This window comes from Scomber japonicus, chromosome 22, assembly GCF_027409825.1.
Source record: "Scomber japonicus isolate fScoJap1 chromosome 22, fScoJap1.pri, whole genome shotgun sequence".
Taxonomy (NCBI): Eukaryota; Metazoa; Chordata; class Actinopteri; order Scombriformes; family Scombridae; genus Scomber; species Scomber japonicus.
The window spans coordinates 9,472,318-9,544,406 of record NC_070599.1 but is presented as its reverse complement, the minus strand read 5'-3'; the positions used below and the strand labels follow the sequence as shown (position 1 = coordinate 9,544,406).

General features: G+C 39.4%; 3 protein-coding genes across 3 annotated transcripts in view; 2 read left to right on the top strand and 1 right to left on the bottom strand.

The window, feature by feature from the left end:
• Nucleotides 1–4,668, top strand: part of syt4 (synaptotagmin IV) — a 7,185-nt gene extending 2,517 nt beyond the window's left edge. Inside the window, exons 2-5 of the mRNA XM_053343447.1 lie at nucleotides 1–381; nucleotides 471–794; nucleotides 3,716–3,836; nucleotides 4,349–4,668. The exon at nucleotides 1–381 is cut by the window's left edge and continues 239 nt beyond it. Of these exons, the coding sequence (XP_053199422.1) occupies nucleotides 1–381; nucleotides 471–794; nucleotides 3,716–3,836; nucleotides 4,349–4,668 (1,146 nt within the window). The remainder of the gene's footprint in view (nucleotides 382–470; nucleotides 795–3,715; nucleotides 3,837–4,348) is intronic.
• A 27,368-nt stretch (nucleotides 4,669–32,036) lies between these two features.
• Nucleotides 32,037–50,402, top strand: si:dkey-183c6.7 (urea transporter 2). The gene is made up of 8 exons (XM_053343070.1): nucleotides 32,037–32,163; nucleotides 33,065–33,254; nucleotides 33,767–33,895; nucleotides 34,850–35,039; nucleotides 38,641–38,788; nucleotides 47,666–47,800; nucleotides 49,722–49,771; nucleotides 50,220–50,402. Exons 1-8 carry the CDS (start codon nucleotides 32,037–32,039, stop codon nucleotides 50,400–50,402), a joined length of 1,152 nt encoding a protein of 383 aa, XP_053199045.1.
• Nucleotides 50,403–54,228: 3,826 nt separating this feature from the next.
• si:dkey-183c6.8 (protein O-GlcNAcase) lies at nucleotides 54,229–70,782 on the bottom strand. The gene is made up of 17 exons (XM_053343433.1): nucleotides 70,740–70,782; nucleotides 68,280–68,331; nucleotides 64,004–64,101; nucleotides 63,453–63,583; nucleotides 61,992–62,163; nucleotides 61,798–61,896; nucleotides 60,400–60,669; nucleotides 59,105–59,191; nucleotides 58,384–58,859; nucleotides 58,039–58,213; nucleotides 57,485–57,541; nucleotides 56,976–57,061; nucleotides 56,774–56,878; nucleotides 56,106–56,197; nucleotides 55,799–55,988; nucleotides 54,559–54,718; nucleotides 54,229–54,365 (listed from the first exon to the last, which is right to left on the bottom strand). Exons 1-17 carry the CDS (start codon nucleotides 70,780–70,782, stop codon nucleotides 54,229–54,231), a joined length of 2,430 nt encoding a protein of 809 aa, XP_053199408.1.
• Between the last annotated feature and the right edge of the window lie 1,307 nt (nucleotides 70,783–72,089).

The following is a 72,089-nucleotide window of genomic DNA, read 5'->3' as shown; positions in this document are numbered from 1 at the left end:
AACTGCCACACTGTGGCGCCAATGAGTCCTAGCAGCGCAGGTAAACTGGCATCAAGTCCAAACGGTTCCAGACAGACTCTGCATCTGGACCTGGAGAAACGGGATCTGAATGGCAACTTCACCACCAAACCATTTCACCACCACCACCAGAAGGTGCGGAGCTCCCCGGACCTTGAGCTGCCCTCTCCCCATGCAGGGTTTACCCAACCTGGGGTGATAGACCGCCGTGACCTCCCTTCACCGTCCAGCACCCTCTCCAGCCAGGCGCCCACCCCAGCTGTGGACAAGCCCCAGGCAGATGAGAGAGAGGCCGGGCTAGGGACCCTCCACTTCTCCCTCGAGTACCAGCCAGAGAAGAAAGCTTTCATTGTCCATATTAAGGTACTAAATGTGTTTGGTCTGCTGTTTATATGTGTGTGTGTCCAAAAAACACATTTCACACAGTTTTGACTGATTCACTTTTATTCCAGGAAGCCCATGGCCTGACCCCAACTGACGAGCAGTCGCTGACCTCTGACCCCTACATCAAGCTGACCCTGCTGCCAGAGAAAAAGCACCGGGTGAAGACCAGAGTCCTGAGGAAGACTCTTGACCCTGCCTTCGATGAGACGTTCAGCTTCTACGGGATCCCACTGGCCAGAGTATCAGAGTTGGCCCTTCACTTCATGGTGCTGAGCTTTGATAGGTTCTCCCGTGATGAGGTCATTGGAGAGACCCTTGTCCCCTTGTCCGGAATCGACTTGTCAGAAGGGCGTGTCCTGATGAGCCGAGAGATCATTAAGAAGAACATCAAGGTAAGATTAGTACAAATCCACGAGTTTGACCCCTTTGAATTAATATTTGCTGTTTTATTATTAGACTTCCTTTGAGTTGAATAATTTGGGTTTAATATATGTGCATTAAGTTGAAAGTGAATTCACCACAGGCAATAACAACAATTCCCGTAACACTCAAGCTGACCACGAAATCACTTGAAATTCCTAAATTGCTCCAATAATGACTCATCATTTCCCTTCATTATAAAAGCATTGCAACAGCACAGTTTAGACTAATGTAAAGCTTCCCATTACAATATAAATCAGTGCCTAATAAACCTCAAAGCCATATACTAATAAAAACATAATGTTTAAAACATACAGCATTCTAAAACTCATCTAAATGCAAATTTGTCACATTGTATTACTTGAAACCACACTGAAATATTTCATTAAGTGTTAATTTGACAAATGCATCACATAAATTCACTTTCCTCATATATTTACGTCTACTTAGGATAGCAAAGTGTTAATGCCAAATACTTTCAAAGTCAATGAGGAAATCAGATAGAAAGTGTATCGCTCTGTGTAGACAAAGAGACGGGATCTGTTGCCCCAGTATGGATTTGCAAGCTGATACTGAGGTGTGGTGTTGGGCTTAAATGGATTGCTGTGAGTTAGGTGAATTTTCTCTATTACTCGTTTCAGCAGTTTTTGCTTTTATTTCATTGTCCTTCTTTGCCAAATTCCTCAAAAGCTGACTCTTCTGAAATCCTGCAGCATGAGTAGAAATACCACGTTCTTTATTTCATTAATGCTTTGAAACAGCTGTAATTGAAAAGATAGGACGCCTGAATTATAGCAACTTTCTAATGAAGATCATTCCAGATCTTAAGCAGTATCTGTAAACTAAACAATAATGCTGGAACTGCCACTGTGAGGCTGTCACGTGGACATGTACATTCCCAGGGGTGTATTAAATAGACGAAGTGATATCAACACCATTATGGATCTGTGGGCTGATGATCAATAGACTTCAGCTCCAGACTGCCTGTTCCTGGCATCTGCGAGGACCACAAATTTACTGTAGTTCATTTCCAGTTTTTCCTTTTGGAGAATGATCTTTGCTGTACTGATACTGATAGGAAATACCCACATGTATATCTATATGTGTGTATATATGCAGTCAAGCATAAGCAGTGCTGTATAGATTGGTACTAGAAAGTTCAGCTGTACATTTGCAGGTGGAATTTGAGATGATATTGATGTAATTTGAGATTCGTTGGATGATCTTGTACTCTGCTAAAATGAAAGAAGCTGTGCCTACCAGATGGGAACAGATATATTCATGCACATTTATACATTCCTAGGAGGAAATGTGAGCTATCTGTAATATCTTGAAAGATCTCTGATACATATATAGTACTCCAGAGAAATGCTGTGAAAGTGCAAGCCAGATTCTGAGAAATATAAAAGGTTCATTCCCTCTGAGCAGAGCTCTTCCTTTATTTTCATCATCAAGAGGATAATATTTCTTAAACTATGTTCTGCTGGCAATTCCATTTCTCATTTGTGTCCCAGGAGAGACAAATCTTATAAACCTCTGCTGCATGGAGGGGTTGTGCTGTCTGAACCTGTTTTGTGCGATCAATTGAAAATTAGTTTAAGACTCTGTGATAGTGCTTTGCAGTGGGTTATTTCTGGATGATTCTTTTGTAAGATTAGATGTTTGCAAGCGAAAAGAGAAAAAAACTATTGGTGCTGTTTCCACTGCAGCAAAATGGGAATAGACTTGTGTGCAAATAAAAGTGCACAGAATTTGTCCTGATGGTGTAACAGGAATCATATTTACACACTTTATTGACTTTTTAGGATGCATGAAGAGGTTTTGCTGAATTCTTTGAATATGGGATGTCTAGTCTGTGTTTTCTAATAAGATGCAGCCCCTTGCTAAAAAGGGTGGTGGCTCCCTTTGTCTGCGTGGCATAGATTTAGTCTCAGTGCTTAGTGCTGGTGTGTGTGTGCCTGTGCCTGTGAGCACATAGCAGTTCATGGAATCAATAGACCATGTTTCAGGCATCAGGGCCATCCACTTTTTTTATATTCTAATTGAATCCACCCCAAAGACAACAACAGAACAGACTCATTTTTTGATTTTTTTTTTTTTTTGTCGAGTCACTTCTCATCTGAAATAGTGTTTGTGTACTATGTCTCCTGAGGAGTGATATAAAAAAACACAGATGTGTGTGCAGCACACACACATCTGTATTTTCAGAGACCTGAACATCAGGTCAGGGGTAGAACTTGTGTCTCCGTGTGCCACTTTTCATTGCCATGGCAACTATGAGCAGAGGCGTAAGATCCTGTTAGGCGTGATCACAGCATCCCAGGCATCGACCCTCTTGGGTGTAGACACAGACGTGGATGTGTTTGTGGAACGGTAACACAGTGGAAGCACGAATGCGGAGCAGATTAAGGCACTTTTCAGTGACACACTGGTGCTATTTATGCTGTGAGAACACACCCTGTAAGCAGGTGATGATTATCTGTTTGACAGCAATGTAATCATCAGCACTGATACTATTTACAGTACAAATAGCTGCGGTTTTCACTACAACATTGTGGATAGTACCTTATTAAATACATTTTCCAAGTTACTGAATATATACAATATTTTATGTATTTGATCTTCTAAAAATTAATTCTTACTTAACAATATATTACCAAAAACATTTTTTGAATGCAGCATCTGTGGTAAATAAGCAGGGTTCAGACAAAAGGCAGGTTTAAAAGTGAAAAACACCTTTTGGCAGGTTTTGTCTGCTATATATCTTAGTGTCTCTTCCTCTCTGCCATTTCACACCTGCCATCTTTTTGCTTCACCTATTTTGCTTTATCTATTTCACACCCATTCTGTCTCCCACCTCTCACACATTTACCCCTCCCCTGTCTCTCCACAGAAGTCCTCCGGGCGAGGCGAGTTATTGCTCTCCCTGTGTTACCAGTCCACCACCAACACTCTGACTGTGGTCGTTCTCAAGGCTCGCCACCTGCCCAAGATTGAAAACAACGGACCCACAGGTAGATAACTTCAATCTACTGGATCGCTATGTGGTGCTTGTGTGCACCATCTGACTTCACATAACAATAAACAGATAGGACCAAAGTCATGTTGCTCTTCCTGCCAAGCAGCCTAGAGTACTTTGGATGCTGTGATAGTTGCCATAATGACACCGCCACCGCACCGAAGTAATCTGATCAGGATGTGATAGAGAGCACTTTAGTGACAAGCATACACACCCATCCACACACACACACACACACACACACACACACACACACACACACACACACACACACACACACACACACACACACACACACACACACACACACACACCAAGTGTTTACACAGCCAGCCTCTTTTGTCCTCATCACTAACATCCATCATTTCCGCTCTATCGATTGTCGTATTGATCTGGCTTAGGAATAATATGCCACTCTGCAACCGCAGCAGGGATGGATAGTTACCATGCTTTTTCTTGCTTCCTTCCTTACTTTCTTCATCCACTCTTGTCATCCTTCTCCTCTAGATCCATACGTCAAGGTGAACCTATATCATGGAAAGAAGCGTGTCTGCAAGAAGAAGACCCACGTGAAGAAATGCTCCCCCAACCCGGTCTTCAACGAGCTCTTTGTCTTTGATCTGCCCTCTGATGAGGGCCTGAGGGACACCAGCGTGGAGCTGCTGCTGATGGACTCAGACACAGGCAACTCACGCTGCCCGAACACCGTCCTCGGCCGCCTGGTAATGGGCACATCAGTGGTGGGCACCCCTGGCGAGCACTGGCGAGAGATCTGTGACCACCCGCGTCGCCAGATCGCCAAGTGGCACGCCATGTCTGAGGATTAAAACGCTGGGGTGTTGCTGGATTCTGTCATCCCTATCCAATCTGGTCTAACCGCAAGAGGGATGGAATGAAGATTGGCAGGATTTAACGTCCTACTAGCCAGTACCCATTGGACTTTCAGTAAGGGCGGGCGGGAAATAAGGGGGAGGGGACTTTGATGTTGTGGGGAGGGTCATTTGAAGTGATGTCATCATTCAATCAATCATTCAATCACTTATCTTTGAAGTTATTGGGGTTCAGCTGGGGGAGGGCGGGGCATGAAAAAGGAAACCCCATAGCTTTACACGATCCCAAAGACTGTCACTGAAAATCACTAGGTAACATGCATCATCATCTACATGGCAACAACCGATTGTCACGGTAACCGTGTGCAGTGCAGAATGTCTTTAATGTCGCTATTACTCTTCTTTTCTTCTTTCTCTTCTTCTTCTTCTTCTTCTTCTTCTCTTTCTTCAGCTCTTCCTCCTATAAATAGTAACCTAGTCCATCGTACAAAAACCAGAAACAACCACATCTGACAATGCTGTAAAAAATGTGGATTATTAAAGTTTATTTTATAACAACAATGTTTTATTCATAAAAATGTAGATTGTTTTTATTTATGTTTTTGTTTTGTACTCTTCTGGTTGATTTGTTGAACATGTTTTGTAAGTATAAGTGGTATTTCATATATCATTACTTAAGTACAAGAAAGCCTAAATTAGGTGGTTTGAGAAAAGACTGGAACAGACGGAGTGCACTGGGGACAGTAGCTGTGGATGAATTTGTGTATGCGTCTGAGTGTGCATGTGTGTGTGTGTGTGTGTGCGTGTGTGTGGGTTTCAATATGAGAGTGCTTGTGCTGATGCGCCTGTGCAAGTGTGTCTCTGAGTGCATGTGTGTTATATTGTTTACTGTAGGTGTTTTGTCCCCCTTACTGTGAGCACAAAGACAGCTGAAATGTAAATGTATGTACCTTACTATAAAATATGGCAAGTTCTGAGGAAAAAAAAAAGTGACTTTGTAGTCTTTATTTCACAAGTATCTGTAAAGTGCATGTGCATGTGTGCATGTAAATGGAATAAGTTGAGGTTTTGGTGGTTTCCCATAAAAAAAAAAACACTCAGTGGATCGTTGTATTCCAGGTAAGAGCCCCTTTTAAAATCCTAATAATACTACAATACATAGTCTAGGATGTAGAGTGCATGCATAGTGCAGTATGAATATGTTGTTTTTTTTGCATAAAAACATAAGTAAGTAATGTTTCAAAACTTTTTAGAATCAAGACAGAAACTCACATATCATATTGACACTAATATTAAAAACAAAATCAAATGATACCCAGCCCTATAATGAAGAAAGAATATGACAGTATACCAAATTAGGGACAAGTAAAACACAAGCGGGAGAATATAAAAATAAATAATATGACACTGATATTGAAATCAGTTCCAGTTCCAAGTGTGACATTTAATCAATGGGGGCAAATATACAGTACACACAATACTGTTTACAAATGATGTGTGTACTACACAGCTTCACAAACTGCTCTGATACAGTATCTATACAATACCTATCACACAGTCACTGTTTTATTTGAACAATGTCTGCGTGCATCTTCATCTCCAGCACCCAAGGGATGACATCATTGTGTCCCTTTCCAAGGCTGATGATGTAATAACTGCTGAGTAGTTAAGTGCTCTAGGATGAAGTCATCATGTCTGAATTTAATATCAGCTAAGTGGTTTGGTGAGGGAAGGAAGCTGGCTCAGCACGCTTACCTCACTCCTTTACTTCTTTCTTTCTTCTTTTATTTCATAAAAACACAGATTAAACTGAAAAATATATAACTTTATAACCTCTCTCTCTGTATCCTCCCTTGTCTCCTCCCTATTCCAGTGTCTAGTCTTACACTGAGTTACATCATGTGTTTTGGACATTGAGCCTCCGGGAAAGCAGGATGTTCTGTCACTCTGTTGTTTCTTAGTGGATCTGACCTGTGAGGTCGTTCTGAGTCTAGCGTCTATTTAAAGTTTGGCTGTCATTCTTCGAAGCAATAAAATAGACCTGTGCAACGTGCAGCATCCCTTCCATCCCATACTCCTCGCCTCCTCTGCCTAACCAATTACAGTCAAGCCATTTCGCTGATGCTCTTATGTTACGACTCATTGTCCTGAACAAGGTCAGTGTCCTCTAAAAGGACATTTTGGTAATTGTGGCAATGATTGCAAGGCTTTATAATTAACAGACTGGAAAGGTACTGAAACATTTCTCATCCCTGGAAGAAGATACAATCTGGCTGGATTAAAACATGAGTAGAATAAATAACTACTGTTACAATTAAGTGATAACAGCATTAAATGGTGTTAAAACTTCACTAATCTTCTTTTTTTGGTAATAACCGTGTAATGTGAACAGTATCACTCATGCTGATGAACCCATAGAGAACTGAAACCACACTCAGTTCTTCAGAGTTTTCTAGCATCTTTCATCTTATTATCATCACAGTTTGCAACCACCTGGTTTTCATTCAGTCTTACAGATCTCATTAATGTTGTCTCCAGGAGCAGCAGCAGGCAGCTGTTTTTGGCACACACAAAAAAATAAAGGGTTAGGCTATGTCCAGTGTTAACTATCCATCCTGTACAAACAGCAGAAAAATGTAGTTAGCTATGAACATTGTCGAGCATTTGGCTGCTAAAGACCCAGATATTTCCCTCAGGAGTTAGTGGAGGAGACCAAAAGCTTTATGGACACAAATATCTCATACTGAATGCTAATGTTGTTCTATGTCCCCTGGACCATTAAGTTTAAATAAGAAACTCTTTGCTGGCGTATTTGCTACATCAACTTTATATCTTAATAACATGTCAGATTTGTATTTACCACTTATTGCACTACTTCTAAGTGGGCAAAAAATAATTGAATGCAGGTCTACTTTCTTCCCCACTCTAATTTGCACCCCAGAATCAATTTTTGGTGACATTTTTGTAGAGTTAAAACCAGGCTGAATGATTTCTCTAATGAAAGCCTCCCACACCCCATCATCAAATCCCCCCTCTCTCTTGTGCAGGCATATTGATTGACTTCACTATCTTGTCAACAAGTCCTCCCCACCATTCCCCCAAACAGCCCACTAATTCTACTTTTATGCCTTTCTGTCTCCCTTTTTACTATGCCTATAATTATTGGTGTGTGCCCTTTTTTGATGAGAATACCGAGCAACAGAATACAATAAAAGATAAAATGTTGTTATGAAAAGAAGACAAAAATGTCTGAATCAATAATTATAAAAAGAAAAAAAAGAAAAAAGGAAGAATAATAAAAGCGAGGCAGAGACATTTTTATAAAGATGGTTTTGTTTTGACAGCAAATGTAGTTTCATTATGCTCATACAAGCTTTTTGAGTATTCGGGGAAGCATATTTTGATTTATTTTGAACTTTTCATATCACATTAATTTAAAAGCCATTTCATAGTTCATAAATATTATACCTCCCTATGAAGATAAACCATATATGTTAACATGCTTTGTCTTTGTGTGTGTGTGTGTGTGTGTGTGTGTGTGTGTGTGTGTGTGTGTGTGTGTGTGTGTGTGTGTGTGTGTGTGTGTGTGTGCTTAGGTGTATTGACAGTCAGCCCAGTAGAGCAGATAGCAGTTAGTCCCGCAGGATCTCATCAAAGAAGCTCCTTCTGTGATGCAGAACCAGACCCCTTGCTCTCCAGTTGTGGTCCTCCCACGTGCACCTCATGTACATCAACATGTAGTCTGTCTTCATCCTAACATCTGTCCCAGTGAGGTCAAGTCAGTTTGTGTCTCACAGGAGGTACAGAGAGCCAATCTCTATGAGCATGAGTGTGTGTCATCTGTCTAGTGTACAGAGAAGGCAGTGAGTGTGTTTGTGTTTGTGCATATGATTGTGTACAAGAAGGAGATTTGTCCTAATTAGAAGACTTCTGAGAGAGTGCAAAAACCAAATTAGAAATCGGCTCTTATTAATGCGTTTCATCACCATGGTTGAGCAGCATTCCTTTCATTCAACATCATCTTTCCCTTTTTACTCTGCAACAACAGACTACTGATGAAAAGAGAAACAGCCGCCATCATTAATTAATTACCACAACAACAACAACAACAACAAAAAAGCTGCATAAGCCTAGATTTCTGGTGAATCGGAGTATGCAAAGACAGTGATACTGCAAGAGTGGAGGAGGAAGTAGATAGATGGTTGGAAGGGAGGAGGAGGAGGAGGTGAGACAAGAGTCAGACAGCCTGACAGGGATGGAGGGAGGTGTGGAGAGGGATGACACAGCGCCTTGGTCAGATATGAAGGAGAGGCGAGCGAGGAAGGCGAGGGGATTGAAAAGAAATTGATGAGCATGGTAAAAGTTAGTTGAGGACACCGGTGAAATGAGTCTGTGAATAGCTGATGTGTGTGTGTGTATGCGTGGGTTTGCAGACAGCCATATAGGTGGATATCTGAGGGTCGTTTGCGGCTAATGAAAAGACAACAAAAGCCTGTAAAGACGAGTGAACCCGATGACTTCAGCAGAATACACAGGAGGACTATTCAAAGACTTGTGAGAGGTTGCTTAAAGGTGAAGCACAGATAGAGTGTTATTAAGCCCAACATCCTCTTTTGACCAGCTGATGAAAGATGAATCTAACATAATTGACAACTACAACAGTACACCATATTAAGCAAGTAATCCCTTCTTTAGTTCCTATAAATTACACTTTTGACTACATTTTCCAACATGTTTGCTAGTGTATGCATGGTTTTAAAAGTCTAACACTCACCAAAACATTAAATTCGACTCCAACACATTAGAGCTGTCTGCGAAGATTAAACATTAACTTCAACATGAGCATTAACAATCAGATTAATTAGAATATTAGTTCCCCATAATTAGCATGTCTTTAGCTGCACTGGAAAGTAATCAATCCTCTATGATTAAGACATTGTATTCATCATATCATACTTTTATTATATATTGATAATTTGTCACTGGCTGTACACTGCATTATAAATTCTTCATGTCAAGTGGTATTTTGTAAAGTGATATTTCTTTGTCAACCAAGCATCATAGTTATGCATATACAGTATTTGTAAGTGAAGTAATGCTTCACTTTAAATTTGCTCTGTTGTGATGCCAGCAGAGGAGAAAAGGGTCATATTTATATAACCTGTTATCCGTGTAGTATCTTTACCTGAGGCAAACTGTGCCAGTGTGCAGAGAGGCAGAGAGGACAAACAACAGAGAACGAGTGGGAGAGAGTGAGAGTGAGAGAAAGAAATCAGGGGAAGGGGAGAGAGAGCAGATGCGTGGTGACAAAACTTCAAAGGAGAGAATGAATTAATAATGGGGACAACATTCTTACATAATGATCCATGTTGCAAAGTGTTTGCTGCAGATTCTGATTCAGTAATGTTAATGTTATGCTGCTAGGGGCCTCTCAATCATCATTGTCAGTCAACTTCTGCAAATTAAGATTTCTTCAGTGATTTTGGTCACGTCATAAGTTTTTTACAAGAGCCCAAATTATACACAGGGGTCTCCTCCCCTCCAAAACAAATGCACGCAGGGATTAAGACTCATAAAAACATTGAATAAAGCAGTTTCATATTAAATATCAGTGTTTCTCTGAGACTGTTCGGCAGACACAAGGCATCCAGGAGGGGCTAATATTTGTTCAGCTTGTTTCTCTGATTACTTAAGATCCAGATGTTAAATGACTAAAATCCATTATCTGGTGAAATTATATGCTTAGCAACGAACAAAGTCTTAAAAGTTTATTGTATAAATGTGACTTAAAACTGAATAAAAATCAATTTACGTGTCACAATGCTGCCAGTTTAACTTGTATCCTTACATGCTTTACTAGATAGCCATGCATTCAAGATGATCACCATTTTTTATACATATACTATTTGGTATATGAGGGAGTATAGTGCCTCTGACAGGCAACCAAATGAAACAGGCTGATACCTTATTTTACAGTGAGTAATTATAAATATGCATGACATCATACTGTGTTGACTGACAGGTAATTCCTTCTGTTACATCAAATTGACCGTTAACAAATGAGTTTGGATAACTTTTGGAGAGCCTCTCCACAGGGTAGTCAGGGTAGTCTGTGTCTGACAATTCTGTAATTGTACAAATGAGTGCAACACTATCAATGCCCCCCAAGTGATATTGTGTTATTCTTTTTTTTTACACACACAATGCTGATGTCCCCATATGATCTGTCTGCCTGCGGTCCTCAGATGCTCTTCTTTGAACATCAGACTCTGGAGGCATCTTTCCTTTGTTGATAACCTCTATGCTATTCTCATACACTTCCAGTTAATCTCTCCTTATTGAAATCACCACAGGCCCAAAGTAGAGTTGTGGTACTAGTGTATAAAAGCTCCTTTTTGATCACATATGTATTGCACTATGCTCAGCTATCCCCACTGTACAATTCAACCCACTCTGAGTCACCACCATTCTTTTGTCCTCCGGAGACTTTCTAATCTTTCATGTGATCCTCTTTAAAACCGTCCGTATGTCTGTCTGTGTGGAGAAATCTGTCCCCAATGCCTTTTAGGATGAAGGGGATGAGTCATCATGGAAATGACCTTCACTCAGACAAACGATTAAACAAGTTTCACTGAGACCTTTACGTTTGGTGCACACACTGCATACCACTACACAGTCTAAACACACACATTATTACACACAATTTTAGTACATGTTAAAAGCACCCCAGATGATCGACTCACTGAAGTGACAATAACATTAACCATCTGTCTCATTTCTGACGTGTACACCACAGCACACATAAACACACACACGCTAATTACCTCATTTTAATGGTGACTGAGGGGTGCCTATTAGTCAGGTTGTGAGAGCACAGAGAAATAGATTAGTTAGGGGTTGAAATCATTAGGGGGAACGAGGCTGGCATTGGGTAATGAGAGAAAATAATAGCTTTTGGGGAGTTACAGAAGAGCAGAACATGTGGTAAACAGAATGTCAGCGTTCATTAAAAGGTTAGATTTAGACTCTTACTTTGACAAAAAAAGTAGCAAAAAGTTCTCTCAACCAAGCTGGTCTTGGCAGATGGCCGCCTGTCATTAAGTGCATGCTCATGGAGGAATGCTGGGTCTCTGTAAATTAAAGAGTATGGTGTAGCTCTATGTGAAAAGTGCCCTTACGTAACTGGATAGAACTGACTTGACAATATCTAATTAAGTAGTGCAATGATCTGAAATGTACGATTTTAATATGCCATTAATCTGAGATATGCAGCCCAGCACAGTGGCTCAAAGTCTGTAGGCTTTCTTTCTATTCAACATGCAGTTTCACTGATTACAGGCAAGCAACACCTAAATCAGCTGCTTTTGTGTTTGGTTGGAAAGATAATCTGCAGATTGTGGACCTTCCACGCCCCATTGACGGCTTTATTATATGCAGTGGTACATGCAGCAATCATCTGTCCATTCAAAATCAAAATTAGTTCCTGATTGCAACAGGTAACACAGAAAAGTCCATCAGAAAATACACAAAGCTTATAGAGGGATACAAAGTTGAACTGGGTCATTCTGGGTTGGTTAGCATTGAAAAACTATAGCTCCCATGAAAATGTAGAGTATGTGCATTCTTGTGTCATCTTAAGATGGTTTTGTCCATGTCCATAACATTCACAAAGACTCTCTTCTAATGTCATTTTTTAATCCTCTCTGCCCCGCTGTTTCTACAGACATGTTGAAACAAGTCTCGGCCCCTCGACTCGCCCACTCATTTCTTTTGTTGAGCCATGACATTTAACTCGCAGTGGTCTTGGTCTTACAGGATTTTTTTTTTCAGAACAACTTTAAAAACAGAAATATTGAATAAACAACAGTATTAGATTTTTTTTTTAAAGTAGCATTCTTATATAGACATGATCATCTTTGGACTAACAAGTCATGTTTTCCTGTTATAGCAGTTCTTCACAATACTTGAAGGTGAAAATGAATGTCTCTATCTAGCTTGAATTTCAAACAGAATATATTACTTTAGTACTGTTATAAATCTGAACAATATACTTTGTCTCTCACACTAAAAGAAATACTGTTTCTGATCTGATAATGAATTGCATCGTCTACTCAATCCAGCCAATCAAGTCACAACTTGGGGCTTTAAAACCATCGACAGATCGAGTAAAGGATCCATATGGGTTGCCATAGCAACGGCATGAAGGCCACAGGTGCCCATGATTGAGAGACGTAGCAAAAGAGATAGACAATAAGATCCTGTTGGGTTTACGAGACAGAGCAAAGCTACAAGCACCTGGGGACTTGCGTGTTTGTGTGTGTGTATGAATGTGTGTGTGATTTGGGTGCACACAAACACAAAAGGTTAAAAACAGGTTCCTCGATCTTTTGCCTCGACATCACCTTTGCTGTCATGGCAACAGAGGGCTTTAGTGGTTCCATGGTGGGAGGGGTGTGAGAGATACAGTGAGAGGATAACATATGGAGGATTAGAAGTTGGAAGTGAAGGAGGAAGCATGTCGGGCAGGGGGCAGGAGATTGATAGAGTGGGGAAACGGAGGTGAGAATGGAAGACTGAGGAGGCAAATAACTTGGTCAGCCATTGCGGTCTCGCTCTGTCAACCTAGCGGGGAGGCAGAAGAATTGGGAAGGAGGCTCAGTGAGATAATGGGCATGAAAGGAAAGGCTTGGCATGAATGCTCTGATAACTTTTTTCTTTCAGTGACAATCCCCAGTGTTGAAGGCTTATCTTTTGTTTTCACTGAACAATATAAAACATTGGGTTGTAGTTGTGGTTGTAAAAGTAATTTATAAAAATACATAGCCTATATAAATACAACAGAAAGAAAATTGAAAAAAAAATAAAAGAGAATAGATGTGAGGTGTAGAGTAAAGCTGAGGCAAACATAAAGGAAAAATTCACACAGAGGAAAGGAAGAGTGGAGGAGATTAACAGCACAATAGACGCTCAAAACAGTGAACAGTCTCTTGGGTTTACTTTATTTCTGTTGTCTGCAGGGACCATAGCTCATGAGACAGACAGAGGGAATGCACAAGGAGGCAAAATGTCAGCCTTGCCTCTCAATCTGGTCACCAACACAAAAGATCTGTGCACCACAGATGGCATAAATGGCCTTTGGAATATAAACACATTTGATAGATTGACTATTAAAGATGGTGCATGAAGGAGTTGCTATGTGAAACAGTTTAACATATGGGTTTATGCAGCTATGCAGTCCCTGTTGGACTAAATGCTGTGACTACACTTTTGAGGATTGTGTAGCATGACAATCATCTCATTTAGAGAACATCAATTTTGACACAAACCATTAGTATTTTTGAAATGTATGTTAGTCAAGCCTAGCCCATTTTTTCACATCTAGGGCATTAATTGGAAGTTGTGAGTTGCATTTTCCAAACAGCACAGACATTGGCATTAGACAAACACAAAACAACACAAAAGCTCCAATAATCAGCACTTTAAAAGAGAAAATGACTTTAAAAAAAAGTAGAAATACATAAACATTTGAATAAATAAGGTAGAACACAGGTGAACATAAATGAATAAACATTGATTCTACAGCATCTGTGCAATGTTGCTACGTCTTGATCATCTGTGTGACGGCTGCTGAAACTAAGCTATTCTTATCCTTGGGTCTATAAACCTCTGTCCAGTGAGGAGAAGCTTGAAATCACTATGCAAAGGGTGAGAGTCGTCATTTCAATTCAAGCTGGTTATCCAATGTAACTGTCTGCTGTACAGGAACACTGAGCTACGCTGTGACTCACTGATCAGCTTAGTAGACCATTTAACAATATGATTCGGAGAGTTTCTGTTCTTTAAAGATAGTTTCCTAACCATGACATTATAGGAAAAAAGGTAAATCAATTCTGTAAAAGCATGATAGAATAAGGTCATAAGGTCAAAATTGTCAGTTCAAAAGCAACCGGTCTGAGAAATATGTGTGCATTGAAACTGCTGAGGGAAAGCTAATATGTTTGCTCTGCAATGAGTGCAGCTCTATCGCAAAGGAAATATAACCTGCGGATGCACTTCAAAACAAAACACCCCAGCTTTGATGCTGTGTATCCGTCGGGTTCAGATGTTCACCAGCAAAAAATCCAAACTCTAACAGCGAACACGTTGTATCAAGTGTACATACATAATGAGAATAATAGCCCAGGGAAATGTCCCCGGGCCCTTAGCTTTTTGACAATGTGCCCCCCCCTGAACAATATAGTTGAATAACCTCGCTGTAGAGCTCAGAGGAACTACAGAGTCAGGGGATAATTTTTTTGTTCAACATGGTGGTTCATTTACTGTAGCTGCATGCTCCTCAACTGCTGGCAAACAAGCTCAACACACATTTACATGTAGCTTGCTTGCTAATTAGAGAGTTGCTACCTCTGCTCTCAAATAAGGTGTGAGAAAATACATTTTAGCTCATGCTATTGAGACGGAACATCCATGTATATATGCATATACAGTGACCAGCCATTCAAATACTTCAAAACAATTTCACTTCCTGTAATACTAACTTATAACTTTAGATTTCCTACTATTAAATGTTGTTTCTTATGTAATCGATTGAAGATGTCCTGCTTGAGAACACATTACTGTATGTGTCAATCCAACAAGTTCTGCCTGTCCTGCAGCTTGTTTCACACTTTATGTTAGCACCTTAACTCAAGGATGGATAGAGGCATCAACACATCTGTCTTTCATAATATTTCAATAACATCCTTAACATCCTTCCACGCCAATTATTTTTGGTACTGCGCTATATGTGGTTGTTCAAGGTTTTCCCACAGGTCCCAGAATCAAAGTTAGCCTCAGGCAACATTTCTGCTTTCATTTCATCAGTTAGCCTAAAGGAAGGTGATGTAACTTTCTTCATGCCTAGATTTCTCAGAACAATCCATGGATCTTAGTCTGGCTTTACTGTGACAGTTCTTTTCCTCAGAACACACTGAAACATGTAGCTAGCAGTATTTAGCTTATTACATTTAACATTGTATTACACTACAAGCAACATCACTCTAGGTTGTGGTTGGGCCATCTTAAATTAGAATAATTACGTCATACAGTGGACACAATGGAAAAGTCATATGCTATTAGAACAGTGGTCACCAACCTTGCATGTTTAAGGTAGCTCCCCATTCTAACACACCTGATACCAATTATTAGCTTATCAAGCAGCTAGAGCTTGTCAAGGGCTTGATAATGAGTTGATAATTAGAATCAGGTGTGTGGGGAGATGAAGAATGGGGAGATGCCTAAAACATATACTAGAATATCTATCCATGTTTGTGTTGTTGTTTCTCAGCACAAGCAGAATAATTTGCTTACTTTAAATGTTTGTCAAAGAAAAATGGAACAGATTATGTGTTTCTTGGATCTAATCTTTCTTCATCATCTTTATTGCCTTGTGTTTCCACAGCTGCTCTCACAGACAGAAGGGAGGTGTGCCTAATGGTCTAAGAAGAGGAAGGCAGAAGAAGATCAAAAGAGCAACCGAATCTGATGATGGAGGACTGTGTGAACGTGTGAGATTAGTGTGAGTTGCATGTGTTGTTAACTGACTTTTTAAAGCCCAAGGCGACAGATGAAGCCAGAGAAAAACTTCCTTTTGATCTCGCCCACCCACCCACCCACCCACCCCCATCTCCCTCCTGCTTTCCCTCTATCTGCATCTCTTCATAGGTTTCCTTCTCTGTGTGTCTTCACTTTTATTTATCGTTGTCATTCAGCCAATCTCTCTCGGAGCAATTCTCAGAACATCTTCCTCTCCTCCACCTCCCTCCTCCTCCTCCTCCTCCTCCTCCTCACCGCATCATCTATCAGATGCAGCTCTTGTTACCGGCCATCCACCCTGTTCTCTCTGCCATTCTAACCACATTCCCAGTGGTCAGTAGTGACCTGCCACATACAGCCATCAGTCACACACACTTATACACGCACGCACACACACACACACACACACACACACACCCTTGATCTTTGACCCAGGTCTCTCTCCCACCAACATCAGTCTCCTGCCATGTCGTGAAACCCACAGAGATCATATATCCTCCAGCAATTGCCACTCACTTCTCATCCTTCTCTCCACTGTCAGTCTCTTCATCACGTTTTTTCCATCTGAATCGCTGCTTGATACACACACACACTCACACAAATGTAGACAAATATGCACTTATAAGAAACAATCTAATGGAACATGATTTAATTTCACTTAAGGCCAATAAATGAATGAATAAATAGATGAGGGAACACTGACGTTAGATTCTACAACATGACTCACTTACTGACGCTGTGGACTGCATGACAATTGACAAATATGAACACTACCCCCTACACACACACACATACACACACACACACACACACACACACACACGCACACAATATCTGTTGTCGGAAATGACCTTAAGAAGGATACAGAATACGTAACGACTTACAGCAATCATGTTCGTACTCACACACACACACACACACACACACACACACAAACACACACACACAGAGAGAGGGAGTGCTATCCTTGTTAGGACATTGCATTGAGTTCCATTCACTGCAGACAGCCTAATTAAAACTTTAACAAGGACTTCAAAGATGATGTGTGGCACCAGGCTTTGGTCTAAAGGTAGACTACTGGTCCCAACAAGGTTAGTGTTTATACTGTAATAGTCCTAATGAGGCAACAAAAACACACATAGACACACAAATTGCTCAGCACACATTGCATTCCGCCCACGTTTAAGGTTCAGCTCAATGTAATCACCTGCTTAACCTTTTGCTGACTCTGTATCACTCTCAATGTGTGCGTGTGTGTGTGTGTGTGTGTGTGTGTCCTCAGTTGTGTACGTGTGTGTATTTTCAATCAACGTCTCCCCTTATGAAAAAGGAAAAACTCCTCAATTGTATGTTAATGCAATTATTTTCATCATTTATTGTTTTAGTCTGTTTTTCTATTTTTTTCTACATTTTGTTTTGCTGTGTAAATGGAGATGGTGAAGATATACTGTAGTTAAACACCTAACACTGTTAATATGCAGTAATGGTGTGTCAACTTATAAGTCTCTGTGAGTTTATATTTTAACGTCCCCATGTGGGTGTGTTGTGTTTTCTTTTGGTTTGTTATGCTTTTGTGATCAATTATTTATTGTATGGATATACAAAACAGATCTGGAGAGACATAATGGGTGCAAACTAGTATAGCAATAGTATACAGAAAGATCCCCCCCACAGGCTCACCCATAGCACAAATAGACAAACAAAACAACAACAGAAAACTAAAAAAATACTAAAAAAAATAAAAAGACAGGAAAAAAACAAGTCAACAACAACATTGCCCCCGCTACCCAATATCACCCTATCATCACTGAGGAGCTTAAAATTACTTTAAGTTGTTTCATGCCACTGAAATCTTATTTCAATGTAAGGGTAACAGGATCAAATGTAAGGGATATATTTATATTGTATTGCTGCATCAGGATATGTTTCTAATCTTTCATTACTCAGTGAGCTATTATTATTATCATTATTATTATTACACTTAAAATATTAAGTGTGAATCATTTGCTTAATTTTTCTGTGTTGAGTCAAGATTATTTTTTTCATTTAACTTCAACATTATCATTTAAAACAACAACCAAGAAACAAATTGCCCAAACTTATTATAGCACACTTTGCAGTCAAAAGTACAACAATGAAAAAAAGCTGTTTTATATATATGTAAAAGTAACATATATTTTAATTCAGAGTATTTCAAAAATACATTACTCACACATGGCAAGTGGTTTATAGAGCAGATATGTTTGCTGTAGTAAACAAAAAAGATCATTTCATTTCAGTTGGACTTTGATATAATAGTAATAATTTGTTTGGCCAATAAGAGTTGAAGAGTAGAATAAATCACTAAAGACTTTACTCTGTGTTTTATATATGCAGGGTGTTGTAAATGTAAGAACTATCAAGCTGCCTGCAGGGAGGTTGGATGTTACAATGAACAGATCAGATCACTGAACGCCTCATTTATAGAGGGCTCTTTGGAGTTCACAGGTTTCTGGGCTCAGTGGATTAACAGCTGAAGCATAGCATACTATTGCAATCGCTGTTAAAGAGGCTGTTAGCTTGCAGAGAGCTCTTTGCAGGGGCTGCCAAAGCTTCATTTGCATACATTTAAGGTAGCACTGTTAAACTCTCAGCCCAGAAGGCTGAGGCACTAAAAAGGTACGGATCACCCTCGTAGCATAGTCTTTGTGAGTCCAGACAGCTCAGCCAGAGTAGATTTTTCTGTCTAAAATTCCCCAAAACTTGAGGGAACAGACTGATGTTAATTTACTTCTTTTTAGGCCACAGTAAATCTCACTCTGACACCACTAATCCAGCCTCTACCACTTCTTGCTCTGCAGATTTAGCAGAGGAAACCTGGATTTGAAGAAGTAAGACTGGGCCAAGAACTCCAGAGACAGGCAGCTGTTGTAGGCTTAGTGGATGGTCAGTGCCAGTTTGTCTGGATCACAAATGCTATTATCAGTGCAGACATGAACAGACTGACTGGGCAGAGAAATAGACAAACTGATTGACAGGTTGTGCATGTACAGTAAGAAGATACTGGTGCTGCATCCCAGAGTTGTTGAAAAAGTAAGACTGCATACCTGGCAAAAAAAAAAATCACCATTGTGTCATACAGAGCAAATGCTACATAGTTTAATATAATCATTACCCTGGTTATGATAGTCAAAACAAATTTCCAAACTGCTCTTATCACATATAGCCTGGTTAGCGGCTATAGGAAGGGAAATGATGAAATTCTGCATAGATGTGACTTTTCCTTATACACCACCAGAAAACTGACTTTTTTGGCTTTTATAGGAATCTATTAACAACTATTGGAAAGATTGCTACAATATTTGGTGTGGACATTCATGTTTCCCAGAGGATCAATCCTAATGATGTTGATTAACCCTTCATTTTTGCTCTAGCAGCACCATGAGGTTGACATCTTTGGTTTAAAGTGAAATGTCTCAACAGCTTTTGGATGGATGCCATAATGTCGCATACATTCATGCTCCCCTGTGGATGAACTTTAGTCAAAATTTTAGTTTACAGAACTCCAATATTTCTTGTTGGCAGCCGCACCCGCTGTCTGAAAGCACCTTCAATCTTCTTATATGAAAAACAGTTGAACTAACATCTGTATGAGTAATGTGAAAGGGGTCACTCATAAATGACGAGCCAACAGAGAATTATTACTCAACTCTGCAGTTCCCCTCATCTCTACTGAGCGTCTTTCATCTCATTCATCCTTCAGCTTTACTGTTGTAATTCAGTCTCACTGCTCATATCTGTATTGCTTCCAAATGCAACAATCCACCGTAAATCCACTGTACACTGCCTGGCCAGCATAGCGGAACATTTAGCAGTTAAAGAGCCAGACATTTCCCTCAGGTGTTGGTTAAAGCTCAAAGCCAAGTGAATATTTGACTTGCATCATAATGTCGTCAAAGACACACTAATTACATGCAAATGTTGTTCCATGTCCATTGGAATGTGTACACAGGCAATTATTTGATAACACCCCCATATGAACTTCAATGTTGTGTTTACAGCTTGTTGGTTTCCCCCAAGTGACCACAAATTCTATTAATGCAGGTTTAAGTGCAAGAAAAATTAGCACTGTTTACAACTCACTTGCAAAAATGACCTCTGTAGTAAGCTGCACATAAATGTCCAGTGGACTTTAACCTAAATGAAAATTGTATTATAAGTTGCAAAGAGAAGACTGATTATGAAAAATCACTGTTACCACTGTTTTCTTTTTTCCCCCCTGGACCATTTAAAAGTAAGGAGGTCAAATTCCGACTGGGATCCAGTATCGGCTCTAATGAATAGGGGATGGATAGAGCTGAGGCATTAAGAGGCAGAGCCAAGTCTAACGATTTTCTCTGTCGATGGCAGCGCAACCTACACATTTACTGACACAGGAAGACGTGCACTAACACAGACAGACAGCAGACAAACACTCACAAACATACACACACGCTCCAATGCAGAGTCGATTTGTAGGGTTTAGCCTCTGTAATGATCTCTTGTCTTCATCTGATGTTGCCGGTTAATTGCTCATCCGCTGGAGGAAAGAAGGAAGGGTTATCGACCGGCTTGACACGACTATGTCACTCATCCTAATCACATGACTATCTGAAGAAGGAAAAAGGTCAAGTCGCTGCGAGATTAAAACATTCAGGAGAAACTGTCATTGATATCTAAAGCTGTGTTATGATGTGGTGACTCCTTCATAAATCAGCTCATATTTTCAGACTGGCACACAATGAGAAGGGATTCTGAGAGCATCTTGCTTCTGTAATTCAAGATATTTGCATCTGAAGATTATGTGAATATCAAGTGGAGTTATTTAAAAGTGTGCCTAAATAGGACATAAATCAGATTAGTGTTTGGGTCAACCTTCACTTTTTTTTCTTTTTTTTTTAAAGCAGTTGGATTCTAATTTAAATATAAACATTTAAAAAAGTATGTAATTATGTGCTATTTATTGTTACTGTGTATTATGGGGATTTAAGTGACTTGACTTTTTAAAGTATATTAATTTGAAGATTTATGTTGTTACAAGTAGTACAGCTTAAGCTGAGTGTAAATGTATTTGTGGTCTCCAGAGCTTTAGTCGTAGGCTATATTGGCAAATTTGCACTTTTATTGTATAAGTCTTGCATGAGAGCACAAGCTAAATTGTTACTCTGAGCTCAGATCTTTGGTTTGTAAATTGAGTGTGGCAGTTGTTTGTCATCCTAACTCTGGCAGTAACTTCAGTAATAGAACTGTTTTCCAATTCCTCCTGTTACAATGTCTTCTTACTTCCCAAATAGGTTTTGGAATAAAGCAAAGAATTGCTTTTTGGGGGCAAGAACATTGTACTCATTTCACCTCCTATAGGATTTGAATTACTTGTGAAATGAATAAACAAGTTGAGCATACAGAAGAGAAATATGAAAATCCAAACCAGGAGATGTTTTCTCCAGTCAGACTTTAGAATATTTATTTCCATTTAACTTTATATTTGAACGGCAGCTCAGAGGAAGGGAGATGAAATGCTGATCTAACATGCAGCCTTATGGGGAAAAGCATCCCAAACTCCCTGTCATGCTTTCACCAAAAAACTGCTGTTTTCACAGCCTGAGATCAAACAGCTGACACAAACTCAATAAAAGCTATTTTAAGATCAAGTACTTCATATCAAGGCTTCCTTCTTTGATAGGCCACAGAAAATGGTCAGATATTTTTGATACTGCATAAACTGTTTTGACTGAGCAAAGTTTAAATTCCTAACAGGGCAGATAGCACATATTTTATTAAGATATTTAAAAGATAAACACTTGGATCAAACTTGCAGCCTGCATCTTAATAGAGACTGAAATGGCCTTGGTTGACTTGCAATATAGGGATGAATTGTATGTATTGTACTGGATATGCACCAAATAAAAGCCTTACCAGAACTTTGAGGGAAACTATATAAGGCAAAAACAAATTTAAAATAAAAATATCTGTATTTTTAAAGAGGCATACGATGGCAAATGACACTGAAGCTGTAAAGGTAATAAATCTTGTCAAATGTATTAATAAAAGGTCTTAAAGTTGGAGACCTCCCTGGTGAGCACAGTGTGCTGCACAAACAAATTAAGCTATGTGGTCAATTCTACAGAGCATCAGACATTTATGGGTTGCACAGGGGAGGTCAGAGTACCTGTCATTGGTGTCCTGTTCAAGGACATGGTAAAAGAGATGTAAACTGAACCCACTTTAGAATTCCCAGTGGGTAAGAGCATTTCTTTAAAGGGGCAGTGTGTAGAATTTAGTGGCATCTAGTGTAACAGACATGGCAAAAAACAGAGTACAATATTCATATGTATGTTTTCATTAGTGTATAATCACCTGAAATTAAGAAGCTTTGTGTTTTATTAGCTTAGAATGAACCTTTCATGTTTTCATGAGTTTTTCAGCCATAAGTTCTCCTACACATTTGGCATTCAACTGATTGTAATCTGTTAATTTTGCAATCCTAAATCCCCTTATTAATGGATAATAAAACTCAGTATTCAGTATGGTTTCATTTACATTATAGTAGTACAGCTTCAGCCATCTACAGCTCGCCTTAGGTGAAATTTAATTGAAAAATGTTTTGGTAAGAGAAACACTTTAAGTTTGTCTCCTGTGATTTTGGTATTGGGCTGTTGAATTGGAGTCTCAGGTTGAAACTCTATTTCAGCATCAAATAAAGTCAAACAGAATTCTTGATTATTTCTCTTGGAGTCAACTTTTTTGTACAGTATATGGCTCTCTGATAAAAAAAATGTCTTTTCTAACCAGGCCAATCCACATCAATATAAACAAAATAGCTTAAGTTGCTATGAGATGTTTTTGTTTCTTTACACGGTAAGAAACTAACACAAATAATTTGAGTTAAGTTTTATTTGGAAACAACACTAAATTATGGTGACTGGATGTCCAGGAGTGGCATCAATCTTTTCACCAGTTCTCAGCAAAAATGCAAATAAGCCTATTTTTCTAATACAAAAACTGTGAATGTCCTCTTCACTTACTAAAATATATTATAAATTGTCAGTGGACTCAATGTTTATTGCTTTCTCTAAAATGTAGCATGTCAAAAAGATGGTAATTAAAATAATGAATGTGCCTTTTTTCTCGCACAGTTTTTGTGGACGTTGTGGGTGTAGGATGCGATTAAAATTTCAAATATATATTAATATAACAATAATAAGTCATCACATAAGCACACAAATAAAGACATAAATAATCCACCCCCTGAAATGTCTTTTCTCTACATATAGATCTACTGTTTGACCAAAATACACCTTCCTGTTTCCAGGCTCTCTTAATTTCATCATCCTCATGTCTTTTGAAAACCAGCAAATTCTTGCAGTCATATGAACAACACACAGCTGGTGTGTCACGGTCTGCCGAGGAGCTTAGCAGTCTAAGGTGGTGAGTCACAAAAACAGAAGTCATTCACCACCCCCATGTTGTCTGTTCTCTTTATCACTTATGTCGTATATTAATTTGATTGGATTAGGTTTGATTGTCCTCATTTCCACAGGAGCCAAACAAGGAAACACACACACAGAGGAAGAAACAGCGACAGAGAGAGGGAGGGCTATATTTAAAATCCCTCCTCATACTATCCAAATTAGATTGTACAGTACTTCCTGTACACGTAGACTACGATACTCACACTGACCATACCTTACAATATACTGTATGTGTATGTGTGTGTGTGTGTGTGTGTGTGTGTGTGTGACCATGCTGACTACACAAACATGCATTATATAGAGCATCAAAGCACAAAACCTTGCAATGTTCATGTGCTTAAACATAGAAATTCTGGTATAAAGGCCCATTTCAGCCAAATAAAAAAACAAGGTGGATTTACATTTTATATACTATCTCAAAATTCTGACTTACTAATTCGTAATTTATAATTTCATAATTGGACTAGTTAGAAAATTCAGTGGTGGTGAAACTCATGAAAAACTCAAAAGCCCTTCTCTAAGAGTTAATTTTTTTGGGTTCTGACCTACCGTAGAAACATGTAGATATAAAGAGCTCATTCTAATTTAAGGGAACAGAAACATAACGAGTCTTATTTTCATGGGATTATACACTAATTAAAACATATTTATGAATATTTTATCACATTTCTGTCAATATTTCTGCCAAGGGATCCCCCTAAAGCTTACACACTAGCCCTTTAAATAAGTCATCATCTGACTTAGTACCTCAGTAGTAGTTTTATTTTTTCATGTCTAACTTTTCATGTTTTTCATTTCTTTTCTTTTCTATTTTCTTGGCGTACATTGGGGTATATCTTGGGGTTGTAGCTACACAAATATTTAATTTCAGAACATTTCAGACTTGGGGCTGCCCTTGAAATATAAGCAGTCTCAAAAAAACAAAAGCTTTACAGATTGTAGTCTAGAACACAGACAAACAAGGAGTAAATATAAAGCTAAAATATGAATGATAGTGACCTTTCAATCCATTATTAATTAGTATGCGGTTTCTCTCCGCAGTCTCCTGCTGAGGTGCTCGGTTGGAAGGAAAACCTGCTTTGTTGTCTCTCCTCAGCACATGATTGCAAATGGATGTCATCACATATGCACATTTTGATGAAGAGACTGATCATTTATGGCATGGTCACACCCAGTGTCAACGAGCATTTATCATAAAAGTCTGTGGTACTGTTGAGTATTTATGATTTCAGAGCAGTTGCACCACTAAAAACCACTGTCTTATGAATTTGGCTCTCTTGTCTGCAGCTACCACCCAAAAAATATTCCCTCAGTACAAAAAACTATGGAGACAAAAACTTGGAATGATTTTAAATGCCCATTCATTAAGATGGAAAGAGGGACATATGTCTGTTGGAAGATGATGGATCGAGGCAACTAGAGTGAACTGAGAGAATGATTTCCAGGAGTGATGAGAAGGCCGTGAAGGAGAATGAAGCCCCCTCCTCACTCAGAGGGCTCTCCACTGGAGCAGCATGAACAATCCCTCCATCAGTCATATTCTTCCTCCTGTTTTTTTCTGTCTAATACTCTTCGGTGCTTTCCCTAACAGACTGTGGAGAAGCCATTACAGTGATACTCATGCTTGAGATGTCAGTGAATATTATTAAGACGCTGGTATTATGCGTGTGTGTGTGTGTGTGTGTGTGTGTGTGTGTGTGTGTGTGTGTGTGTGTGTGTGTGTGTGTGTGTGTGTGTGTGTGTGTGTGTGTGTGTGTGTGTGTGTGTGTGTGTGTGTATGTGTGTATGTGTGTGTGTGTTATAAGGGTAAAATTAAGATTTGATGGGCAGATAAATGATAAAAAGATTACAGAAAAAACACGTCTGGTGTCTTTTTTGCACGGTACTGATTGTGGTTGAAGTCTTGGTTGAGAGTTTAGATTGAATATTAATCTTGGTGTGTGTGTGTGTGAGAGAGTGAGTGAGAGAAAGAGTTGCCTTTAATGGAAAAATGCAAGTGAACTCTTATCAAATACACTTTTCACCTTTGTGGTAAGGACAAACCAAATAAAACAAGGTAAAACCCTCCTGAACAAGTATTAGATCAGGGTCAAACCCCCGAGGGCAAGGACACAGAATGAAATAAAACGGTGTATGTTTGCATAGTCCTGAGTTAGCATTTCCCTCAAGAAGCTGAAGTATCAAGGTGGTAGAGGACAACTTAAGTGCACTGAAAAGCAGAAAAACTAAAGTGCAGTCAAGGAGTATTAGGATAATGAACCATTTGATGTTGTGTTGTCCTGTAACACACTGGCATTGAAATAATTCATTGAAAAATATAACAATGACTGTGAGTTCTAACCCTAACCCTAACCCCTAACTCTAACCCTACATTAGATGGACAGTGCAGGAGCTGTAGCCATGGTTTTATAACACAACACATCCCAACAACCAATCTTTTACCCCTATAAACCCTTTATAAAACAAAGGACAAAAAAATAAATATATACAGAGGTTAAAATACCACACCACAGAAACACATATACTCACTGCCATACTTCCCCCATTTATATGGATAGCCCAAGTCTGTAGGCCAGTGCACTTAATGTTCTCCCACAACCCCTGAACCCCAACCCCAACCCTACCCCCTAACCCCTAACCCTACATTAGATGGACAGTGCAGGAGCTGTAGCCATTTGATAAACTCAGTATTCCCATATTAGCAGAGAAAGTGTAATTGGATTAAATTCACTTGAGAAACAAATTTGAAGCTGAACTATTCAATAGTATGAGATGAACAATGGAGCAAATGACAGAATGTGAAAGGTGTCTTTTGTAGATACAAACCCATAGACTGAGCTTTTCTCAGTCTTTTTTTCTCTAAGTCTTCATTTTGGTTCACTTTGGTTCTCATCAACTTCTTTCCACTCACAGCAGGCAATTGCTTTCAGAGAAAATGCTCTAATAAGCCAACCGCACATGATCTGTACCAAACTCCTGACAAGCAATATTAGTGACTAGCTGTTGCACATAATGGAGCAGTTAGGAGCTAAAGAGACAGATATTTTTCTCAGGAGTTAGTTGAGACCAAACTAGAGATTAAACGAGGGTGAATATTGGACTTTAATATCACGAGGTGGACACAAACGCCAAATAAACACTGATGTTGCTCCATGTTTGCTGGATGTAGAAGTAGGCAACTGTTGAACTTTGATACTACTACTACTACTACTACTACTACTACTACTACACTAAACAGATGCTGATTTATAAATCGCCGGTATCCTGATGTTTTCCATTCCCCACCCGTGTTAACAGGTAGCGAGGACGCTCATTCCCTTGGTTCATTCATTCCCTTCCTCATTCCCCTATGTTCCGCATCTCTCTCACTATCCCCGCCCCTCTGGATTTGAGACACTTGATGACTGACGGTGAGAGAGTTTTTTTTTGTTCTTTTTGAACACTGCCCTCTTGCCGTGAGGAGTTATTTATTAGTTTTTTTTCTTTCTTATGTTGGAAATAATATTTGTGTTTGGACTTAAGTTGATCCACAAATACATTTTTTGCACTTAATATTATTGTGTTTTGTGATCTCTGAAATATCCATTCATTTGCATCAGGGAAGGTGTTCATGTATAAATGCATTACCTTGTGTGTGTGTTTTATGTGGGAAAAACAATGATGTGGGGCATGTAAAAGAATAACTAAAAAAAACATAAAAACTTAATAAAAGACCCTCTTATGTGTCAGGAGAGAAACCTGGCTGTCATCCTTTTTTTTAAAAAAAGAGAGAACTTCCCCACACACACCCACAGCGAAACCGTCATAATATAACTGAAGTGTTATCTTCCTGCATGCTGAGCCAGGTCCGTACTGCACCGAAGTTCTCTTCTTTTTGGAGCTTTTGGTGTTTAGTCTGGTCTTCAGCAGTTGAAATTTGATGAAGGTCAGGCAAACTCATTTCACAGTTTGGCCTTGAAAACTCGTTGAATATCCTTATCTACCATATTAGATTAAAACTATCCTGCTGCAATATCCTAAAATTGAGGGACTATTTATAATCACTAATTTAACTTCTACCATGTTGACTTAATATGGATGTGAACCTCCTGAAACAAAATGACTCACTGATAAATACTCTCTGATTACATTGTGCACTAAATAAATGACAAAGTTAATGGTGTTCTCTAGCTAATTCAGATTAAAATGCAAGCATAAAAGCTCTAAATTACATTAGTTTGTTTTAAAACTCAAATAATAGACTTCCAGTAATGGAGTTACACATCAGTGTTGCAGACAGGGGGAAGTCTGATGGGCCTTAATGGTAGCTCAAACTTTCACATTTTGGTGCCTCACCCTGACTCTGAAGTGCTGTGGGACGCTGATTAAATTATCAAGTATTGTGTTAACTTAAACTGGCAAAATAAGATGAAATATGTATGTGTGTGTGTGTGTGTGTGTGTGTGTGTGTGTGTGTGTGTGTTTCCAGTGTTTCACTTCATACATTTAACAACAGGAGGAGAGAGAGAGAGAAGGTGAGAGAAAGAGAGGTAGAAAAAGTACAATGAAAGAAATGTCCATCGCCATGGAAACAGACAGAAATGATTGCTCATTCTTCTCTCCTCTCCTCTCCAATCACTCTTTTGTACATAACACAGCATGTTCCTCTTTGTTACTGGTGTGTTTATTGTATACCTTGTCATTTATGTATAGTTTTAGTCATTCACTGTTTACACAACTAAGAAATCTGAGAATATTATAGAACGATTAGGCTTTTGGTGTTAACTTGAAAACTCTGAAGCCAAGTACCATGATGAAGAGTGTGAAGACTGCATCTTGAAGTCCAGATGGGCTGTAATTTCACCACCTCATTTGTGATGTTATCAGGGCCTCATGCTTCGTTTGCTTTGCAGATTGGATTCTTTCAGCCATTCCAGTATTTAGATATTCTAGAGGCTTCGGGGAGTTACTGCAAACTGATCCCAACACACACACACACCAGTTTTGATTGTTATCTTGTTGTTTTTTAATCCAAACGGGCCTGAGGTTAATAAAATAATACTTGTAAATAACGCTGTGTCATTTTGAATTTCAGAACAGTAGGTGGTATCTTTGTGTTGTTTTGTTCCGAGCAGTTTTTGATGTGGCACTAATGGTAACTGAGATGAATTAAGAAGCATGTTGTTCATCCTCCTCACCAAGTGACCTGAATAAATGCATGGATTTAGCTTTTGGAAGATCCAGTTTTGTGTTCATTAAACTTACTACAAAGGAATTTTATTTTTGTCTTCGCAGCCTCTGTGGACAAAAGCAGTAGTGATTACTAGAATAAAGACTGCATTTCCCATGAGCACCAGCGCCTTGTGTTGTAAACATCTCAGAAAGAAAAGAGTCAGTTAATTTTTATACAATTTTTTCTTGCATTTATTTGGAGCTATGTAAGATTAATAATGTAATATGACAAAGGTGAAACAAAGCAAACTTTTACTACAGTACCATTTTAGTTTTAGTACTGTGGGTGTATTTATTTTTAACTTTAGAACTTAATTGCTCTGAAACAATGAGAAAATCATGTTTTATTTCTCTGATTCACTCCTCTCTTCTCGTTACCATCATTTCCTCTCTTCATTCATTCCCTTGCTCACTCATTAACTTTCTTTATCTCTCTCTTTTTCTTTTGTTTTTTTTTAATGAGTCATGAAGCCGTCAACACGTCTAATTTTACTTTAAATGTCATCAAATGGAGAGAAATGGTAGAATAAATTAAATCATATAGAAGGATCAGTAAGGAATCAAAGTTGTTTGTTTCATAACCATTTAAAAACTCCTCATAGTTCCTTTAAAATGTGATCTGTGAGCCCTGAGAGAGTCTGAAGATGCAACCTTTGAGAGTGAGGTTTTAATATGTTGAAGAAAAATCACTCAAGTCCTTGTTCAAGGTTTGCTGTGGTGTTGGATTTTTATTGATATCCTGAGATCCTGATCGGTGAGCACACTGAGACTGAGTGGGTCAAAGATAGATATTTATTGTCATTGCATATAAAAACACAACAAATGTTCATTTGCAGCACCAAAAACAACACCAAAGACAGTGTTTTGTTTTTTTGGGTGCAATTTGAGGATAGCATGTGTTTCACAGTCATCCTTTATCACATATTTTGAGGAAATCAGCATGAATACACTTTCTGAACTTGATAGTAACTTTATAGCTTCTATTGTTACAGTTTATACCTTTTGCCTCCAAGAACTGAATGAAAAGATTGATACCACTCTCTCATACCTAAGTGACAGCAAATATGACTAATAGTATTTCTCAGAATGTTGAACTATTCCTTTAATTCCTCTTATGCCCCAACTCTCTCACTTTTAAAGCAGTCAGACTACTTGTTGGCTTCTTTGAACATGTGCAATGCTTTCTGAAATGCTCACTGCTTGGGTGAAACATGATTTGCACAGTTAGAGTTCACGTTTTAACACACTTGTATTGTAACTGTGCAGGTCATACTATGACTTCATGCATTTTTAACACAGGCAGAAAACCTTGTAGCTTGATTTTGTGCTGAGTCACATACAAACACTCGAGTATATAGTACTTGTGCTTTTTTTATATGGCACACTATACATAGATTTTTCTTTCTTTCATTTCCAGTCCTATAAGTAGCATCCGTATTCAGTTATGACACAACACACCAGTAACACATTAACATGAACAAGACCATACTTTAGAAAGGCTCCACTGTCCGAATGTGTTGTAACCTATTCATGCATTTAGTGACTTTCACCCTGCGTTAGAATAAGTCTGGAATGGAAAATGAGTGTTGAACATAAATAATAAAATACTACAGCTACAGTATGTTGAAAGCCTTAATGCATACAGTATATTCGTTACAGCATGTGTCTGTGTGGCGAAAAAACAACACAGTCACAGGTCAAATTGTAATCTTCCTGTGTTGACCTGCATCTCTTCCTCTGATTACAGCCCACTCTGGCGTGCATGTCAATCTGAAGCTCTTTCTCCTGTGATTGATGGAATGAACCCAGGAACACAGACAGACAGAGGGAGACGGATGAATTTATTGAAGCAAGTAAAAGATGGATAGAGCTAGGGAAGAGAAAGCAAGAGAGAGAGAAAGAGAGAGACAGAGAGAGAGGGAGAGAGACAGAGAGAGAGAAAGAGAGAGATGAGCTGTCAGGGCCTCTTGAATGGCACAGCAATTTCCACCTGCACAAACAAGGCTTGTGAATCCCTGCTGTACTGGCTAAGATAGAGTAAAATAGATTCTTTCTGTGATGGTATCTGACATGCTGTTATTGCCTTCACTTGCTGAACTTTAAGCCTGCTAATGGCTGTGTACAAAAGAGCTATACATGCACACACCTCTCGGAAGTCAACATGTCTCTGTTCTTCAGGTGGAAGTGAAATCATAATAGGAGAGCTATCACTCAACAAAGTAAAAGAAAAAAGAAAACAATCTTCTTTTATTCATGTGAGTTGGAAGGAAAAAGGCTACAAGAAGGATATAGATATCAATTTAGACTTTTCTCTGACCTCAAGAGGCTCTCATCTGTTCCCAAAATGGCAACAAAACCGAAGAAAACTAATCCCTTAAAAGAAGCAGCATCAGTCTAAGGATCTTGTTAAATCCAATGTCAGCAGAAAGTCAAAAAGTATAGTGCTTCTCAGATGTTATAGAAGATGCTGGGGTCAATAATATTTTCCTGCCCTGCATCCATTTTCTCTCAAAAAAAAGAAAAGAAAAGCAAGAAGCAGAGCAGCACAGATAGCCAGGTTATATATTACACCCTTTTGAATAAACCTGAGATAACACAATGTCCACTAATGGCTCTACAAATGAAGGAAAGACAAACATTGATGCGCATGCTGCAATAAAAAGTGGATGAGTAGCTTAAATGGACAAACAATAGGTGATGAGATGTCAAAGTGGGACTGGGGGAAGAGAGGACAGAGGTGCGAGGTGATTGTGAAATGTGGAAACAGAGCAGGAGGGAGGGGATGGACCAATCCTCTTCTCCTTCACCAGTCTTGATGGACTTTGTTCTTCTCTGGCACGAACGGTCAAAAGCTGAGTGAATACGTTACCCGGTCTACCAGTTTATAAGTCATCCCTTTAAACCTCACCGGAGAGGAGAGAGAGACGGAAGAAGAGGGATGAACAAGAAGGGAAAGGGGAGAGAGAAGCAACGGAGGAGTGAAAAGAACCCAAGGAGGCATCAAAGGGAAGAGGAACTTTTTTAGGGATTTCCAGAATTACCACAACATATTTATTACATTTGTATTAGTGCCATCCAGCAGCTGCAGGGATGTGGATGGATACCAAAACAGAGGCAGAGGAGGCCAGAAGGAAACATGCCAGCCTCAGTCAGCGTGTGTTGAACAGTCTGCTGTCGTGTACCGGAGACATGGTGCACTTGGATAAGTACATGGATGGTGGGTAGGAAGTTCATGCACAACTCTTTTTTTTTTAACTTCTATTCTTAAAGTCAAGCATCAATTATAATAAATGGTATGCCCTTTAAGTTCAAGATTAGGAACAATCATAATCGTTGGAATTATTGTACATAGAGTTATCTCATATTTACCCCTTTCTATAATCATTAACCTTTATAGTTTACAAGCATGCTGTTTTAAAGTTGTTTTTCAGGACCTTTGATCAACTTGTGACCCTGATCAGGAAATCTTTAAAGTGTATGTGACCGACTTGTGGCCCCCACCTTTTAGAGCAGCAACACTATGTAAATTAGGGACACCTGAACCAAATAAAAACCAAGGGTTCGGCAAGGTTTGCTCAGAACGGGTTGGAGATTGAAACTGAGCAGATCTCTGGCGTTCTCCTTGCAAGTAGAAACTCTAATCCTGTTGTCTTGTCTTCCTTTGTCTGATATTTTTTAAGTGTTTTACGTTGCTTGAACCTGACAATAATTTATCAAGTCTGTGTCCTGTCATAATGTGATTAATTACGAAAACTTTACAAAAAGAGGAGCATCACAAAATCTTGCATTATATTTAATTGCCAAATGCTAAATAAATTACTCTGAAATGCTTACATCGCCATTAAAATATGCAGATATAATCATCACAGCACTCCCACTGTGAATGCTGCTGCACTCTACTTTCAACTTAAAAGATCAGCATCATTAAACTCCTGTCTTGACTCTTTTTTGAAGCCCTGAATTGGCACCAAAAAACAAGCTTTGTGCTGCATTTTACAACATTTGGGAATAATATGAGGGAAATGCTTATAATCCCAAAAGGTTTGGTGGGAATTATTGTACTCTGTCGAGGAAAATGTTGTTTTTAGAGATTGTGTTTTTTTTTCTGTGCTCCTCAGACAAGTGGTTTGTGCTGCAGCTGGCGGTGTGGGGCCTCAGAGGGGTGGCCAGGGTGATTCTAGCAAACAACCCGCTGTGTGGTGCCCTCATCCTGGCTGCGTTGTATTGGGCTTCCCCCTGGCAAGGCCTGCTGGGAACTCTGGGTGTACTGACCTCTACGCTAACAGCTGTTATAATGGGACAAGACAGGTGGATAAACAGCAATATTACACAAGCTCAAAGAAGCACACATTTATATGCACATTTGTAATGACGTAATGATGATGTAATGATGTAATGAAGTATTAAAAAACACAAAACAGAAATGTCCTTTTTACATAATTGAACCCTCATTAAAAAGCTAGCTGTTCCTTGGAAGGCGACTCTGTAACTCAAGTCTGTAATTTACTCAGCTTGGGACTGAAGATGTCCGAAGGCTCTACTTAAAATTCATGAGAATAACAGCTCCATGACTGATTCCCCTGCCTTTACCCACTGCCCGGCAGTTCTTATTTTAGTTCCTGTCCCAATATTTATGACACTCACAGTGCAATACGTTTGTGTTCAACCTTGTTTTAAGGTTTAAAAATAATTCTTGTTGAGCTGGGTATCCAGATGTTTTTAAGCTTGGTATTTTGAATAAATTAGGTGTCACTCTGAGACTTCGGCTCTAAATCTGTCTCTGTGTGTGTTTCTGTGTGTGTGTGTGTGTGTGTGTGTAGTGCTGAAGTGTCGGCAGGTCTCCATGGCTTTAACGGCATGTTGGTGTCTTTGCTGATGGGCGTGTTCAGCTCGGCTGGAGACTGGTACTGGTGGCTGCTGCTGCCTGTTTGCTTGGGGTCAGCTACATGGTGAGACACACATATACATACACACACACACACACACACACACACACACACACACACACACACACACACACACACACACACACACACACACACACACACACATACTTCTCACAGTACAACAGTTTTGGGGGGGCTGTCCAACAAACTAAACAACAACAACATTTTACCTTCCAAAAACAGCTATGTGCAGGTGCCCCTAGCATTAAGGTGTCATGTTTTTCTGAGACCTTCAACCATTAAAAGAATGATCTATGTGTCTGTTTTCTTCTCTGTCATTGAAGGTTTGATCATGTTACACCATAAACACTATGTAGTTTAGGTTGGGGAATGATTGTGGCCATGGTTAAAAATAACATTGACTATTGTTGGTCACACACTTTATTCTGGGTATTTTAAGCCATAAGGTGATGTGCATAGTAGTACAAACACAACACAAGTCTTAATCACTTAATCACATTCTATCACTGAAGTTTCAACCAATAAAGCATCACACCAAAAGCTAAGTTTGCACCTCCAACCATCAAAATGTCCATCCTTTACAATCTCAATAAACCAGGACAGAGCTGAAAAGATAACATAATATAAATCATTAAGTATTTTTATAATTGATTAGCTAGTTGTCATGTTTTGCTCTGAGAAATGTTTATTCGTATTTTTCTGTCACAACAGTTCTGAGTCACTGTATTAAAATACTTTGGAAAACTTTCCTGTTTCCAGGGCAACCAAAAGAAATCAACCTACTTATGTCAAATGTTTTTACACACATTTCCTGACTGAAAGCTAAACATAGTATGCAAATGCATCTCACAACAACATCCAAATGAATAAATCAGGAATGCCTCCAGTTCCTTCATGATGCCACCAAACGTCATTTTTGAAAGATTTTGTATTCAGTGTTTAAAGTCTGCAAGCTTGAAGATAATCAGTATGTCTATTCTTCTTCCCATTCTCTAGTGTCTTTCTATTCAGTGGTCTCGCCCCAGTGTTGGACCGTTGGGATTTACCAGTCGCTGTGTTTCCCTTCAACATCATCATTGTCCTCTACCTCCTTTGTACCGGACATGATAACCCCTATTTCCCGCACCATAATGCAATACCTCCAGGGGCGCTGGAGCCCAATGGAACTGAGCTCATTGCAGTTGAGGTACAGAAGCATTTTATTAAACATTTGTGTGTGTATTGAGATCAGTTAGGAGCTCTGAGGTTGATGTTGCAGCTCTCAAATCTCAGTTTACAAAAACCTAATCCTAACCCTTTTTAATACTGTAAGTCTGTAAGTAAGAAACACACCTGTGACATCTTCCCCTGCTGAAGATTTTTGGTCATACCTTAATAGCTTGTGCATAATGTAGTGAATTAGTTGAAGGTTAATGGTTATGTATGTGCTTTCATCTTGCCATGTTTTATGAGTCTGCTACTTTTACCGGAATCTGCCCAGACAGGAAGGGAAGTACATTCAGAGGCTCAATTAGCATTTTTTCCTCATCAGCATGTCAGCAGGCGAGCTGCCATCATGATGCTATCTGTCAGAGTAACACAGTGCTGTGATATTTAAACAGAGGCAACTCATCAAGTCGCGTTATTAGGACAACAGGTGCGGCTCATTAGCAGTCTCAAAGGTAAATATTAGAAGAGACGGGATATATTACTGAAAGACAAAAAAACAAGCCGAACTGAGGCCAGAGTTATCCTCCATGCAGCTGCCATGTTGCAGTCTGGTCTCTAGAGCGAACAAGTATCTGATAGGAGCACAATATGCATAAGATCAGCCAGCTATGACTCACCAGTTACTTAGCAACAGTCATTGATAGAGCTCCTGTTAAGAAATATCCTAAATATAATCAATCCAAACAGATTTAATTAACAAATTTTAGTGATTGAAACTAGTGGAGGTGAAGCTGTCGCATTCGAGATAAGGTGTTATCTTGTTCAGTTAGTGTGGGATGAGATATGAGATTCAGAACTGGTGAGGGACAGAGAAGTTCAGGTTTAAATATCATGAGTGTCAGTAAGGTTTAGGATCCAGAGAAGATACGCTGAAGACAAATTTATAGACAGTTGGTACCTTAAAAAAAGCCAGGGAGAGAGACAACCAAAAAGACCTTAAGACCTAAATCTCTGTGCTAGTGAGAGTCCACCTCATCAGAATGCAAGCTGTTGCTCAGTAAACCTTGTAACAAATGTTTGACTTGTGAATTCAAATGAAATGCAGTTACCTTGAACTGCCTCTCACGAGACTTAAGCGCCAGAATTTACCGACTACTCATCGACCAGTGCAGACGGCTTTTGATCTCTACGAGCCAACTGGCATTTCAATGCTTGAAGAGCTGCTGAATTTTGTTTGGAAACAGACAGAATACATTACCGTATGTGATCTGAGTCACAAATGTTTATCTTCTTTCCAAATGAAGGGCGATGTACGGGCAGATTTCTTTTTTTTGCATATCGACAACTGTGCTGATTGTACAGACAAAAACTCACATTCAGATCCATGAAAAAATCTAAATATTGTAGCATATGTCCAATATACTGTACAATTAGATGATTTAAAGATGCACTAATCAATATTTTCCTATACAAAAAATGTGTCAGTTGATTGCAGTATGTGTAATGTTATTAACTCTCAAAGTCTTTCTGCAGTTGCCCTCAGCTCTGCTCAGCCTTTTACCATCTTTCAGCTCATTGTTTTGGTTTTTAAGGCTCACAACTTCTCTACTATCATCAGCACTTTTTTCTCATGTGCATAAACCCTCTGTACTCCACCTACCCAGTACCAAACAACTGACAGACAAAGTTAGCCACTAACTGAACATGATGAATCATTTAGCGGCTAAAGAGACAAATATTTCCCTCAGGAGTGGGTGGATGCCAGAACAGAGGCACAAGGACAGTGAATGTTGGACTTTTCTCTTTATCTGCTGGATATGTAAAGTAATAGGTAAATGTTTAAGACACTTTTTGTATTGTATTAGCTTTAAAAGGTGATTAGATGCTATTTTTGTGCTTCCAAGGTAGCAAAAAAATCAATTAAAACTGCTGTTAACACCGGAAGAGCCAAGGAGTGATCAAATAACAGCCACTTTGATTTTTTTCTTAATTGAAAAATAACATTGGTCTTTCCCCAGAAGGTCAATATCCATCCTTTTATTTTTAGCATCCCTCTAAATCCCACAGCATTTCCATGATGTTACAGTAATCCCATCGGAATCCATCATGTGAGCACATTTTGCAGGGACCAAATGGAAACTGTAAACATCAGGAGACAAACGAAGACAAATCACCAACATTTAAAAAGAAATGATTCTATAAAGATGTGTGGAAATAAAGGCCATCATTATCACCAGGAATAAAACCTTGAGACACCATACAGAACTCTAGACAGAGACGATATATAACTAGAGCTGTGTAAGTGCCTCTTGGTATAAAACTGTGGGACTAATTAGGTTATTGGATTTATTTAGCAATGGCATTCGTGTTTTAGATGCACAATAAGAGTCAGGAGTGGAGAACTGTGTTGGAGTACATTTTTGCACACGACGATCTGCAAACTGACTGTGAAGTTGTTTAAACTAGATTAGCTACGCCGGCTAAACCCTCTCAGCGCTGTTAGGTGTCCTGAATATAAAGTCAAGATTTACACACGATTCTATTAACGAGCATCGTGCCCCGTGGCACAGAACGTCCCTCGCTACAAGTTCCTGCCCCTCCATCTCAGATTATGTCTCCCCTCCATCACTTCTCCTTTCTTTTTAATATTCAGCTCATATCTTTTCCTGCCTGTTCCCTTTCCATCTGTCTACCTCTCGCCTTATAAACGCTGCCCCTCTCATTCCTACTTGAGAGATCTCAAACCTCTAAATCCTTCGTTTTATCTTTCTGCTTCTCTTCTTTTCAGTCTCTCTCTCCATTTCTTTGCTCCTGGCAGGCAAATCTCCATCCTCCTACTTCTTCTTCACTTTTTCCATCACTGTTTTAATTGCCTATGTCTTTTTGATCCTCTTCTCCTCTCTTTCCTAAGTTGAGTTCACAATAAACAAAACAATTTTTCAGGGCAATTTTCAAGGACAGCACAATAAAGTCACAGATCTTTTCCCCATTTTTGTTCTTAATGGGAAACAATCTCCTCCCAAGATCCCCCCCCCCCCTTCTCTCCTCTTCTATGTTTCCCCTTTTTCATCTTTTTTATTCCTCTCTTCCTTCCATTTCTTTCACCCATCTCTGTTTCCTTCTTCCTCCTCTCCTCCTCTCATCTTTCCTCTGGTTCTCTCCAGAGATGGTGATGACGTCAGTCCTATTTATATTTAATGTCTCCAGCTTTCACTGGGCTGAGGATGGCGCTCTGGCTGCAGCACCACAACCACGGCGCATTTAATCTTACACACAAACACACTCACACACGTGCACGCAAAGAAGCATACGCACACAAGCGCACAAAGAGTTGTGTGGCAGCGATATAATTAAACAGCATTTATGACTAGTAAATATCAGCGACGGGCAGGTGCACCCATCACGTCGCCATGGAAACCCTTCACTTCTCACTGCCTGTTGGGAATGCAGCATATGTGTGTATGTGAGTGTGTGCGTGTGTTTAACTGGGTGAAGAAAAGATCTCGACTGGGAAAAGAGCCACTGAATAGCTTCCACACATTTTCTCGTTATGTTATTTTAAGTGTTCCTACTTTTTAAAATACTTTTATATTCAACTTGTATGTATGCTAAATTATATTCCTCTGTCTTTTGGTCAGGTGTTGCGTGGTATCCCTCTCGGAGTAGGTCAGATCTTCGCCTGTGGTGCTCTGGGGCCCTCCATACTAATCCTGGGAGCTGTTGTACTCTACTCTCCACTGCTGGCTGTCCATGCTGTGCTGGGATCAGCAGTTGGAACATTGGCCGGTGAGTCTCAGCTTGTTCTTTTATGCGGTTGTGTTTGAGGAAAATGGAAATATTAAAGTGTTTTTATCTTGGTCTGTCCCATCAACAACCAGCCTCATACATTGTGATGTGATAAGGACATTGTCACATTAGACACAGGAGTGGTTGGGTCTGTTTATTACATTTCCATAAAAATTGCAAACACAACCTGGGTTGTTTTGATTCATCAGAGTTAACAACAAATGTATCATAAATATTTATGGTAAATGTACAAAAACTGCATGTATTGCAATATTTGCACACCTTGCCAGTCTAACCTCTTGTGCATTATCATATAAAGTGACCCTCACTGATTTTTACTTAGAAAGGTCATTTTAGTAGTCATGGGGAGTAACACTCAGCCTGTGAAAGGAGCTGCCTCTGTGGCTTTCAGAAGCCTTGTCAAGACTGACAGGTTACCTGAGTTCAGGCTTAGACAGGACACATGTTTAATGGAAAGCCTGTGTGTCAAACTGGAAGCAAGGTTTTTGAAAAATGTAGTACTTTACTAGTTAAAATGGGTTCATGGAAAAAGCAGGACCCACTGTTTTGATATCTTGACCATTTTTTATCTGTCTCTTCTGAGTTTCCTGACTTTATGGACGTATGAGCTACATGGCTGGACCACCCTCAATAAACACCCTAGTTTCTTAATTTGTATGATGAATTGTGATTGGAAAGACACAGCTGGAAAGTTAAACAGCATCCCCTCATGTTTTTTTAACCATATCAATTCCACTTCAGTCATAGCTCCATAGCAATGCTGAACTATAATGTAAAAGTATCAGCACTACCATAGTTGCACTGGTCATCTTACCTGTGCCAAAAGCATATTGCGGTATCATTCACTTTTGTGTTTAGGTGTCAGAGAAAAAACTTCCATTTATAAAACCATCACTCATAACCTCATATAGATTTCAGGCCCAGCATGCTGCATGACAAATGTTGAATTACAGTACGTTTTAACGAGGTTAAAGGCGGGTGAGGTTTATGAATCCCTCTGGCAATAAGACAGAATGTCAGCAGCACGTATAAAATATGAAATTGTAAAACAGGCAGCAGCAGCAGGAGCAGCTGCCCACAGGCTGCTCCAAAAGACACAGAGCAATTAGCCAGAGCTCTCATAATCACTGGCTTATATACAAACACGGAGGCCTGTGGCTGCATCTGCATTTTACATCTGCCTCACTGTTACTCTGTTCAGGAAGAACAAGAAATGCTGGGAGTCTGGAAGACTTTAGCCCCCTGCTTCTATCTACTGTTATGAGTACAACGCAGTTTCCTGAAACACTGTTGTGTGTGTATGTGAGAGTGTTTGCGTTAGCAGCTATGAGTCATACTGTTGAAAACAGAGGAGTGGGAGTGAGTTTGTGCATATACACACTTGCATAAACCCAAGGCGTGGACACATGCTAACAGTGGCAGGTACACACACACACACTCACATACACAAACTGCTGCAATAAAAACAACAGTGTCACAAGAAAGTAATCAAAGAGATGTGACTGTAATGAGATTGTGTAGGCAACAGAGCCGAGAGGAAACTGCCTGCTGGAGCGTGGCAGCTAAATGCACAAGAGCAAAATAGCAAATAGAAGGTCCAATTGCTGTCATTTGTATGTCCTCTCCATTTCTCCGACCTTTTTTTTCAGTCCTTCCCCCTTAATAGTTTTTCCATGTTCTCTCCAGTCAAAATGAAGTCATTACCAGCCTTCACTGATCTTCAAAAAGTCACCTATCCTTTTTTTATCTCTCATTTGGGTACTTGTAATTCGGGGCTCTGGCAGAGGCAATCTCCCGTCTTATGTAAATGTGAAATGCGGCTAGTGGTCTTTTAACTGATTCTAAAGGACAGTAGCATATTCCATCAAGTCTTCCCTGTCTTTTGTGGTTGTCTTTGAGTTTATCATGAATTTAAATAATATACAATATTTTTCTTTTTGCCTAATCCCATGAAAACCAAAGATATGCCTATAAGTGCTTATCTGTGTAGCCAACGCCTGATAAAATCTTCTATTTCTCAATATCATAGAGCTCTATTGTTGTCCAAAACCATGAAAACACATCAATGAACCACATTATTGTGCTGGGTCACATGTTCCCTCTTTTCTCTATTTTTCATTATCATGAGTTTATTTTTGATTTAGTTCCATTTATACTGTCCTTGTACACCACATGCGTATTAATCCACATCTAAAAAGTAATCCCCAACACAACTTTCACTTGTTTGAGTAAACTTTGCTTAAATCAACAGTGCAAAGCTGAGTCATTTATAAAAATGAAGCTATATATTTTTTGGACATTTTATACAAGATTTAAATCTTAGCAGGAGTGAATTGACTTGCAGCTGAGTGTCACAGATAAGGTAGGGATGTCAGAGAGTATTGAGACATAAACTAACACATTGTTGATTTTCATCTTTTGATGGGATTTTGTTGGGTATAAATATGCTTTAAATACCCTTTCAATATCATCTTTTAAATCTATGGTATAATATATTTTTACATTTGACCTGTTGCCTGGCTTTGCTATCATTTTAATATGTTTACCATTCTTTATTTTTCTCTTTTGTCCTCATCTTTTGTATTGTTTAGCACTTTGTAATGTGCGCAGAAAAGCGATATGTAAAAAGTTCACCACTTTTCATTGCTGTTATCTCAAGATTTGAACTTTTGGTATTGTTAGAAGTGTTTTTTCCACCATTAAGTTTGGGGACCTGGCTGCCCTGAACTCACACATGCGCCCACACACACAGAAACAAATGAAGCTGCGGCACACAGTGAGAAAGTTAAGAGTGTGAATAAGTGCTACAAGGTCAGATTCAATACTTAATCCTGCGTGACAAAGAACCAGAGAGGAAAAGAAGGATCAGTGTCAAGAAAAACAAAGAGAAAAGTGTCAGATGGCGATGGAGTGGAGAGAAAAGGGATAACGAGTTGAAGAGGAAAAAGGAAGCAGGGAAGTGAAAAATTAGTGTCAAAATGTAAAAAAGATGCTTATATATGCAGCAAGGAAGAAAAGAGGAACCCCTGAATGATGAAGAGATCTTAAAATGTGTCTGTCTTAGTGTGAAAAGACACTCTCCTCTTGTGCCAGGCTCTGTCTTTCATCTCCTGTCTTACTTCCCCTCCATGAACAACCCCTCTTTTACTCTTTTTAAGTTCTTTATCTTCTTTAATCGTCTCATCTCATTATCTTTAATAACTGTTCCCCTAATATTATTTTACTCACATCGTTCTGTCCTCTGCTTCTCTGCATTCATTATCCTTTACCACCTGCAAAATGCTGAGTGTGGAGATTGTTTCCGGGAAGAGATGGCAGGGAGTGTGTGTGAGGATGTGTGTGTGGGTGATGTCATCATCATCATCACCGTGCTTCTTTGTTTGTCTATGAGAGGGAGCAAGAATGATACAGTAGCTCAGGTGAGGTAGAGGAAAAGAGATCGTGAGGCCATATTTAGAGTTGTCACTCAGTGTGGTGGTGTAAACTATTCCCACAAGGGGTTTCCAGAGGAGGAGTTCAGGGGCTGTATGTAGGCCAGAGCCTCCACCCCCCCTGCTGTGTTTATGGTGTATGAGAATAGTTGTCGAAACACTTCAAAAAGGGATCAGATAGAGTGTGAGGCAGTCGGAGGAGTCAACCGGAGTTCACTGCTCAACTCTTGAGCTTGAGCTTGACTTCTTAAAGTCAATTTGTGTTCATTGATGTGAAATTACGCATTGAATACATTTTCAAGTAGGAATCTCACATCTGTCGTCTCTGGTTTGATATAATGTAGACAGAGCACCAGATAGCATAGAGGAAAGGAGAGGAGGAGAGGAGGAGAGGAGTTTGTTTGTTTTGGTGAAGGAGACATGAGGGTTATACTCTTTATGGCAACTTCATAATGCGTAGGGATGCTTACACCATCTGCACCTGAGGCAAAATACAGAGGGCACAGTAACACCCACTTATAGAACTTTATTTTAGCTATTCACAGTTACTTTCCAAACTGTACACTAATGGTCTTGACTCAGTCTGAGTGTTGTATAACAGTCCTTAAGAAGAGCAACTGCCTGTATACAGTCTGGGTAATGATTAAAGAATTCTCTGTCAGTGACTGATAGGAATGAAGTAAGCCATGCCAATTTTGTGACTCTCTGCAAATGCTTTTGACCACATACAAAACTAACTACATCTACATTGGAATTTCTGTTAGGTGCTATTTAGTCAATGTAACAAATACACACATTTTTACTCTGTGAGCTACTGATTAAATAGAGGTTTTATTCATTCATTGATAGATAAAACACAAACTTACAATGGTACCACACATGGTTTGAAGCATTAGAAGCATTCACAAATAAAGAAGAATGCAGAGAAACAGGCCTAAACAACATCTGAAATAAATATCTAAGTAAGAAAAATGCTGGTAGAAATAGAGAATAATCACATCAAATTTAAAGCTCATGTCGAGGCACTGACAAAAAAGCTTAAGTATAAATTAAGCTTCTTTTACAGATATAAGCAGTGCCTCTCTTCTAGCAGTAGACTGTACATTTGTATCAGTGCTGGATGACAGATGTAATTTACATGCATGCCTATACCCCCGAACACATTTATGCTGTCGCAGTTCTTTTAGATTTATTACTGGTGACAGTTTTAGAACCCATCATTGTATCCTCTATGAGAAGATAGGGTGGTATAGAGCAATCATAAATAAGCTACCATTTTTTAAATGTATCATTATTTTTAAGACTTAGAAATATGGGATATCCAAGGTCAGATATCCCATATGAACACCTAAGTAGGAAAAACTTACTCAGAACTTCACTTGTATGCTACTAATAGGTGGAATACGCTTCAGTACTCCCTTAATTATTTGTAATTTGTTATCCCTAAAATTTTAATATTGTGATATTTTATAATGAAAGCTGATGCTTTTTTTAATGTGTCCACTTTGTCTTTTATCTTTATTACTGCAATTTTCTCTTTTGTATTTTGTAAGTGATTTGTCTCGTGTTTCTGTTGTATTTATGTCTGGTATACGATTGTTGGTTCTACACTTTATGTTATATAACTTGTTTACTGCATTTGCAGGGCACCATCGTAAATGAGAGCATTGCACACAATTGGTTTCCCCTGAGTAAATAAAGGTATCTATGTAGCTATATACACAAAGCAGAACAACACTTCCCTCTACAGCTCATGCTGCTGGTATCTAGACAGTGGTAACAAATGAGCCCAAATACAGAGCAATCCATTTAGCTGCATCAGTTGTCACCCTGAAGGCATCAAAGGACAGAATGATGGATCCATCCACTGAATGAAGAGCAAAGCTCCCAAAGCAAAGTTGGCTATTACCCACTAACACTGCAAAACAAGGCATTATACACAGTTCATTTCAGTTGTTCATTCCAACCTATTATGCTGTCCTCCATTTAGTCTGCAACCAGTCACTGTGGTTGGATGCAGGCAATGACTGGAGGAGAGGCGAGGAGGAGAGGAGAGGAGAAGAAGGAAGAGGAGGAAAGGAGAGGAGAGGAAAGGAAAGGAGGGAAGAGGAGGAGAGGAGAGGTGAGGTGAGGTGAGGTGAGGTGAAGTGAGATGAGGTGATGTGAGGAGAGGAGAGGGGAGGAGAGGAGAGGAGAGGAGAGGAGAGAAATGGAGAGGAGATACCGGGTTTAATATGATAAGAACTCCCTGACTCATCCGTAACATCAGTCACACACACACACACACACACACACACACAGAGTAGAAAAATACTAAAATTTTCGTATCCTCCAGGGCCTCCCTCTCACATTGCCATTAGACTTTAATGACACTCCTATGTGAGGAGGGGTGGAGGGGAGCAGAGGGGAGCAGAGGGGAGTGATAGAGGGAACAAGTAAGGGAAGCACTGTGTGAGAGAAACAAAGGGAAATGGTAACAGCAGGAAGATGGAGGATGGAGAGAAAGGTAATCAAATGTGGAATTAGGAAGAGACAAGACGAGTGGAGAGGGAGCCAGACCGTTTAAAGACCAAAGTGCAGAAGAGAGAAGAGAGTAGCTGTGAGAGAGGACAAACAAACACAGATAGTGGGGAGAGGGAGTGGAGGGCAGAGTAGCCCAGCAGAAACACACAGATGAAGAGGCAGCACTGGGGTGTGGTCAGTCTGCTTCAGGACCAGACTGCTAAACTGCAGCTGGGAGAGGCCGGTAATAAGGAAATCAATCACGGCACAGGCTGAGGGTCATTTATCTGCAGGAGAGCTTCCAAAATTTACAGTTACTGCAGATGAATTCTTTGGAAAATCCTGCAGTATAAACACAGGAAGGATGCAGGGTGGAGCAGCTGCAGCAGGAGCTAATCTAAAACAAATGACAGTATTTATATGAATATTTATATGTCATTTCAGTCATTTTATAGTTTCAGCAAGATCTGAAAAAGCTTCTTCTGACTAAAATGTAACAATTACGATAAATTACAGTAAGTTGTTGCATGACAGTGCAAACAGACTATTGATATTCTTTCACCCAGTAGCACATTCAAGCCTTGTGCATGTGCATGTGAATAATACATAGCCTAGAGCAAATGGGTGGTTAGGGGGTCACTCTTCTGCACAGTCACACAGCATTCAGTAATTTTTTATGATATTACTCTGGCTGAGCAAGGTAAGAATGCACCATCCCTGCTGTAGGGTTCATGCTCCCACAAATATAAGTATTGTATGTGTCAAAGAAACAGTTTGTGAGTATGTTAAAGCTAATTTCTTTCAGGGTTGAACAGTAGCAGCAGAATATTAACTGGGTGGGGCAATAGGACTGATGGCCTCTGCTTGTACACACACACAGAGACACACACACACTGCATTGTGCCTTCTGGCTTGGTGTGCAGCATAATTTATCAGGCTGTAGGTGGTGGTGTTGTATTTGGCTAATTTATTCTTCTTTTTTTTTGTCCGCCCCCATTTACAGATACTCTACAACCATACAGTACTAGCAGCTCTGTTGTGTTAAATGCTAACATTGGCATGCTAACAAGCTCACAATGACGTTTTGATGTAGCAGCAATTTCACATATTACTGTGTTACCATGCTAGAATTTGCTAATTGGCATTAACACAAATTACAGTGGCAGCTGAAAGTCATTAGTGTTGCAGCTAGAATATTTGTTTATAAAGCAAAATATTGGACAAATTAAATGTTTGACTCGGTGATGGTGCTAGATGAAAAGTTAAAACAGTCACTGAATTCCTCCTAAGAGCAATGCCTAATTTCATGGTGGTCCAGTCATAGCTGTGAATTTCATAGTTGCGCTAGAGGAAAAGCTACAACAGTTAATATCTGTAATTTCATACCAATCCATTATTGCCAGTATATTTCACTGAATAAGTCCTTGAACCTGTTGGTGGTGCTATAGAAAACTAGAATCACTAGCATTCATCCTCTGGGTACCATGTGTATCTAATCTCATAGCTATTCATCTAATAGTTATTGAGATATCTCTGTCTGGGCCAAAGTGTGGCCAATAAAAATAAATATATTACCAGTGTCAAATGTGACAGAATGTAGCAGAAGTAAATCTGAAAAAAATCAAAACTCAAGGTTCTGCTCAATTACATCCTTGAAGTGTCTCTTCAGTCTCTATGGAGGTGAGGGTGAAGGAGACAAATTTGAAAGGATTTGAGGAACTTCAAACAAGGAATTTGCAATCAAATCTGTGGTTTGCAGGAATTTCTGGGGTTTAACAACCCATAATAAGACTGTTTGCTTTATTTTTATTATTATTTATTTATTTATTATTATTATTATTTATTATTATTTTTATTTGCAATATATTATACAGTATATACATAGACCAAACATATTTGCTGATTTTAAATATTTTAAAATCATTGACAGCATTTTGCTGCCTTATTCTGAATGGAGCCTGCTGGCATTTGCAGCTGAACTCAGTGGCCCTACTCTCTCCGATGTCAGTGGGATTTTATTGTTATTCTCACTCACGTGTGGGTAGATAGACACACTGCAGCAGCTGCTGAAGGCCAGTAGTGAAAAGGTCAATGCCATTGGCCTTAGTGAGATTTACCTGGGTCAACATGCCCTCTGCAAAATCTGCTAATGGCCTCAGCATCAGAGTGTGATGCCTGTTTAGTATGGATGTGAGTCAGTGGTGAGACATTGACCTGATGTTCATCCAACTACTACAACAATACTCCGCAGCCGCACCTCAGAGGTTTAGTGATGGAATCAGGGGTGAAAAGCTGTCTCAAAAAATATGTTAATGTTATGGTTGTGGTGTCACAGGGATATGTTAAAGTGTCATTTGAATTTTTCAGGTGATGAGAAAATAAATATTAGAGATACTAATGCAAGTAAAAAGGGGGATTAAGTCTCCTCAGAGGTTAATAGTCCTCTGAGATCAATCTCTTCTGGATCTTTCACTCTCTCTCATGTCTCCTCATCTCATTTCTCATACAGTCTAATTACAGTAAAAGACTGGAGAAGGTAAATCCATCTGTTTTAGTGTAATTCCAGCTCACCCAAGACAGAGCAGGTCTTTGTCAGTGCTTCTCCCTTTGCCTGGTCTGGCCTGGACATACGCATCATCATCATCATCATCATCATCATCATCACATGACTGATGGTTGAACACAGAAAATGTATTCCAATTTGGACAAATCAGAAATACAAGACATGATTTCCTTATTAGGTTCCATGCAAATTCAATCTTGAACTGAAGACAATAATGTAAAAGTATGTGTCTAGCACCATCACATGGATTATTTTAGTACTGCATATTCAACAAGACGATCTGTGTGTGTGTGTGTGTGTGTGTGTGTGTGTGTGTGTGTGTGTGTGTGTGTGTGTGTGTGTGTGTGTGTGTGTGTGCAGGTTTATCCGTGGCAGTGCGGCATGACTCTCTGTACACAGGTCTATCAGGGTTTAATGGAGCTCTGGGCTGCATGGCTGTTGGAGGACTCTTCTTTACCTTCAGCTGGAGGACTCACCTGTATGCCATTGCCAGTGGTGAGTCACAACTACACACACACGCACATGCACACACACACACACACACACACACAGTTGCTATCTATACATGTTAAGTGCGTATAGTAACTGAAATACTTCCTTTGCCAGGAAAGATAAAAAATGTGCAGATGTTTTTATATAGCACACTTTCTTCCATTCACTTTTTTATCTTACAACTCCTCCCAATGTGTTTGTACTACATGTATCAAACCCTCTCTCACTGAGAATTTGTTAGGACTTTTGGTAATGATACATCATAGAGTTTTCACAAATTCGATTTTGCATAGAGAATAATGAGATCCATGTTCCAACTCATTCCATTCTGAAGCCTTGCAACTACAAGCTAAAATCTGTCCACCAACGGTCTGGCTTTAACTCAACTTGTTATTGCTTTTAAAGCAGAAACAAAAAACTAATTAATATGATTCTGAGATATTCAGCTGTAGACTAGTTGACCTTTCTTGTATTTTGCAGGAATATTAAGATATAGATTCAAATCTATCTGCTTTTGTTGTTATTGTTGTCATTTCTGTACTCAGCCACTGGAGGGCGACAGGAACAAACAACACGCTCTGTCCATGGTGCTGAAACAGCCATAAGCTGATTTTCTCGTTGTCTCTGTACATATAGAGCTGAAATAGATCAATTCAATCCAAATCTCATTTAGTGTTTATATGAAATGTTTTGATTTAACTGAACACACATATAAATAAACATAAAATGAAATGTTGAATAAAAAGTCTTGCAAAGAATACTAAATCCACACTTATTTATAATCCTTCAACCTTAGCCTGTAGCTTCAGCAATTAAACTTGATCTTTTACCAGTTAATGTTAAATTAATTGCACTTTTTAAAAAATCCAGATGTAGGTTTTATCCATTATTATTTATTTTTTTTCCATCTTTCAACTCTAGTCCCACTAGAATGGCTGTTGTGAATTTTGAAACCAAAGAAACACATCAAACTGTTCAGCTACATACTTTTTGATCTATAAACACTTTTTTTTTCTCAGAGACACATAAAAAAGACTCGAGAATCAATGTCAGTCTCCAGTGCTTTCTGATGCCAGTAACGCTACATAACTTTTTTATAAGACTCTCTGTCCTAGACTAGATAGTAGAAATAAAACTGTTATTTTATGTGATGCTCACACCATCATAAAATCCACCTGCTTGTGTTTGAAGACCATCAAGTTGTGAGCCGACTGAGTACCAGAAATGTCGCATGGTCACTGACTGCATCACTGCTCCTCTCAGTAAATCACTAACTCATCCCACTGAATCAATCACATGCTTCATAATGCATAAATGTGGAGGGATGTGGGCACTAATGACCAAAGACAGTCAGCAGATATGCTTTGACTAAACTCAATGGCACCTCTGAAATTGATGAGTAGCTTATTCAGCCTGCTCCTATAGTGTATACTTATCTTTCTTTACTTATCTAAATTAATTTCCTCATTTCCTGCCCTGTCTCTTTATCTAAGCCATCTCCTTCATATCTTTTTACACTTTCTTTTAAAGTTACATTTCTCTTTGCTGAATGACATTAATTGCATAGAGAGGTTAATTCATTTTGGTCAAAGCTTAATTTAATTGATTCATTTAGACTCAGCTTCCCTGTCTGACTCTCATGAATACAGCCAAACCGGAAAAATCATGCACACAATCACATCTGAAATTGCAGCTGGAGCACCTAGCTGGTCATTAGCACTGACCACTTTGGCAGGGAGATAATTTGTTCCCATTTGGTAAATTGCTCTTAATTGGAGATTTCAGCTTGTCAACAATCAGAGGCAACTGCAGTCAACCTCTGCTCCTGCCACTGTATGTATGTACGTCAGCAACCTAGAGAAAGATAAAGAGCGTGTGTGAGGATATATTTAGCTCTAAGTCACTTTTTCTTTCCCCCCCGCAGCCTTCCTCTCTGCATACTCTGACATTGCTCTGCGTAATCTGCTGGGAACGGTAAGTACACACACCTCAAGCCATGTATGAAGCTGCAACACAAAGAAGCCTGCAGTGCTTTTTATGAAGCATTTCTAAACCTATAGGGTGATTTCATTCGTGTTTCAGATTTTCTTTCATACCAAACAGCAATGTGAAGTTGAACTGTTGGTGACATAACTTTTGGGATATTACTTTTTTTAAGGAAGCTGGATTTTTTTTACCAGTGTTTCAGCACAAGTTTCAGTTGTAGTTGGTCCATGAATCATATCATACAGCTGACACCTTAGTGAAAGGGTATAAATTGACCAATGCCAAAATGAAATGTTAGTATAAAAAGGTTCTATTATAGATTTATTTCCCCAATACACTTTGCATTTAGTTGTGTATGTTTAACACATAACAAATCTTTTCACTCACTCCACCCAATCTTTTACATAATTAAAAAACCCCGTCCCTCTTTCCTTAGGTGGGTCTCCCAGCGTGCAGTTGGGCAGCTACATTGACAGCTACACTGATGTTACTGCTGAACGGCAGTTTAGCAGCATACCGCATCCCTATTGGTCAAGTCAGGGCGCCGGAAGACAATTTACGCTCCCGCAGCCAATGGGAGGCTGGGAACACTGCTGACAGAGAGAGCACTGATGTATAGCACCAGGACACACACACAAACACACGCACATACACATATGCATGCACACTCACAGACAGATGGACACAGGGCCGGATCACTCTGTGTATTTGAGGACTAAAAGCCAAACTGACTGTTTAAACAGTTAGAACTGCAGCAGATGTTTTTATGATTAAGTATAGTAACTGCTGAGTTGGATAGGAATATATTTATACACATTATTATTATTGTATATGTTTTATAAATAAATGCTCAGACACTGCCATTTCACCATAGCCTTACCAGTGACTCTAATGAGGAGATTCAACACTTAGAGGAAGTCCTTTGTTTTGTTGTTTTATCTGCTAGGTACCTACTTATATTCAGCAATAAAATGTTTATAAATGATCAGAGTTGGGACCTTCACCTCTTTATTATTGTGACCTTTTTCTGTACAAAGTTTTTGCCACCTGGGTGACTGTGTTTCTGTCCCTTTCACCAGTTTCCCAGGCAGTCACCATTTTTTACTACAACACATGAAAAACCCCAATGAAACAGCCAAGGTAAAGGGAAAGAAAACTTCTTTTAATAGGCATGAAATCAAGTCAGTTCAATAAAATCATTTATTGTTAAAATGACAGCTTTACTGTTATTGTCAATAAAAACACAGACTGAATTCCACAGTAATTTTTTTTTACCCTGCATGGACAACCTATATATAGCACTGCACTGTAAAAACATACTGTACATGAACCTCGGTGCAGGGGGACAGTGAGACGATGAGAACAAACAGACAAGTAATGTGTGTCTGAAATGGACTGAGTGGTCAGCTGCTCAAGCCAGGAGGTTAAAAGCAACTGTTGGAATTATTGTTATTGTTGTTTTTATTTTAAATGATCTTAAAAAGTGAAGTATTTAGCTGTGGTTCTTTTTTTTCACAGTGCTTTATTTTGCCTGTGTAAATTATTTTTATGTTTACCATCTCTATTCTCAGACCCACATGCCCACATTCAGACACACATTTTTAAATGTGCACACCATAAACTGTAGGACGATTAAAAAAAGGTTGTTTTTTTCCATACAGATGAAGAGACATTCTGCCACAAACAATGACATCATTTCTAAAATGTTTCTTAACATCATGCATTTCTATCTCAGTGCTTTTAGGATTTTTTTTTCTTTTTTCTTTGTCTACACAATTTTTATGGGACGAGATGATCATCTTATCATGAACTTCCTCACTGACAATGGTGATGAGGTTGGTAATAAGAAGAAACATACAAAAGTGCCTTTCAGTCTGTGATTGATAGAGCATAAATATAAAAAAAGAACAAAAGTATAAATATAGATACTTGCACAAACAGTTGTGTCTTTTTTTAAGCTGCATTACAAAAAATGAACATTCGTAGTTCTACATACTTTCAGTTGAAGATTTGATTGTGAGTGCTGTTGTGCTTCTTTTAGCATGACTGTGTGTGTGTGTGTGTGTGTGTGTGTGTGTGTGTGTGTGTGTGTGTGTGTGTGTGTGTGTGTGTGTGTGTGTGTATTTTGTATTTTGTATTTTTATATGTATGGTTATGTTCAACATGTTTCAGAATAAAGGCAGAATGACAAAGCTGTCCTAATATGTATTATGGACAAACACACATACACACCAAGTACAAAGTATACACACAGCATATAACAACTGTAAGCTGTAAATGATGTGAAATGAGAGAGAGGTATTTAATATATCCAATTAAACCCAGTGTAAACTTTAGATAAGTGTGTGTCAGTGAGTCTGTGTGTGTGTGTGTGTGTGTGTGTGTGTCTACATATGTGTCTACATGATTGTTTTCATTCACAGAAATCTGAAAAACGTGATGATTTTTACTGTTTCTAATGAATTTTAGCTTACATGCATTTGTTTTTATGTTTTCTCCTAAGACTCCTAACAGCTATAATGGCTGGGAAAAAAATCCAATAAAAATATTTTCGTTTAATGTTGCCATGTTGGAGCGTTTCATTGAAATTATATGATCGTGTCTATGTCAGTATACATGTAATCCTACTTGGTGAACAGCCACACAACGTATTGTTCTTCATGCATGTAAACATTCATCTAAAACTAAGCGAGTGTAAACAGTGACGCCGCGCCTGGGTCTAGCCTGGGTCTAGTCTGGTGTTAGCAGACTCTACTGAATCGACAGGACAGGAGCTAGAAAACAACATCCGATCTTTTTAAGGAAATAAAAATCACTGCTCATGTACAGTAGAAAGCTGTGGGAGCAGAGCACAAGATCAACAGCTTAAGAGCAGTTTAGCTGTGGTGCTGGTGAGGAGGGGGATTGTTAAGATTGTTATGATTTAACCATGTCATAAGGATTTAGTGCCTTGCTTAAGGACACTTCAGCAGGGCAGATGGTTGAAGTATGTATGTAGACTTGATCTTGGTCTAACAAAAAATACTGAATGCATTCCCCTACTAAGAAAATTGCTTTTAATACAGTACTTTAATGCATTCTTTACACCCAGGTTTGTTAGCTAGTAGTCTTCTTTTTCACTGCTTTTGATGGAACATTGCTATATTTATTGGTACATCATCAACACCACCTGTCAATCAAAAGAATAGTGTATAACAACTGGTAGGTTATGAATCACACAACCTGGGTGAGCGATACAAACAAAACACGGACCCACTCGTAAGAGCCTTGCTTGTAGTCCGAAACTCCACATGATAACTTTAAGATCAGCAACTCTGCTGTACATAAACTAGCTTCATGTCCTGGCCTGTTAACTGTCAAAAGCAGCCTTAAAGCTCCTGAAAACCTGGTTTCAAACTGAAAGTATCTCTCTATTACATTAAAACTCTCAAAAATTAAACTCACATGCCTCATCAGGAAAGTGTGCATATGATTTGATTGTATTTGATTAACAGTGGCCAAAACATTCACCAACTGCCAAATGCTGATATAAATATTGCTAAATCCTGATTGGTGCATAACAATCACCTTTTCCAACAGGGTCCTACTCATTTCTAACTAAAGTGAGTAGAGCACATACAAAAATAATACAGCAGTCGCCCACAAAAAATGGTCAAAGCTGTTCTAACTTTGGCAGAAAATGTATTGATGTTAGATTCAAACACTTACAGTAAGAAGCTGATTGAGAAAATAGGTTTTCAGTGCTATTAAGGGTCCTTTTACAAGACTTTCTTTTTTAAATTCTAGTAGTCTAATACATTTTAATTTTTTCAACTGATCACTTAATGATGATGCAGGTAGTCTATGCAATTACACATCTATTGCAACTGTGAACAGCAATTCTTTTTATAGCTGTTTATAGCTAACTTGTTGCTTTTTTAAAAACAACAGCAAAGATACATATGAATGTCAAAAACTATCTAGCTGCTGTCATCAAGCACTCTGCCCCCAATTCAACCAATTCTGTTGTTGATTTCCTTGAAACTTGACTAACCCTGGTAATCCTCAGCCAGGCGTAGAATCTGAGAAAGATTAGCACAGCTCTGGTGGAGGTTTCAACTCAAAGCTTATTTTATATTTCGAAAATCCTCCAGAAATCTCTGGGTTCATCCCCATTACTGCCACACAGACTCAAAGGAATCCAGGATTGTCCTTCAAAGGTTTATCTCTTGACGGAGAAAAGACAGATCCTGAAAAGCTTGGCTGTCTCTTTGCTGTTTTCTACATACTCTGTTTCTAACATCTTTTAGTGTATGTCTTGTTGTTGTGTAAGTGCCTCTATGTATCTATTGTAGGGATGCAAGTGTCCTCATGTGTTTCTGGTGGTGTGTATGTGTGTGTGAGTATTTGGGGTGTCTGTGTGTGACTATGTGTGTGCATATGAGAGTGTGTGTGTGTGTTCATGTTTAGAGCAGCCTCCCCAGTACAACGCCCTCTCTGCTCCTGGCTTCCCCTCTGAGGATCTCAAGGAAGCCCAGTTTTGTCAAGAACTCCAGCCTCTGACGGTCTGTAGGCTGCACCTCGCAGAACACACCCTGAGAACCTACACACACACACACACACACACACACACACACACACACACACACACAAACACACACACAAAAAAAAGTCATTAAGACTTGAACAACTGTAGCATTAATAGCAGCTCCTAAGCAGACAGGCAAATTTATACTTTCACTTTTCTATTTTTCTTACAAGACTAAAGGGGCACACACCAAACACTCTGTCCTTACCGTTGGCTTTGAGTGCAGTGAGGAGGGCGGTGAGCAGAGTGCGGCTGACGCTGATGTCCACCAGCTCAGGCAGGGCATCCAGTCGCAGCTGGGAGGGAAAATGATAGATGAGCGAGTCTGGGTACTCTCCCTGGTCCTCCTCCATCAACTGGATCAGGTCCTGCACAGAAGGGAAGCAGAGAAAGGAGAACAATCACGCAATGCGTTGCTGATGATACTGTAACTGTTGCCATAAACGGCTGTGACTCCTGCAGTATGTTGTTGTATTTGTCTACAGCTACCACTAGATGTCAATAATGAGCCACATTTGACCGACAGTGGACCAATTCAGGTTACCCAGTAATGACATTTAACACAGTATATTTTTGTGGATGGGTAAATTGATATTTTTCATTGATTGTTTTTGAGCATATTGTCTTGTAACATGAGCAGTGTTTCCACTAAAAAAAATGTTTTTATTTCATAGACATAGACCTCCATGTCTATTCTAATGTGCTTCCTGTCTGGGAAGCTGGTAGCAACCATTTATTTTCCTGGCATGGAAATAGCTAGCAGAGCAGTTTTCCTCTAGGTAATGAATTTTATTAGAAAGTTATAAAATACAAGGCAGAGTCATCTATCTATGGAAGTGAATTATAAAACAGTATAATACGTATATTATGTTATTATGTATAATAAAGCAGGAACATATATTCAAACCTTTACCAACTTTTTATTTGTCCAATTTAAACTGGTTAAGCAGTAATTGGATATACCCACCTTCATACACTTTATGACTGTGGTGTCAATGCTAGTCATCCAAAGAGGGACTGTTGGTGTGCACCATGACGCACAGAGTGGGCAGTGAAGAGGAAGCAAAATCCTTCACAGATGTCACAGAATGACTGTCACTGTGTGTGTGTGTATGTGTGTATGTGTGTGTGTGTGTGTGTGTGTGTGTGTGTGTGTGCACGCGCATGTGCACACGCGTGTGTGTGCGATTTGCTTTGTTTACCTGTGTGTATGCCTACCACTTCCCAGTGAGTATTTATCCATCCAAGAGGGTTCCAGATGGTGTGACTGCAGGTACTGATATGCTATAACATTTGTGTGTATGAGTGTGTGTTTTGTGTGTCTACCTTCTGTCTGCATGTAACAAGGTTATAGTTTTTGTTATCTTTAGCATGATACAATAATTATGGCTAAAAAAGACATGTTTAACTGACATCCTCTACTGATTAACATCTACATGTGTACATACTTGTGTGGTGGATTGTGTGTTGCCCCCTTTGGGTGGGTATTTATCCCGCATGGCAGGCAGCCAGCTGGCCTGGCATCGTTTGGCAAAAGCGCGAACATCCAAGATGCCCAATACACAACCGCACACACCCAGCTCATCCTCCAGGATGAAGCTGTACTCGGGACACAATGCCAGGCACGGTCCCAGACATCTAGCAGAATGAAAAGATACATACACGTTTCTGAAGAAAGAAAAAATTGTGGAAATCTCTTGAAATTCAGAAGTTTACTCTATTACAGCTTTCTTTCTCTCACTCTCAAGCACGCACCTGTCTCCTATGACATCTGGATGAGCAATAGTGGACTCTTGACCACCCTGAGTCCTCAGGTGAAGTTGGCGTACCATCCGATACAACTCCACCTACACAAACACAAAATTTCAAAAAATCATTCAAAACTTATTTTATTTAGAGGTGGCTGTGACTTCACGTCACGGTCTACTAGGCCATGTGTTTCTCTCCACAACCATGATTTTTCGCACGGATTAACTAAAAATATACATGTGACTGAACAACCACATCCTGTAAAAAAAACCCTTTTTTTAGTTTAGCTGCATTTCTCAATGTATGGTTTCTTCTGTGGCATTCATTGAAAATTCCATAAATTTTACATGACTATCCACCTCTAAGTCAGTGCATCTCCATGACCTTAAATCTCTCTTCCTTCCTGCCTTCCCTTGCTTCAAGCTTGTTTTTTCTAACAAGGTTTGCATTGTAGTTTGTACAGCAGAAACAGCAAAGCAGCAAAACACTGATATGCAGTTGATGTAGTAATTGTATATGATGTGCAAAATCTTAAAGTAACCTATTTTTAAATACATACATATTCCAGACCTCACCAGATAACTGATAACATTTCCAGGCTTTTCCTGTCTGTTTCCATGAATTCTGTGATTACTGGGAATGCTGGCATACTGTTAGAAACATAATGTGTGTACCTTGTCCTTGTTGTGGTAGGGCCTGATGTTGTAGAGACGCGAGGTAGGGAAGAGAGGAGGAGGATGGGTGAAGAGTTCACTGCTACTGCCTATTGGGAGAAGCATCTACACACAACACACACACACAAAACACACACAAGTATAAGTATCAGACAGTTATGAAACACTAACAGGTCACATAACATAATAAAACACATCGTACCTGCACCTCCCCAGACACGCCCCCTTTGAACACCCATGGCTCTGACTCTACTCCGAGTAGGTCCGCCCCTGTGGTCTTCCCACACCCTATCACAAACAAGAATCACATGGCAGTCTGATGACATCATGAGGTTAGGGCCAATGAAATGCCAAGAATATTGTCAGTGCAGATGGAAAATGATCCAGCACATTTAAAACAGCATTAAATGTTAATGCCAGCAAAAAAAGTTCTACAGCATTAGAGCTTCTCATGAGACGTTGGGTGAAACTAATTTCTTTTTCAGTTTTTATGCAGATTCCATAAATATTTGATGCAGATCTGGTGTTTCAGTCCTCACTGCTCTGTTCTCAGCTGGGTCTTATTCAGCTAGTGCTGAGGAATAAAGACTGAATGTTAGGTGGCAATTCTTCAGATTGAATTTAGATTTGATAAAAACGATGTACTCAGCAGAGGCTGCTTGTAGTTTCATAGACAAGAAGACAAAGAGTTGAAAGGTCATGCCTACTCACAATGGAAGCAATTCCTCCAAGAGCCCAAGGTGGAGCTGTCACTCAAAATTCGTCCCTCTGAGTAACACAGGTAATGAGTGGGTGGTGTGGGGAGTAAAGGGAGGGACAACATCGTTAAAATAATCTATAAAATGTGTTATAATATCCATTGTCTTCCCTTCTCTGACACAACAATAACCTTACATTACTTTACTTCACTATACTTTACTTTATACTACTATGCTATGCTGTACTTTACTATACTATAAACTACTATACTATACTATACTATATTGTACTATACTGTACTGTATTATACTGTACTATACTTTACTATACTGTAAACTGTAATACTAAATTATTTATATTATAATACACAATCCAATCCAATTCTATCTTATCATATCCTATACTATACTATCCTATACTATCCTATACTATACTATACTATACTATACTATACTATACTATACTATAATATACTAAACTATTACTGAGAGTATAGTATATGAAATTGTTATACAGTTCAATATAGTTCAATATTCAATTTCATGCTTTTATCTCTCTGTCCTCACCGAGCCAGCATATGAAAGCTTTTGCAACTAGCGCTGTGTTCCTTAGGTCCCACACATAAGGGTAAAGGTCATACAGCACTGCCCTGTTGGCACCACCCACCACACTGCAATGGAGCTGTGCTATATCTTCACACAGGGACAGGAACCTGGAGGCCCGGCCACGCCACTCATCAACCTGGGGATACACACACGTACACAACAAGGTCATACACCACTTTCTAGACAGGAGAGATTGATATAATCATCAGCGACAGTTCAGTTTGTTACTTTATATTGCTAAGGGAAATGCCAAATACACAAATTAAAATGTCATCAACAAGGAATTGACATCAAACACTCTCTGACCTTCTGAGGCAGGGCCTTCTTGTTATTAGCGCTGACCACGTGGCAGTTTGATTTCAGCCAGGTCAGATCCTGCAAGAGTTTCTGGGCTGAAGGGCCATGCTCATGGGGAAGATAATGAAGACCAACCAGTAGCCGCACCTGGGACTCACTTAGTGGGCCCTTACCACCACACTGCCCCCGACCCTGAGCCTTCTGTCCCCGGCCTGCAACTGAGGGTGCTCCAGGTCTGGATCCTGGAGTTGGGTGGTTGGGTTGACAGGGCTGATTTGGCCTCTTCTTCTCCCCCTCTCGTCCCTCCCCTTCCCCTTTGACCTTAGTGGGTGAGGAAGGGGGTGAGCTGGAGTTAAGGGGGAAGACGGGGAGTTTGGCCACGGTAGAGGTCCCTCTGAAGGTGGAAGAGCAGTCGGATCTATCAGGGGTTTTGCAGTGAGACGTCGGGGCAGTAGAGCGCTGATCTGCTCGTGCACTTGCACGACCTGTAATGATGAAACAGCATTGGTAATGTTTTGTTTTTTATTGATGGGCAACCTTCAAATGTCCATGTTGCACTCAATACTGCAATGAAAATAAGGCAGTTCATGTTTGAACCAATTTCATGTGTCCAATCACAGGTCATCATAGTGACAAAGCAGGTAAAATGCTTGAGCCCAGTCTAGTGTCAACACTGAAACACACATATACGCAGAAACACATCACCAAATTATCTTGTTATAGTATTCACCTGCTTGTAGCGGTTGGTTGAGCTCTTCCATCCAGTCATGTAGTGCAGCAGACAGAGCTCTATCAGGACAGTACTCACACTCTTCATCTAGAGCACAAACACAGTATCTGTGACGGGACTGATTGACATTCATAACACACACACACACACTTCTACTTTTCTGTTTCTTTTTTCCCTTGTTTCTAACGGCCTAAAATGATAACTTTACATTTACCATTATTGTTTTACATTACATTTTTTTGCTGTACTGGAATATCACACCATGTCTCTGTTCGGAAGTTGATCCGTGGGAATAAAGAAACCATCAAATGAGGCAAGATACTGTACGTAAGCTACTGTACATAAACAAAGGCTGTTTTGAAGTGTCAAGTGTTAAAAAATAAATCTTATCCAAATCCAAAGGAAGACAGTTAAAAAATATATATTATTTCAATCTGGACTGCAATAGCAATGAAAAAGTTAGACTCAAAAAGAGTGAATCCAGTAATTGCCTGACAGACTACCAACACCCCATCCCCCTCCTTCTCATGTAATCATTAAAATTCCTCTTGCGTTTCCATCCACATCACAGGCCTACCCTTCATCTCTTTTCTCATTCCCTCCCTCATTGCCCATTTCTCCTCTAGCCCTCCGCCTTGTGTCTCCTCCTCAGAGGTCCTTCCTCTTCTTCTCACTTCTTCCTTCATTACACCACACAAATTATTCCACCATCGCCACCTCTCCTCCCCGTTCGCTCTTCAGAACAATATCCAACGCTACACTGGCTTTCTCTTCATACATTGTCCCATCTACCTTTCTTTTTCCTGTCACTTTCTCTTGCTGGATTTTTGTGTATTTTACTGCCACAGTAAAGGCAACGAATTCTAACCAGTTAAATTAAGGTGAAAAAATGGCAATTACAAATACATCAATACAGAGGTCTGACACAGAGTTCTCACATATGAATATCCCCACTTTGTGCAATTAAAGATTAATGAACCACTTTTGCAAAACTACAGCTAAAAAGATGTCAGCATGATTGCTTAATTGAGAAACATTGCCCAGGAAAACAGATGGTGATGGTGAAGTTAATTAATTAGTTAAGTTATACCAGGCTAAAATTGTGCCTGGTGGTTAAAATCACGCAAGTTACCAAGCAACACTATCTTATTAAACATTTCTTCCGGAAGCACTGGGACTAACATACAAAGCCTAGCTCTGGCAGAGCCAATTTTAGTTTATTAACTCGGGGCATCTCCTGACTCATTACTGCTACTTCCTCCTTCCATCTGCCTTCCTGCCACTGATCTCCTCACCTTTCCTCTCCTCTTTTTCAGCTCTGTTCCAGCTTCCCAGTGTATGCAGTGGGATGTAGTTGGCTTCAAACTCGCAGTTGGGGTTGAGCAGGAGGCCCCTCAGGTGGTTCCTCAGCTGAGGCTCTCTGCCTTTAAAAGGACCCAGGAAGAGACGCCTGGAGTCGTAGTCATTGGCGTGAAGGTTATCCCAAATGATTGGAGGCCGCTGGAGGACAGACTCCACCTCAGCCAGGCAGTCCACAGACAGCTTCCTGGAGATGACCTTACTGCCTGTGGAGCCCAGAGTGAAGAAAAAAGGTTGATCAAGTGGCAACATAAACGTTTGAGAAACAGGCTTTACCAGAGGGAAGCACATTCAAATAGGAGGGCACTTTTACACTTAGCATGGTGGAATAATAGTAGTTCTGAAAAGTTTTGGTTCTTTTAATGAGATTCACTGAGACTTCAAGAAAAATGCATGTTTGTCTCCTCCAGTCCACCACAGTGACTGAGAATCTTATAAAATCTAAATACAACCCTAAAAATGTTAAGTTTTGTTGCTGTAAGTATGTAGATGGATGTCTGATGATCATGAGGTAGTTATGCCTCGAGATCACAACATGACTACATAAACTATGAGTGCTCCAAGAGGAACTTGTTTTCTCTGACTAAGCGAACAATCAGGAGTCACAAGATGCCCACATGTTCATGACACATAACTTCTTGAGTAGCTTTCTTGCACATTTTGTATGCAGTTGTCAGTGAACTGCATCTGTTCAGCTGTTTGAAAGAAAACAGGGCAGGTGTTGCTCACGCTCAAGCACACTTGAAATCGACAAACAACAACTACAGGTGCTGTCTGCATGTTACCTGTTGTGAAACACCACAGCTAAGAAGGAAAGCAGGAAAGTTTGCAGATAAAGAAACATAAAAGAATGCCACAAGGAAAAGTCTTACACAAGGCAGCTACAGTATAAAGCTGTATAACGCGATGTGACATAACCAATAAAAAATGTAACAATCACGGTGCATGTTTAAAGAGGCCACTATAGAACATCTTCTGAGCTACAGCAATAAAATTCAAGAGAGTAGGCGATAATGCGTGTGTGTGTGTTTCTACTGTACTTCCATATGTGTGTGGGTGGATTTGCACCTAAACTGCTTTCTGGTTAGTGGAGGAGGTTGTGTGGATTTGTGCCCAAATGTAATTGCATGCGTGAATGCCGAGCTGTGTGTTTGCCAGTATGTGTGTGTGTGTGTGCTGTTATTAACTGAGAAATTTCAGGTCAACTAATGAGGCGGGTAATTTAGTAAAGAACAGAAAACAAGAAACTGTACTTGAAGACTGCTCAAACACGTGATGTTATTTTTATGAATTACAATTAGCTCGATCAGTGTAGGTTTGTGCATGTGTCTCACCTGTCCATATTACTGTGATGTTGGGCAGCAGATCCTCTCCAACGGTCTGCAAGTAGGGAGACTTAGATACGCTGGGAGAGCACAGAGAACCACAGTACTCTACAGGAAGAGAAAAAGAGACGTTTTGTCAAGTTTCAGGCAGACGTTAAAAACTGCCACAGCAATGTTTACAAGTCACAGTTTAGCATTCTTACCTGTTGGACAGAAGAGGAAGACAGGCGGTTCCCCTAAGAACCGGTACATCTCATTTGTTACAGTGACCTGAGCATGGGCGAATGAAGAAAAGGCCTCGCTGTCGGCCTGACACATGGAGTGATCAATGTCGTCAAACAGAATGGCAAAAGCCTGACAACCAAGATCTGATACCTGGAGAGAGGGAGACATGAGGTTGAGCACGAGAAAGAAAAAGAAACCAACATAATATCAACATTAAACCATAAAAAGCCATATTACCGTTAGTATTTGTATGTTATATACAGTATGTAACAAAACTGAGTACACCCCTTGTGCAATATCAGTAAAATGTTCAATAATCTAAAATGGTATGTACTTACAATAATCACAGTATTTCTAGGGTGTAGAGTATTTGATCTTATTCATAATTAAAAACAAACTGGTTAGATCACATTGAAAATACAGGTCATAAAGTACAACCTCAATACAACAAAAGTGAGCACGCCTGTGACCTCCAATTAAGACTGATTTCCCAAGCAAGGTTATAAAAGAACGAATGAAGAGCACAATTTTCTCAATTTTGGCCTTGGTTGGTTACATGGTGAGGAATTTTCTGAACAAGAAACCAGATTGTGAGACTTCATACACAGCATCTAGGCTACTGAATAGAAGCCTAAACACAGTTGCAGCAGTGGTTAGGAGGTAAAGGCTGACGCATACCACCAATAAGAGAAGCTACAGGGGCAGTCACGCACAATTCATAATTTATGCACTGAAAAGCAGATGGGTACAGTAAGTGTTTCTGACTTGGCATAAGGATTATTTGTGAAAAGTGGTGTTTCAGTGTCTGCTCTAACAGTGTGAAGGACATGGCATGAAGTAAACCTCTACGGTGGACGTCCAAGAAGTAAACCATTGCTCACAAAGCGGCACGAAGAACTGCAAGATTAAACTTTGCCAAAGAACATGAAAAGAAGCCTGATGAATCCTGGCAGCATATTCTTTGGTCAGATGAAACCAAAATACATTTGTTTGGATCAAATGGGGTCCAGCATGTTTGGCGTAGATTGGGCCATGACTACTACAGTGACTACATAGCGCCAACAGTTAAACATGGAGAGGTGGGAGTGTGTTTATATGGGGCTGCATGAATCTAAAAAGTGTAGGGGAGTTGACATTTATAGGTGGCAAGGTGTTATACCCAAATACTGAATAAAAAGATGACTCCCAGTCTCAAGAGGGTTGGCAGGAGAGGAATTTTACAGCATGACAATGATCTCACTTCAAAACTCACTATAGTCAAAAGAGTTTTTAAAGAAGAATAAAGTGAAAACTTCCTTAATATGAACCTTTAATCATTATTTAACCAGTCAAACATTTTGTCTTTCAAGTGAATCTGCTTAGTTCTTCTTGGGGTTGGTCTAAAAACAACTTTTCATGATTTTGACCAGGGATGTACTTAGTTTTGTTGTATGGTATACCTGTCTCAGCTTGCGTTTGAGTAGTGTCAGGTCACAGGAAGAGGAGAAGACGATGTCCTGACCAGGAGAGAGGGCGTAAACAAACTTCAAGCCCCTCGACTTGGCCTCCATTATCAGAGTGCGCAACTGACCTGAGAGGAGAGGAGAGGAGAGGAGAGTAGAGGAGAGGGAATACATTTGAAAACAAAACTTGCTGAATTACTCAATTACATCAGAGTGATAAATATTACTAAACTCTTCATATGACATTTATCTCCATTTTATGTCTATCTATGGAAATTCGGCTTCACTAAATAAACCAAGCCTCCAGACTAACAGCATGGTGTCTTCCAGAGCACGATGAAATTAATAATAGACATCATAAGATATGTTTTGACGCCTTCAGGATGGTAACGAGAAATAAATGTATCTATAATGTCGAAAAGATAATTTCCTATTTGAGACAATGACTTTTCACCTTGATGAAAGATACTCAGGGGGAAGGAATGTGAAACAAGTTAGGCTGCAGTCAGTCAGTCAGATGGATAGATGGATGAATGGGATGTTCTTACCCTCCTCTTCGGGAGAGTAGACTTCTCTCCACAACAGCCTGTGTTTCAGGTCGTCTTTTGGACCATACAGGTAGGTGTTCAAGCCCCAACGCTGCATCCTGGCACAGACAGATGTAGACAGAAAAGGCATTGTGGGATATTACAGAAGTGCACAGTTTACAGTCTGATTGTCTGAGGACTGAAATGACATATATAAAACTTTAGCTTTGTCAGGTAGGAACTGAGGTGGGACAGGGGTTAGGAGCTGAGAGTGGAGCGAGGACAGCAGGAAGAAAATAAAAAAGCAGCAACAAAATAGATTCACTGTATCGATTGTGGGGCTTCATGCCCAGCTAAGTTACAGGAAATGACTTCTTGAATTATAAATAGTGCATAGTACTAGGAGTGAAACAATATCTACATGAGTATGCATTCACACAAACATGAATATTGTTCTCTCGCTCTCGCTGGAAGAGGACCAGCTCTTGTCTTTCTTGTCATTTGTGGGTGGACTGTGTTCTCACTCTCTGCCTCATTTCCTGGACAGATGGTATGTAAGTCGCCTCCACAAAGCTCCAACCTACCTCCCTCCCTCACACACACACGCATGCACGCACGCATACACACACAGACACACGCATACAAACACACATTTAAATACTGTACACACATCCATAGCTCTACTTTGCCAAACTTATGCAATGCTATGAATTTGTACCCCACACTTCAATCTAAAAAAAAAAAAGAGATCTATAAATAAACCTGGAGCCCACACACTCAGCTGCTGCTATGCTGACAAAGTTTTAGAAGTCAAATTCATCCTCATAATCTCTTCACAAAGCAGTGATGTCCTCCAGTTGAACCCAATAATAGTCCTTTGCAGATATCAATCATACAAAAAGCTTTCACATGAAACTCAATATTTAGCCAAACATTTAGGGCCATATTTAAGTTTACTGCCACACTAGCATGACTCTAGGGATGGAAATAATGGTCTATTGGTTGGTGGATCGGTCCACTGCTATGGGTCAGGCTGAAATATCTCTACTAGGACTTGATGGTTTGCCATGAAATCTGATGCAGACATCCAGAGTCCACAGCACTGACTGTATATAAAGATAGGCATCATGACAGTTCCTCAAAAGTGAAGCCAAAATATCTCGATCACTCCCTGGTGGCTGGCTGCAGCATAGGTCATAAATCCCGCCACCTCCATGTTAGCAGATGGGACATGAGCCAAATTTAAATAACAAGTACATGTCAAATAAAATTTCCCAAAGATGATTTCTGTCATTTTAGGTAGTACTTATCACATTGATGTTTGTCCAAGTGCTACATTTTCTCAAGTCTGTGTTTATATAGTTATTTGATGACATCACGATTGACAGCATAGTCCATACAGTATTTATATACAGTCAGTGAGTCCACATAGGATGAATCCTGTATCCCAAACCAGACTTCCCTTCTTGATATTTGTTGTTTTAAGTGAAATGTCTACACTACTGTGGATTGCCGTGAAATTTGGTACACACGTTCACAGGTCCTCCTCAGAATGAATTGCAATAAATTTGGTGACTCCTTAACTTTTCATCTACTGCCATCATAAGGTCAACATCTAAATTTGGTCAAACCTTTTGTTTATGACCAATAACCTGGAAAACTAATGACATTCCATTAGAATCAGATGTACTTTGTATTTAAGTAGCTAATTAACGTTAGCATACTAAGACGGTAAGCTAAAATAGTTAACACAATAACACTGTCTGCTAAACATCTGCATGTTTGCATTGTCATTGTGACCATGTTAGCCAGCAGATACTGTAGCACTTAGCTCAAAGTGTCACTGTGCCTTACTAGAGCTTCACAAATCTGCTAGCATGGATTTTGCTTTAAAGCTACCAGTATTTTTACGTAATACTTATCTAACAACAACTTTCAATATTTACTGTAATGTTAGCATGCCAGCAATATAAATTAATGGTGTCTATGTGGCTTTTTGGTGACATATCTTAAGGTTTAACAATTTAAATATACAATAACGCAACATATTACGTGTTTTGTTCTGCTACATGCTTTCTAGAGAAAAACAGAGTCCAGAAAATAAAAATTGCTGCTGCACATAACACAGCTTTACCTAAACTCAACATTTAGGCACACATTCAGGGACACATTATAGTTTTTATCACAATGATTATATACCCATTAAACCACGAATACTAATTCAAATAATGTGAGATGATTTTTATCTAGAGCAACTTTGAACTGCAAGTATATTTAAGAGCAGGGGAAAACAGGCAGCTGAGGGAACAAGTTATCTCCGGGGATACCAATGACTGCGACTATTGGCTGATGAAATATAAAACTGTGTCACAGTTCCCAACAGGGAATTGTCTTGTTACGCACATATGTAAAACATGTACTGTATGTTACAGAGAATTAATTGGTTCCCTTCCAAGCACAAGGTATAGACATGGAGTAATATGAATGTAAAAGAGAAGGGAATGCAACCTCTCTAATATGTGCATCTATTCATGTTTGACTACTAATATGTTCTTGTTTCAATTTTCATGCATGGGCTATGCTGCTTTAAGTGGAGAAATGACCTTTTAGTATTCTGCTGTAGTTCTTTGTCATTGAAGTCACTGCGAGCTGATTCATACTGAAAGGGCTTGTCTCTCTTCATGAGCTGATGAAACTATTGATGAAAACGGCTGTGGCAGACTCAATAAGGAGCCGTCTTCTTTGCTTTGTTTAGTCAAGATTCAAACAGACTTGGCTCATGACTCTGCTGCCTTGAAACTGGAATGGAGCATTCATACTGTACAGCACGTTTAATTATCATGAACTCTGATTCCATCCGGTTTTAAATGGCACACTTTTTTTCATATTATCCTGATACATCCAGGTCTCATTAAAAAGGAAAGGCTAATACTGCACTAGCTGGCACTGTTTCAACACTCTGTGGCCAACTACTAAGCAGTGTGGTTGTGCTGAGTAGCTCCCTGGTGTCCTGGTGAAGGTCGCTGCATGGAAAAAAACATGTTGCTAAATAAAGAGCATACATGGGCTCAACAAAATCTATCCACTCTAAAGGTGAAAAGGACAAATAAATTATCTCTAAATATACTGATTTCAGTTCAAGAAATAAGCTGAATTGTACTATCGTACATTACAAGGCAGGAGAGGAAGCCTTTCAACCCTCACAAATGTTTTATAAAACATAAATATTAATGGTTGTGTTTTTGTGCATTTCAATTGATCAGCTTCAAAATGGACAGCAAAAAGTCTCATTGAAATGTTCTAAATACTACAATACAATAATATTGCTGACATGTTATCGTTGAACATTGTTTATAGATAAATAATGTTAAAAAATACAAGTATAAGCCTCAAAATCTGACTACTTTTCATCAGCATGCTGACATGCTCACAATGACTATGCTAACATGCCATTTATAATGGACATGTTCAGTTTCACCGTCTTAGTTTAGCTTGTTAACATGGTCAAATTTGCCACTTAATACTAAACAAAAAGGACAGATGAGGCTGATGGGATTGTAATTAGTTTCAAAGGTATTTACTCATTAACTAAAGTGCTGGTTAATTAAAAAATTGGCATGATGATGATACTAGATGAAAGGTAAAGGGATCACTGAAGTGGTTACAATTCATCTAAGGAGGGACATGAATGTCAATAACAAATGTCATGGCAATCTATTAAATAGATGTTTCCACCTAATCATCAAAACCTGCAGCTAAAATGACAGGGGGAAAGTCATTAGGATACATCAACTGGCAATTATGAATGCCTGTACAAACAATCTGGTAGATGCTGAGATATTTCTCTAGAGGACATGGACCAACCATCAGAGCCAACTCCTTCAAAAAGAATAACGGTGGATCCAAATGGGCCCAAGCAACCTATCTCTGTGCTCTTTCTCTGTCTCCTCGCTATAACAAAAAGAAGTATCTGCCCTTCCCTTTCTCTCCCCCTCCTGTCACCCATGGCTGAGCCTCAAGACTGGGAATGATTCTGCCCTGCTATAAAGTCATTCTGCCTCAGTGATTTCTCTCAGGTCTGGCTAGCACTGAAATGCAGACGTACAACTTTGTTTAGCCCAGAGGCATCAGGTCAGTGACTCCTGCACTCACATTATTTATGTGAAGAAGAACAACAACAAAAAAACATCCCCTCTGACCGGGTTTACACACATACGCTCACACATTAATTACTGCACAGTGCAAGCTTGCACACACTACGTTAATTAGTTTCTTAGAGCAGTAGTGACAGATTTACCATTGGAAGAGAACTTTCCTCTGATCCATAGACCATGGCCTCCCGTAGAAACCTGCAGAAGGGAAAGAAAAATGAAATGAGCATACTGTATATTTCATATATTCGTAGCAAGTAAATCTCCTCCTAGACCATGCAGGGAACACACTTCTATAGTTTATCTGTTTACTATCAGCTGCTGTGACAGTTTGTGAAAATTCTTTTTGATGTATCAGATTTCTTTTTTGAGCAGTGAACTGTAATAACTGAGGTAAGTATGCTCTGAAACTGGATTTAACAGTAAATGTTCTTTCAGACATATTGAAAATGCACCATAGCATATATTATTTCATTTGTTTCTCTTCACTGTTTTTCAGTCACCAGCTCTGCAGCAATTAATCAGCAACTGGACAGTTACCAGCTCTTCCAGTGCTTACTTGGTCCCATCCCCTCTGTATTTGGCAGAGGCATAATTCATTTCCAGCTATAGACTCTCCATCACATTTGCTATTTTTAGAAACGAGAGCATCTCCAGTGTCCCTCTACTTCCTTTGTGTTTTCTGTATAAGTCTGTGTGAGTGCGTGCACATGTATGTGTGTACAGTAAGTGGGTCATAGTGAGAAGAAATCAAATCAACTTACAATCCAGACTGTTTTCTCCTGCATGCCCATGGGGAGTGTGTATTTTTGTGGCTGTGTGTGAATAACATGTCTACCTGTGAATGTGAATATATGTGTGTGTGCATCCTGCAGAGTGCTTCCCGCTAAGCCAGAACCAATTACCTGCTCTGCTGGATGCCACCACATGGGACAGAGAAACACACAGGTTTAAGAATTAGTAATCAAGTGTGTGTAGATGCTGCTGGAGCTGCATGATGTGTCACATTGTTATTATTAGAGCAAAATGAATATCCACAATAAGTACACTGCAGCAGACTGCAATAGCAGATCAGGCAATAGTCATAGGAGCAGAAAGATGAGACAGTAGAGAAACAAACCATATGCAGAGATGACATATATTTCATTTCATCTCAGCAATATACAGTAAATTCTCACTTCAGCTGTAACAATTAGTCAATTAATCAATTAGTCAATTAGATTGAATAGACTATTTTAATAGTTTTAGTCACTTTTTTATTACAATACCAAACATGTCCTGGTTCCAGTTTCTTAAATAATTTGATGCTTTTATTTAGCATACATGATAGTAAACTTAGTATCTTTGGATTTTGGGCAACAGCACTTGTATGATTAACTTTGCAGGTGTGTTAAATAATGAATGACAGATGTGGGTCAATGTCTGTTCTCACTATCTGTCTCACTATTTGTCTGTCTGGTAGAAGAAAAAGAGAGAGATTTCATTACACATGAACAATATTTTATTTTTATTTTCAGAGTCTATACTTGCAGCAAACAATCAGAGACAGACGTGAGAAACTTTGTGCACCTCAGATATTGTCATAGGCTAATTTTGGGGACAAATTTCAGACTTAAGACCTAAATTTCAGCTACTTGTGAATGGCTTGTCCATTTAGGGGCAAAAGTCATGCCCTCATTTGAGAAATACCCAATTTGGGTCAATGGTTAGTTAGGGTTAGGTTAAATATACAGGAAATTAATGGAGGTCTATGTAATGTCTCCAAAAGTGACAGTTATGATCATTCTTCTTTTCACCATTGCTTCTATTGTGGTTATCCTCTCCTCTTCATCATCATTACTCTCATCATTATAACCATCCTCCTCATCATCTTCGATTATTACTTCTTCTCACAGCATCTTTACATTAGAGCCCTCTCATATTTCTCTCCATCGTTATCTCATTTCACTTCCATATCTTCATCCCCACAAACATTATCATCAGGAGATAATACCATCATCATCATGACCACCACCATCACCCACATCAGTAACTCTCCCACCAACATCACTGTCAAGATTTTCACTCCATCATCATCACGACCCTCATTATCAGCATCCTCTTCTTCGTCAGCATCATCATCCCAACAGCTTTCCTCCTCCCATCCTGTCATAGCATTTCCAGCATCATCATCATCACGTATAATCCCAACATCATCCCAATTTCAAGTCATCATTATCAATATCATCATAACCACCTTATTCATCATGACCATGGTTATTATCATCATCATCTTTATTAAACACAAGTGTATTTCCTTTACTTAGCCTGCAGCCTTTGAACCAGACATTACTGCATGCTTCCCAGCCTCTGCTCTTTGATCCCCACTTCAAGCCTGACTGATCACCACCACATCATCCCATAAAGACAGTAACTGTAGCCTACATCCAACCTCCGTCTGTATCCAGACACATATTACCACTCCCCATCCCTCCTCACCTACAGTAAGGTGTGAAAATGATACAAATACAAATGTAGGTCAAACGGAGGTCTATTCATGATCATTTCTCCAAAGAAAGAAAAATCACATGATCTGACAGGTCAGTCATGAAGTCGGCCGCTCTTACCTTCCACCACCCCACAAAGAAACTGCTTCTTCTCCTCCATCATGTCCTCAGCCCCGCTGCCTCCCTCCGCTTCCAGTCGGTCCCTAAACAGCGAGGGAAGACGAGATGCTTTCCCCGTCTGTCAGCTTAGATACCAGGTCTATTCTTCATGCTTCTTCCCGATCAGCCTCCACCTCCTTCTCCACCTCTCCTGCGCTCTACATCGCTGGAGCTCTCGTGCTGCTTTCAGGTGCTCAACGAAAGCTCGTCCTTTTGAGCAGCCGATTGGTGGGTACAGTAACGCTCATGAGAGAAAAATAGCCAAATATCTAAAAGGTTTTGGGCTGAGTTACATCGGCTATTTTAATCCGAAATAAAACCTTACTCTACGCTATGCAGAGAAATCGACTACATATACTAGGCTATAGGTTCAATAATGATAAAAAACAACCGCAATAATGATCATAATAACAATAAAGCAAATCATCCTTAGAATCATTTTGTACTATGGTAGTGTTATGTTATTATATTGCACATTACACATTTATTATATAAAAGCCATAAAGGCGGAAATGCAGGGCAATAAACATTTATATGGCATAACTTTTGACTTGATATGCAACTGGAAATTCCCAGATGTAATAAATAACATTAATAACAGCTGCTTTAGATGAATCACTCCCAGGGTTGGCATGTTGTGCTTTAGTGGAACAGTAAGTGGAACAGAGCCAAATTTAACACACATAATTCCACTGGGTTTTCCTGCATTAAGTCCATTTAGACAAGAAGAACTAAAAGCCAAGTATTACAGGTTAGACAGGTTTTCCAGCACACACCAGTTCATTATTTTTTCTCCACAACCAAAAGTGTATCAGTTTACAGTCATTGCTACACATAGTCCTAGTCATTTCATTCAGGAACAATAAGTCTTTGATCAATTCTGCATATAAAGTACATTAAAATACATTTAAATAAATCCTACACAGCATTTTCAATACATGTGCATTAATGAAATAAACAGAATAACATTTTTAGATGCAAAAGTGTAAGCCTACTGTAGAAATACTTTGAAACCACTCAAGCCTACTGCAACTTTACTTATTTATGCACCTTTGTCGTTTATTTGCAGTATCATAATTCAGATTTCAACGGTGTCAGTGAAGGCAGCATCTGCCTCTGCTCCAAGTGCCCCCCTTGACGCACAGGCGCACTGGCCTCCTGCAAGCTAGATGAGCAAGGTGTGTTTGTCTAGGTGAGTGAGTGAGTGAGTGAGTAGCTTGACACTCATTCTTATTTTTTCCATGTTTCCTTGTTAAGATCAACAACTTTTGGGGATGGAGGATTGATCATAGCTGAAGATTTTTACAGTTG

Coding starts and splice junctions, on each gene's coding strand:
- si:dkey-183c6.7 (XM_053343070.1), top strand. CDS start 32,037: ATGTGGATGGATACCAAAACAGAGGCAGAGGAGGCCAGAAGGAAACAT. Junction 32,164..33,064: donor CTTGGATAAGTACATGGATG/GTGGGTAGGAAG, acceptor TGTGCTCCTCAG/ACAAGTGGTTTGTGCTGCAG. Junction 47,801..49,721: donor CCTGTATGCCATTGCCAGTG/GTGAGTCACAAC, acceptor TCCCCCCCGCAG/CCTTCCTCTCTGCATACTCT.
- si:dkey-183c6.8 (XM_053343433.1), bottom strand. CDS start 70,782: ATGATGGAGGAGAAGAAGCAGTTTCTTTGTGGGGTGGTGGAAG. Junction 64,102..68,279: donor AGGAAAGTTCTCTTCCAATG/GTAAATCTGTCA, acceptor TGTCTGTGCCAG/GATGCAGCGTTGGGGCTTGA. Junction 57,542..58,038: donor AGCTTTCATATGCTGGCTCG/GTGAGGACAGAG, acceptor TGTGTTACTCAG/AGGGACGAATTTTGAGTGAC.